Source organism: Camellia sinensis, chromosome 1, assembly GCF_055761805.1.
Source record: "Camellia sinensis isolate YWXY chromosome 1, ASM5576180v1, whole genome shotgun sequence".
NCBI classification, from domain to species: Eukaryota; Viridiplantae; Streptophyta; class Magnoliopsida; order Ericales; family Theaceae; genus Camellia; species Camellia sinensis.
The window spans coordinates 68093695-68165783 of NC_138961.1; the positions used below are offsets into that span (position 1 = coordinate 68093695).

A 72089-nucleotide genomic window follows, 5' to 3' on the forward strand; every position below is an offset into this window, starting at 1 on the left:
AACTAAGTTTAGGCCGTATTCGGCTTGAACTCCCAACCTATGGTCCGAATTACGTTCTGTCAGTTCTCACAAGTCCTATTTGTCATGGTGAAGCTATTTACATGAGCCACACGGTCATTCAGCGACTGTTTTGAATTTTCGCCCCCGAAATGCCCTTTTTCGACTAAGTTTTGGACGTATTCGGCTCTGACTCGCAACCTATGAGTCCGAATTACGTTCCGTCAATTCTCACAAGTCCTATTTGTCATGGCAAAGCTATCCGTGTGAGCCACTTGGTCGTTCGGTGGCTGTTTTGATTTTTCACCCCCGAAACGCCCTTTTTCAACTAAGTTTAGGGGGTATTCGGCTCAAACTCCCAACCTACGGGTCCGAATTACGTTCCGTCAATTCTCACAAGTCCTATTTGTCATGGGGAACTGTCCGTGTGAGCCACATGGTGGTTCAGGGGCTGTTTTGGTTTTTCGCCCCCGAAACGCCCTTTTTCGACTAAGTTTTGGACGTATTCGGCTCTAACTCTCTACCTACGGGTCCAAATTATGTTCCGTCAGTTGTGACAAGTCCTATGTGAAGATTAAGAGTACTCGTATTTTAATTCTTACCAATTGCATGATCTTAGCTTGTCCTTATTCTTAACAATGAAGAGATAGTATTGTTTAGTGAATATGTAAATCTAAGTTTGTATAAGTGTTAGTATATTATGAATAAAAATTTTCTTACCAAATACGACGATGACTGTCTGAACCCTTCAATAGTGTTGAGAGTCGTAAAACCATAGAGTTCAATGATTAAGTTGTTTTTGTTGCGCCTCCCTTGTTTTTTTCCTTCTTCTACTTCTTTCATCAACTCCTCTCTCTCTCTCTCTCTCTCATCATCTCTTCACGATCTCTGTGGCGCTCTTCTTTCTCGTTCATCAAATTTTCTTGAAGAACCTCAATCTCAGATCGCATTGCCTCCATTTGTTTGTCATGAGATCATGCCACAGTATCAGATGGCGAATAGGGTTGTGGGCCAATCCCAAATCCACGCAAGTAATTCTTTCTCTGGCCAAGCACCTGCCGTGACAGTTCCTTCTGTGTCAATGGGATCCCCGCATCTGTGGCTGTCGCTTGTAGATGCACCATCGTATCCTGTCATTACCACAAAAAATTAGACTATTCAACAAAGGCACAAAGAATCACATTCAAATTTGTGCTAAGATAGGAATTAATATTAAATACAATTGGCACAAAAAGTTTACTCCTTACATGTAGCTCACCACATTTGGGGTCAATCTATTCGTTTGTTTTCTTCGATTTGTGTGATTTGGAATAAAATTTCAGAAAATCCAACTCCCCATTTTCATCTACCTGTTAGTTTCAAATAACAAAATTAATTCGTCACAATAGCAGCCATGACTTTCATCTTACATATATAAGTGATGAGAAATATGTTCCAAATGCATCTAGCTCACCATGAGCGACATTGCGATTGGAAAGGAGCGAGATCTATTGGTGTGATTGTATGGTAGCAAACTCCGGTTTGCTTTACCAGCTTTAGAGCGTTTCTGAAAAAAAGGAATTATGAAAGAATTAGTAGATATCAATGCATAATACACAAATAAAGTAATAGACTCATTTATATTTGTTTGTTACCAAATGAGATGCATCCTTCCAAGCCACATCAATCATGTGTTTCCAATCATCTAAGCAAACTCCTATAGGAGGATGACTATATGGGTCATCAACACCCTCTTCTACAAGTTTTTTGAAGTGTTGCTTCAGGGTGTACCTTCAATCCTTGTATAAGAGATACACCTTCGTATCAACGATCTCTTGAGCTTGTTGATCAGTATGAAAATCCTCCCCAATTTCACACTTGTCCTGCAAGCATAAGTGTGTGACGTATTATAGAAATTGAATGCATCAATTGCATCTTTACATAATGAAGACATTTAGTTTAAGGTTAGTAATTACTAGCACAACTTGTACTACTACATCTTTGATGCTCTTATCAATTTTCTTCCATGACTTCACATCCTTTAGAGGGCACAACCGCCTTATCTGCAAGCCCAACTCATTTGTTGCAGGGGTGGCGTTCCCTTACTTGAGTGCATTTAGCATGCGATTGACATAAACATGTAATTTCTCCAATTTTTTGCTTGTAATCCTTTTTTGCACTCCTTTTCTAAGGGTAGGACCACGTACACGAATTGATGTACTTTTCCCTGCTCAAGAAGGGGCAACAAGTGTAAGGCCTTCAAATTGTAAATAGTGCCCCAAACATATAATCGACAATAATTAATATTAAATTTTAAATTTTATCAGCAAATTTTCTAGGGGACTATAATTTTTTTTATACATGCAAGAACTTGTATTTCTAGATGAAGAAAAATCATTTACTTAAGTTCAATGGTCTTACCTACGTCGTGCACCTATGTCTCTTCCACAAATGTTTGTGTGTCATCTGGCGGTTGTGTCTCATCGGATAAAGTCTGTGGTGTGACAATGACATGTGCAGATGTTCCTGAGGGTGATGCTATGGGGTCAGTTGTTGTTTGCTTACGCCGCCCTATTTTCATCCCAAGAACCATGTTAGTACTTGCAAAATAGCTGCAAACATGATATATTAAGTAAAAGCATCACATGCAGCATCGATATTATGACCAATATGGATTGTTTACAGAAGCTAAAGTATTTACAAAATTACAACAAGACAACAATAGGAAAAAAATTGATAATGATTGTCAAATAAAAGTGTTATACATAAACTGATGTTAAGCATAAATGTCAAATGCAAAGATTCATCAATTTAAGAGGTTCAACATTGCGAAAAAGTTCACAATATAGCTCAACATGATGACATGAAGAACAACATAAACAAAAGGACTAAACTCTCATCTAATTGCATAACACATAAAGAACAACAATCTCCTTCATCCCTTTCCGCATTACATCAACAGAAGGACAAAAAGACAAAACAACAACTACCAAGAACACACATCGAAATTTAGAACCCATACATCAAGACTCTATCACACATCCAAATTTAGAACCCGTACATCAACATTCTATGTCCACATCTATATCAAAATCACTATCAAGCTCATCTTCTTCTTCATTGTCACCCTCCATTGTCGGTTCATCTTCATCATCACATATGAAGGCATCATCCATACCAACCTTGGGTTGTACGCGGTTATCAGACTGCAAAACTTCCATTGGAATAATTTCAGTGGCAATATCATCTCGACACAACACCACATTGTCATCCATAGACTCAGTTGGTAGAACATTAGTGCTTTCATCTTGTTGGAACACATCATCAGGTTGTGGCACATCCACCTCGGGCACATCCCAAATTCTTCGTTGTTGAAACTTTTCTACTACTCTCCAATTGGCACCTAACTTCGTATCATGCACGTAGAAAACTTGTTACACTTGACTTGGTAACACAAATGGGTCATCTTTATATCATCGACTTCGTATATCAATAGTAGTGAAATGTGGTTCGACACACAAAGTTCTGTTGCTACTGGTGTTATACCATTCACATTGGAATAAAACAACAAGGTGCCTAAACAAATATGTCATTTCCCAAACTTTGCAAATGTAGCCGTAGAACTTTATGAGTTGGCCTTCATGGTCCCTTTCCACTACCAATCCACTATTTTGAGTTTTACGACGGTTGTCACAGTCGCGAGCACGGAATCGTACGCCATTACAAATGCATCTCGAATATGTGTTCACTAAGCCGTTAGGACCATTTGCCAGTGACCACATCTCATCGGTTGCTTCGGGTGACTTGTTGTGCCACAATTGGTTCATCTACATAAGAAAAAACTGTCATGTTATTTTTGACATAACTTAAGTTGATGTGTAAACTACACTATAAGGAATTTTAGCATACGCAATCTTTGAACCATTTAGGAAATTCTTTGCATTGTATCTTGGCAATGTCGCAGGCACTTCTATGTTGTTGTTTCAATAACATCTTGCGTTCCCTACGTAGGACAATGTAATTCATAAGTAATTTGAAAAATGATTACTAAAAAAAAAAGCATATAGGTCACATATAGTACGTCACAGGTTCGACGCGTACTCTATATATTCTTCCACTTCTAAGTTGTTGTGTAGGACAAACCAATGAGCCCTTTCAATGTCAGCTACAGACACATCAGTTTCCCTTGTTAGTAGACCAAATGGACAAACATTTTGTGTGAAAATCGCCAAGCCCGGGCCGTTGTCACCCTCGTCATAGTTCTGTTCTTCCCGATTAAACATCGTTTCAATACCGTCTAAATACATTGAACAAAATGTCGTACACTCTTTTGAAATGTAAGCCTCCGCAATGGAACCTTCAGGCCGAGCTTTATTGCGAACAAATCCTTTCAGAAGTCCGAGCATCCTACATGGCAATATGATTTGAATGTTAATGTTTACATTATCTACTACATGTAAATAGGGATGTTCAGGAACTCGTGGTCTTACCTCTCAATGGGATACATCCATCGATATTACACAGGCCCTCCAAGCATAGCCTCGTGAGGCAAATGAATTGCCAAGTGGACCATGACATCAAAAAACGCAGGAGGAAAAATCTTCTCAAGCTTGCAAAGTATAAGTACGATTTGTTCCTTCATTTTCTCCAAATCAGTCACCTTCAATGTCTTTGAGCACAACTATTTGAAAAAATTTCCCAACTCAAAAAGTGTGGTCCCAATCTCCTTGGAAAGGTATCCACGCATCCCAATTGGAAGTAGTTGTTGTAGAAGGACATGATAGTCATGAGTTTTGAGCCCAGCTAATTTTCCACCGTGAGCAGTGATACAGTTGGATATATTTGCTGCATAGCCATCAGGGTACTTAATCGATTTCAAGAAATCACAAAAACCTTGTCTCTCTACCAGAGATAGTGTGTACGATGCTGGAGGCTTCTCGAATGAGCCACTGGAATGCCTCTTGAAGTGTAACTCCTTTCATATCCGCATGTCTTCTAGATCCAAGCGTGCTTTATCCGCGTCCTTGTTCTTGCCATCAATGCTCAGTAGTGTCCCAAGAAGATTGTCACATATATTCTTCTCGATGTGCATGACATCAAGGTTGTGTCAAAGCTTTAGCATTTTCCAATAGGGTAGGTCGAACATAATGCTTCTTTTTGTCCAATTGGAAGGTGGATTTTTTGACCGTTGCCTTTTTCGATTGTTTGGATGCTTGCCATACGGCCTGTATGTCCCCGAATCAATTTGCTGCAGTATTTGTTCTCCTGATAACTCCACAGGTTTGGACCGATGCTCAGTTTGACCATTGAAGAGCTTACTTCTTTGCCAAATATGGTTCTCGGGCAAGTGGCGGTGAGCACCCATATATGCTATCTTACTTCGCAAACGCGGAGATGATGCATCCATGCTACAATTAGGGCAAGCCAAGTAACCTTTTGTAGTCCAACCAGACATGGTATCATATGCGGGGAAGTCATTGATGGTCCACATGACTGCTGCATTCATTTTAAAAATTTGACCGTTTGAGGCATCATATTTTTTGCACACCATGCTCCCACAAATTCATTAACTCTGCCACTAATGGTTGCAAGTAAACATCGATGTCTCTTCCAGGGGCGGATGGACCGGGAATAAGCATTGACATCATCAGAAATGGCTCTTTCATACACTTCCATGGGGGGAGATTGTAAGGCATTAAGAGTACGGGTCACATGCTATACGATGTGCTCATATTTCCAAACAGATTGAAACCATTCGTGGCAAGCCCTAACCTTAAATGTCGGGGTTCCACAGCAAACATAGGATGCTGCATATCAAAGTCCTTCCATGCCTGACCATCGGCTGGATGCCTTAACATTCCATTATCTACATGCTTCTCTTTATGTTATCTCATATCTACAGCGATTTTTTTGACATGTACAATCTCTTCAACCTCGGTGTGAAAGGAAAGTACCTCAATATTTTGTGAGGAATCTTTTTACCACTCACATTGGTGAACTTGTATTTAGACTCCTTACATGTAGGGCAATTATCCAGTTTTGCGTTGTCTTTCCAAAACAAAATACAATCATTCTTGCATGCATGAATGGCCTCATATCCCAAACCCAATTCACGTAAGAACTTTTTCGAATCCTAAAGGGTCCATGGAATAGTTTCATGACACTTTGGGAGAATGTCTTTGAAAACTTGCATAACCATATCGAAATATTTGTTGCTCCATTTATTGTACACCTTAATATGAAGCATCTTAATAACGAAGGACAACACAGAAAACTTTTCACACTCCGAGTACACTTTGCGTCGAGCATCATCAAACAACCTAATGAACTTTACTAAGTTTTCTCTCTCCGAGCTATTAGGTTCTTCGTCGATATGATCATCCATGAGGCCACTCATGTAAATCTCTTCCAACATAGTAGGCGACTTACCCAAATGATCGTCAATGTAAAAAATTTCAGCTCCATCTCTTTCACCGGCATCTTTTGACACACTAGGCTGATCATGACGCAATGGAACACGTTCCCCATGGTGCACCCAAGTTCTATAAGAACAAGCGATTCCTCTTTGAATCAAGTGTAGCCGTACAACTTGTCGACTATGTTTTGTTCCATTCAAGAAATCGACACACGGACAACGAATGTCATCATGTGGGCCTAAGTCCTTCATAGCAAAGTCAATAAATGACTTAACACCTTGTTGGTACTCTTTACTTTTGAACCTATCACGTATCATCATCCAACTCTTGTCCATCTTTTAAACCCTACAAGTCAAGTAAAGATTAACTAGGACTTTTGAGGATGGCCATAAAAGATGACAATTTGGGTGAAGTAAGAGTATAAAGAAAATACAAACAAATTTTTTTAAAAAAAATCACACACAATGATGTATGTTATTTATATTATATAATAAAAATTAAAATGTCTATCACTTTAGTGAATATTACAAAAATAAAATTATTTCACCAATTTTGCCTTTAATGTCATGCAGTATTTAGTTTTCAGTACTTAAAGATAAAGATATACAAAAAGATGCAAAATATGGGAACCCAATGATTCCCCATGGAACACAAATACAACCTCTCTAAAAATAAGGGGGACACAAAAAATTACCCCATTAAAATCTTACTTTCACAACTTGGGAGCATAAGTTTTGAATTGATACGTTAAGGGTATGTAATAAACAATGAACTTTAACGTATCATCTCTACTGTTCATTGTTTGCACAATTTTTGTACAATTCTTTAATTTTTTGTTTCTCCCATCTTAATATCATCTCTACTATTCATTTTTTTTTCTTCCTGATATATTATAAGTAGCTTTGACAATCCTTCAAATTTGAATTTTTTTTTTCTCTTATTTTTACCGTAAGGTCCTGGAAGGAAAGCCTCCAACCTGTAATATCTTCAATCAACAGGTTTGTCTATCTGTTCATGTTTCTTGAATTCAAAATTGAGATAAATGGTTAATCATTATTTATTATATCTAATTGTTCAAATTACCTGTTAATACAACTACATGCAGTATGCTTTTAATCTCTTCTCACACAATGCACCTATCCTGTCAAATGGCTACAATGAAGGGGAAATGAAACTAGCAAAAGAGACCAGGAAAATCTAGGTAAGTATATAGACTTCGTTTTTTATATTTAATTCTCAATATTTCTTTAGATTTATGTATATATGTGTGCTGAGGTCTCTAATTGACTTGGACAATTTACGTAGTCTGCATGATATACTTTTATTTTTTCTTTTTCTTTTGATAATAATTTTATTTGCTATTATAGAATGACATGAATGTCAAAGTAACTACCACATGCATAAGAGTTCCTGTTATGCGTGCACATGCTGAGAGTGTGAACCTCCAATTTGAGAACCCCCTTGATGAGGTAATTTTGCATTTTAACTCAAATTTTTATTGGTTTTTGATTCATAATAAATCTTGTTGCCTTAACTATGTTATAGTAGAGTTTCTATCCTTGATTTTCATCTATTGTTGAAGGATAAGTTCTTGAGAGTAGAGCTATGGATATTGTTCATGACAATGTTATTCTATTTTTGGTGATACACACCCTATTTTAACTACATTTATCTATTGGTATTCCATGTTTTCTATATCACTTCTATACATTGTATTAACCTGTCTCATAGACTAAGATGAGTTGATATAAGGGAAAAATTGCAAATTTGTCTGTGGAAACTTTTCATCCGACCTTTCCTTTGAGATTTGCCTATTCCCATATGATACTCTCTATGGTTTTTTGGGGATATAAAAAAGTTTGTACCAAGTGCACAAGCTTATAGCAGCCTAGCAGGATCCATGAGAGGTAGTAGGTATGCTGCCTTGCTCCCACTATTTTTTGGAGAGGCTGATTATCCTTTTTGGGCACATAATGCAAATTAGTTTGGTTACCATGACTTATCTAAAGTTTTGCTCATTGTTTAGTTTACTTCTGTGTTCATTTATCTCATGACGCTATTTCAATCTAGCTATCATTGGATTGCACCAGGCTTTTGATTATTTTATGGAAGGATCCACTTGGATTCATTAAATTTTCTTCTTCTACACGCTCAATATCCCATCCCAATAAATTTTCTAAATTTTAGAGGCAATGTGATATTGATGGCATGAACTTAATTGTAGTCGTGATGGTGCAAAATTAAAGACCATGATTCTGTAATGCATTTTCATGTGAAATCTACAAAGCATCTATATTTCAACTCAACACATGCTCATTGTACTTTGTTTTCTATTCGGTTTTGAATCTATAGGTTTGACTCATAGTTTAACCAGAAAATTGTTCAAAACATTGGGAATAAATTGAATCAAACAAAAACAGAGTGTTGCCCCTATCCAGTTGGTATACATTATGAAGTGAAGAACATTAACTTATAGTTACAAGATAGCTCAACTAATGTTAACGTATTTCTGATCTATGGGATTGGGTCGAATAGGGAAGACAACCATTGCCAAACCTGTTTACAACCTAAACTTTGACAAATTCGTTTGATTCAACCCAACAGTTTGATTCATTTACAAAATAAAAATTGTTTCAGATATATTGAAAGCCTCTGCATCAAAAAAAAAAAAACCCTAAATGTAGAACAAAAATCATAAACCATTTACTCATTTCCCATAAATGAAACTCATAAATCAAACTCAAACGGGGAAATAGAAGAAGGAAGAGAGACGAAGAGAGAGAGAGAGAGAGAGAGAGAGAGAGAGAGAGAGAAACCTGAATCAAATTCAATGGGTGTCAGACGATGTACCTGTGGTGGTTCGGGGGCTGTGAGCAACGGTGACCAATGGTTAGTCGATGAGAGGAGATGATCGATGGGTTGTCGACGAGAGTGAGAGCAAGAGAGTGGGGTGTTCCCTTTGGTGTATTCAACACATACAGAGAAATAAAAAAATAAATAAACAAAAGGAAACATAGCCTGAAAATACACGGTACTATTTAATCTTCCCACCAAATTTTTTTGGTTTTATTGGCAACAAAATCAATTTAGTCACTAAAAGTAACCTTTTCCTACCAAAATTTTTGTAGCAAAAGATAAAAGTAAAATAATGTTTAATTATTTGGCGACTAAACTATTTTAGTAGCCACATATTTTTATACGACAACTAAAATTCTTTTTCGTCGTTCAAAATAAATTTTTACCAACAAAAGATTGGTCGCCAAACATAAATATCGAACACTTTGCGAGATTTTTACCGACTACATATTTTTAGTAGGCAAAAATGAGTTTACGACGACTAAAATGTTAATTCGTTACCTATTACAGCAGTTTTTAGCGACTAATTTAATTTTTAGTCGCCAATAAGTAGTTTACAGTGACTAAAAAAATTTAGTAGCCAAAAAACAAAACTAAAGCCGACTAAAATGTTCATTAGTCGCCTACTATGGCAGTTTTTAGCGACTAATTTGTTTTTTAGTTGCCAATAAGTAATTTACAATGACTAAAAAAATTTAATAGCTAATTTTTGAACCAATGCCGACCAATACCAATTTTAGTCGCCAAAGGTATGAGTTTTGGCGACTAAATTAATTTTAGTCACTAAAATTGGTCGCCAAAAGTGTGAATTCTTATAGTGTCATTTTGGGTTTGATTAGTCATTATCGCTCTCGTTGAGTTTGACTAGTCATTATCACTCATTTTAGGTTTGACTTAGAATTCATTATCGCTTGTAAATGAGTTTGATACTTACTTGTAATTTCCCCCATAAAAAAGGCTCGAAAAGCTCATTTCTTGAGTTAAGTCAATGCTTGCTATCTTTATTGCTTTTAGACTTAGTGGACGTATTCATCACTTTTGGCCAAAAAAGGAAGAAAAGATAAGAAATGGAAAAGTAATGTAAAATAGGCTAATAAAATTGGATTAAAAAAGTTAATAAAATTGAGTTGGGTTCAATCGGACGTTATATTGAACCCATTACGTCGTGGACCATTGCATACTTTTTAGTAATGTTCAATGATTCATGAAGCAATGTCCACCCCTTTCATCAAGGTAACTCCATGATAGGGAGGAGGTGTTATTCATCTTTTGTTTCATTTTATTGAGTTTTTGTCCTATCGATTTATAGATCATCACGCAACAACTTCGCAATAATTGAAGATTTGTGAATCGAATCTACTTCTCCCTTGATCATCTTCATGATATGGAAGGGCGGAGAGGATAAACATCTCCTGGAAATACGTTTTTGCTCTATTTTAGTCTATGGTTGGCCAACCACTACTTTGTACGATCGACCACTTTTCAAGGCTGGCCGACCACCTTATTTTGTACAAACAGTGTCATTTTCACAATAGAATAGACTAGAGCTTGAGGCCAAAACAGAACAATTTTCTGACTACAAACAGAACAGATTCTGGCAGCAAATAGAGAGATTTCTTGGAGGATGTTCTCGGTTATGTGCTTGTGGCTCCTCATTTCCCATTCAAGTCCATTAATTTAGTACTTTAATATTAGTATGTGTAATTAATTAGATAGATTCATTCAAGTTTGTAATAGCTAATTAATTTAGTTAATTCATATGGTATTATAATAATTAGTATAATTAGGACATTCGTTCGAACCCTCTTGTGCGAGGGAAAATTTGCAACACTTGTAATATTGTGTATGTCTTCTAACCCCCATTTCTTTCTCACTTTCATTTATATGCTGATCATGGTAGCATCATATTTTTCGTTTCATATAATTTCCATACTTCGTATCCATTTTTGCATGCATTAGGTTCAGTTCATCATTCCTATTGTTGTCATTTCCTGCTTACTTGAATACGTGCACTACCGCATGCTTTGAGTTGATTAGTATGACATTTTAAACAAACCGGACCTAGTAGTTGCATTTTGAATTTGTTGCATTAGTCACTTGCATATTAGAGCATGCATTTTTCTAGTTATTTTTTTCTCTTTGGGTTGCCTCGATTGAGTACTGCATTTTTTGCTTTGGCATATTGCATGTGTGTTTGTTTGTGTTGCCATATCAAGCATATTACTATGAAGTTAACTGCTTATTTGAAATATCTTTTGAATGTCAGTAAATGAAGGCTATTTCGCTTTAAGTTGGAATGATTATGACTAATGTATATATGAGCTTACTTTTTCAAGTGCATATTCAAAACTTTTTTCAAACAAACATGAAATCAAGGCATTCCAAAGTGGGTGGCGTAATCTATACTTGTGTGCCTCACATAGTAAGTTAGCATAATAATTCGAATATGAGCATATACTGTCCATAAAAATCACATTATGATTAGTAGAGGCCGATCTTTGATCGAGTGAGTGGGGTACTCAATTCATGACCTTTCCCTCTTATACCTAAGTTCCCTAGCCAAGACACTTTGGTTATAACGGACAAGTGGCCTTTGACACGAGTTATGGGTTTCCTAAATTTCTCAAAAATATTTAGGTGGTGACTCCGAAATCTAGCAATGCAGTCCATTTCTGGCATCTCTAATGATTAATGGATTTTCTAAGATTTGCCAGATTTGAACTCTCATTGTTTAATCTATTTCACATCGCGCTTGTGAAACCAAATTCAGAACCACGGGAGTCTAAATTGTAGGGCTATCGTATCCGTAGAGACTAAACACCTCTAAGGAGCTCGAGAAACGGGTTACAATTTCTGGCGACTCCGCTGGGGAAATTAAAGAACTTGATTCAGACTTCCTGATGTAACATTTTATTTACAGATATATGTTACTTGCACTGCATTTGCATGGTGTTCTTAAGTCACTGCGTTTTCCATTTACTATTCCTGGATGGCTTGCCGGAGGCTTGCCTAAAAAGCTTGTCAAAAGGCTAGCCGGTTGTGGGCTCTACAATGTTGGAAACACAACCCTTGGATCCGGATTACTGTCATACCGCTTGATCTTTCTTTCACTTTTCGGTGTCAGGTGTGAGAGAGGTATATTACGTAATCTTGTCGAGGTACCCCTTTTCACGAATCGGCCTAGCTGCATATAGTAAAACTTTAGTGATTGTTCCAATATAGGACATGATGCTCACCCGTATATAGGATTTTGTGAAACTACTTGCTTGAAGTAGTGAAACCCTAGATCATTTCGAATCTATGACAAAGTAACCCTACCCCCTCATAGGGGTGTTTTGGCTCTCTTTACCTGGTATGTGCTTTACAGTGAAACTACACAAGAATGCTCATATCAGTGGCACAGTTGATATCAGTTTATGGGGCAAAATTCCATGAGAAGTACAGTCCTATAGTTATGATCACGTCTATTTTGATAAATTGTGGCTAAGGTGCTGTCCGATTTCTGATTTTGTTTGCTTTTTCTTTATTTCTTTTGCTAGGTAGTCTAAAACCATAGCTTCAGAAAGTTCTGATATCCCCCAAGTACTCTGGACCCGTGTCAGAAGACTTTGTAAGGTCGGAGATCTTGTTCAGGGACATCTAGTCTTTGCCTCACTGTAACCAGTTACAAGGCTAAGAAGGATCAGACAATTCACCAGTTCAGTTAACACACATTTAGTTCACCTCAAATATAGTCATCTACTTCCAAGAATAAATCATCTCACCTATAATCAGCTCACCTACATTTAGTTCACCTAAAATACAGTCATCTACTCCTAAGAATAAATCATCTAGCTTTTAAAACATACTTGCCATTTATTTTTTTGAAAATAAATATGATAAAATCATATAATTACGATTATTAGATAACTTTGAATTATATATATAAATGATCTATACAGAAATTTCAAAAACCGAATAGATCAAATTATCTAAGATCACCACTAAAAGTTTAAAAATGTCATATAAGTTAACACACACACACACACGTATATATATATATATATATTGTTGTGATCTTTTTCATAAATCCTTTTTCTATTACTTGTGTTCCAATCCTTCGGAATTATTTTGTTATATTCCTATAATAGATGACATAGTGACCAAAACACTTTGATTGAATTGGAGTGTGGGGCGCGCCTTGATCAATTCAAAAACTATTCACAATCAGAAAATTACCTCCCGAATTCCTAAATCTTTACTGATATTTGAATTTGACTTTGTTCATATGCTAAAATCATTGAAAATAGTTATCTATCCTTTAAACCCATCTTCGTATTGTTTTGTTTCCAACATTTCATGGCTGGTGACCAAAATACTTTCTCACTTCAAAGATTCACATTGATCTCACCGATTATTCCACATAGTTGGAAATGTGTACCAAATGTAAGTCAATTCAAATTCATTCTTTGTGCTCTATTGAAACCGTAGTTGTCAAATCTACAATAACATACAAATACGAAATGTAAAATATCACATTGCGAATGGTTGTATGATTTTTATTTCGAAATCACCAATTTTGGTTGTGAAAACGTAAAACAACATAGATGAAATTTTAGTAGAGTGTGAATGCGTAGAGATGTAAAACACATAACATGTGTGTCTTTGCAAAATATTTTAATTGTTGATCTTCATATCATATTAAGTATGCTATTTAGCTTTTGATTACATTTTTCTGTGCATGTTCTCATTGTAACGCCCCAAAAATTGGGCATGATATATCGATTTATGCAACAAAACCCACCTGATAGGCAAACACATATATATGGCTAACTAATCCATACACCCATTTCCATTAAATCCCAAATGCCAAATACATATTGTTCACATCTCAATGCCCCAGTTCTAATCCCAAACATGCATTTTACAACAAGTATGAAATAGAAGCAAAACATATAATAAGTGCCCTACATGCTTACAAATTTATCCAAGAACATTCTTGGTTAAACAAAATGGAGTTTCAACTCAACACAAATACAGCCCTTGTCACGCCCTCAAAAAATAACATTTAATCCATCAACAGAGACATGCAATGATATGTAAAGGCTTCATTTTCTTCTATTTATCAGAGTTCCATTACAAAAATATTACATGTTAACAACAAAAGCAAATGCCCTACGGGCTTACAGCTTTCCAAGTTAACACTTGGTTACAACAAAAGAGTGCTAACTCATTTACACATTAAGCCCTTGGCTTGAATATACATGTAATACATCAAAGAAATAAAACAGCAAAAGTCTGCCTGCCTCTAGCCTCCTAAGCTACGTCCTTGGAGGTGGCATGCTACCTGTACCTGAAAATGATATTCCCATATAGGGTGAGCCACAGCCCAGTAGAAATATGCTAAACCAAATATGAACAATGACTAAAAGATTAGTAGTTGATAGATGGCTAACATTGATACTTTTCCTTATCACATTTTACGGTTTCATGACATACAAGTCCATGTTACAATCCATTTTCCAATTCTTTTCAAATTCTCAGTTTATAACCCTGGCTCAAAACCTGGCCAAACAACTCATATGAGACAATAACTCACATTAAGCACTTTCCCATTTCATCATAGATAAGCATACAAGCTATATCACACACCAACAGATAAGCATACAAGCTATATCATCACTTCCACAGATATGCATAAGAGCACTATCACACTTCCAATGACAAGCATATGAGCTCTGTCAACACATTACTAGATAAGCATATGAGCTCTATCTATGGAGTCCATCCCCTATCTCCTCCCAACAACATCCGGTTTAGAGGTCCATCCCCTATCTTTCCCTAACCGTGGAGTACATCCCCTAGCTCCTCCAACACAACACAATGCATATAAACAATAATCATACACATCATCACACAATACATAAATTTAATGTATTCTTTCAACCGTTATGCTCAATGACCCATTCTAGTGATTAGTTTCAGTTCGCCTAATCATCATGCATTGCCTACAACAATCAAGACTATCCTCCACCGATAGCCCAAAGCAGTTATTTCTATACCGAAATTAAATGAAACAATGGATATAATCAACATTTCAACTAGGTGAGTGATAAGTAATCCAACTACACCCTTTAATCCCATATCTTTCCAAATCAATTCCTCATTTCTCATAATTAATTATGCAAATTAATTAACCAATGTAATTAGGGCATTTTCCATAATTAACATTTCAACCCTTAGGTTCCATTTTCATTAATGTCTTAACATTAATTTCACTTTTCCATGCCAAACATGCATCTAGGTTTTATATAGCCAAAACCCCAACTTTTGTAAAAATTACACCAAGGCCCCCAAACTTTCACAAAATCACCAAACCAACCCCAACATCTCAAAATACTAAAATTTAAAGACAAAGCTCATAAAGAGGAGTAGGTTATCCCTACCTCGAAGTTAGAGCTCGGATGGAGAAGAGACCAAAACCAAAGTGCTCCAAAGACCAAGATTCTCGAATCAAAATGACGCCCTCGACGATCAACACAACTTTTACAAAGACCGAAGAGAAGGAGGACACTCTAACTAGATCAAACCCTAGAGAGAAGGGAGTTTCTAGAGAGAGAGGCTCTCAAAAATGGTTTTAGAAAAAGTAGGAGAGAGAAAGAAAAGCAAAAAGTGATTTAAAATCACCCAGCAGATAACTCATATACGTATGACCCGCTCGAGCGGAGAACACAACGCTCGAGCGCCAAGAACAAAAATCTGAACACGCTCGAGCGCAATAAGGCCCGCTCGAGCGCCAAGACACAAGAATAAAGCATTTCCGCTCAAGCGCGAAAACCAGTCTGCTCGAGCGTAGATTTCCATCTCCCAGAACTTATACCCAGAAAGTACTACCCGCTCGAGCGCCACCAAACCCGCTCGAGCACCACCGCTCGAGCGTAAAAATCACATCTGCAGAAGTTTTGCAGGAACACGAAATACTGGAGGTGTGCAATTCCCGCTCGAGCGCAAGAAGACCCGCTGTAACACGCCCGCGGGGGGGACCTCGCTACAGTTCGGACTCTCGATTTTGTTGTCGCGGTTCTTAATCTTGAACCAAAGAGTCCAAATCTGGCAAATCGTTTTGAGAAACAGATTTTTGAAAAAGCAGTGCCAAACATGGACTGCTTTGCCAGATACAGAGTCGCCACCTAAATATTTTTTTAAATGGGAAATTTAGGAAACCCTGACTCGGTGCCGAAGGCCACATGTCCGTCATCACCGGAGTTGTCTCGGCTCGGGAGCTTGGGTACGATCGGGGAAGGTCAGCTATGAGCACCCCCTTTCGCCCGGTCCAAAGACCGGCCTCTACTAACCGTGATATCCGTTTTTGAAAGCGTTATGTGTTCTTATTCCATTTATTAGCCTAGAATTACTATGTTATGCGCGCAGCAAACAAGTATAGACTAGATTGCCTAATTTGGAAATAAACATTGCATATCCGTTCGGTTTGAAAATGCTTTGGAATTTGCTACTCGCAAGTAGGCTAAAATGCGGATTTCAACGAGTCTTTCCAACTCAAACAATCCAGCCTCCACCCACAGGCATTCAAACAGTTTAACACATAAGCATCTAGCCACATGGTAAACATACTGTCATGGTAGCATTCACACACATGCGACGTGCTAAAGCATTAAAATACTTACATAGTACTCCATGCCAAAACAAAGAACTTGTTAGCAAACATGCATGATCCAAGTCCATGTTAAGTGCCTAATGCATCGCATACAAAATGTTGCTAGAATAGGCTCGGCTATCCTAAACATGTCATGTGAAAATGCACAATTATCACATATTCAGTTTGCAATTTGAAATACATATGCAGTTAGCATGATGTACCGAGCTCAATGCATGTAATACAAATGCATGAATGCACGCATGCATAGCATAAGGTATGCTAATTTAAACGTGTCCTAATACTAACCACTAAAGCGGGTAAGTAAAAGGGAAGAAAGAAGTGGTGGTTAGAAGACATTCACACACTCACCCACACTTATTACAGATTTACCCTCACTCGGAGAGACCGAATAATTATTACAAATTAATTAACTACGCAAGCTAATTAATATTACAAAATAATTAATTTAATTAACAAATTAAATAAATTAAGAGAAAGCAGTAAAATGCCTCGGGAAACGCGCCGCCATGCATGGGCTGCCTCTGTTTTCCTTCCTTCACTCCTCTGGAGGCTGTCAAAACCTTAGGGTTACATCCCTGGGCACTGGGGAGTACCACCGGCTAGATGGAATTACCACCGGCAATGGTGTATGATCATCGGCACCAAATGAAGCTGTCGGCAGAGAATTTGTTGCCGGCCGGCACCTTACACTGCCGGTCGGCAGAGTGTTCCTGCAAAACCTGCAACCCACAGCAACAGAGGACAAGGCAAAGCATGGCAGCACATTTCAAGGCATATATCCACCAACCATGTCTCTTATCATTGTAATGACTCAAAGGGACATGTGCCTCGGTTCTCGGACCACCAATCACGCATTTCCATGCATGATGGCCCAAAGAACCAGGTATGCAACTTTGATTTCAAATGCATGCAAACCAAATCAAACAAATAAGGGCCCAATTCCCATCACCAATTCAAGGAACAAGGCATGCATGCAAGATGCAATGCAACCTAGGCATACAAGCTAAGGATGCAACATGGCATGGCAAGGCACTTATGCAAGCATACAAGCATACATAGAGGCATGCAAATGGATGTAAAGATGGACTTATGCATGAATTAGACAACTCTAAAATAGGCCTAAAACAGTAGCCATTAATGCCCAAAATGGATGCTAAACACACATGCACACATACACATGTTATGGTCCAAACATTAGGCACAAATTGAACAACCCTCAAACACATTTGAAAGGGGGAATCATGGACTAATCAGCATGCAACATGAGCATTGAAAGTCATGTTAGGATGGTGCCAAACCAAGCAGCAAGATAAGCTAACATTCACATGCAAAATGATCCAAATGTTCAAAGCAAGCCAATGAGCAGTGAACTACACTTAACAAGACCAAACATGGCATGAAAGGAAGGACCAAAATCAGAGGTTTAGCATGTTAAAACAAAGCTAAAGGGCTACTTAGATGGCATCTAAGTGACTCAAAAACAAAGGCATGCATAAACACCAAAACATGGAGCATTGTTACACAAGCTTCCAAAGCATTAAAGAGGCATGCAAGGCAATCAAACAAGCATGGAAATGGGACTGAAATAACATGTAAGGTGACCCCAAATCACCAAAACAATGCAAAGATGCCATGCTATCCATGCACATGCTCAAGGCCAACAAGCCTAAATACAAAGGAGCTATATCAAGCATGCCAAAATCAACCCAAACACTTATGGACAGACCTAAAACATGGCAAAATAAGCACATAATCTTCACAAGACTAAGCCTAAAACATGCTCCAACAAAGGCTAACAACCTAAAACATGTTAAGGCATAAATAAGGCATTACAAGGCAACTATGCTAAGCATGCATGGAGTACCAAAACCAACTTAAAATCATGTTATATTATGGATATATAAGCATGAAAAACAGACCAAACATGCTCAACACACACTCAAGCATAATGCTCTCTCAAGAGGCCAAAATATGCCCTTTTCAAGGACAACAAGGAGAGGGGGTGGCCCTCTCCTTCTTGGGACTTCAAGGCATCATCTTCACCACTGAAATCCCTCAAGATTTCAGTGGTGAAGAGACCCCAACACCAAAATCCCGGAGCTAGCACAAAATGGCCTAAAATGAGGCCTTTCAAGGCCTAAGGGTGGTCAACAACCCTCAAACAACAAAACACTCTTAATAAACAACAAAGAGGGTCTAAAAACAGAACTTTTTTATGTTATACAATAAGCACAAAAACAGCTCTAAGATGGGTATAAAATCAATGCAAAAACGGGGGAAAATGGGACTAGATTCTCACCCTTGAAGCCTCCTTCACAAATGATGCTCCAATGGCCTCCTTTGGCTCCAAACCAGTCAAGAAACTCAAGAACAAGCCCTTAGAACCCTAGTTTCAAGAGGAAGGTGAAACACTAGGTGTTTGTGTGCAATAGTAAGACACAAAGCACCTAGTGAACAAATGGGAGGGAAAGAGAGATAGAAAATGTATCTCACCCAAACCCTAGAACAAGAGCTCAACAATGGCTGTCTTTTGCTCCCAAAATCTCTCTCTCTCTCTCTAACCTAAGTCCTCTCTTCTTGTTCCAAGAGAGAGCCTCTCTCTATATCTCTTGTAAAGCTTACAAGACAAGCTTTACAAGAGGGAGATCCCTCCATACACGTGTATGGAGGAGAGCAAAAGCAAGACAGCTGTCTAAAAATATCTGCAAAAGCAGATGAACAGCAATCAGCCGGCCAAAAATGCCATCTTGGCCAAAAAGAGTGCCGACCGGCACAAAATAGTGCTGACCGGTAATAAATAGTGCCGGCCGGCAAACTACATTGCCGGTGGCAGCAGACGCCAGCCGGTGGCCTCTAGCCACTGCCGGTGGTGGGTGGGGGATGGTCTACAAGCCCTACCCTGCCTCTCAAAGGCAAGATGCAAGTGTTTGGTGCAAAACCAAACACTTAACGGTCAAGTTCGGGGATCCTGAGGCAAGGCGCGCGGGCCAAGACCTCCGGGAACTCCAAACGAACACAAACATGGATAATCACCGAGTGTTCAAACGGTGACGTCCAAGTCTTGAGGATGGTCAAAAATGGGGTGTCTACAGTTGCCCCTCTTTGACAGAACTCGAAAGTCATAACAATGACGGGAGTGAATGTCAAAGCCCAGAGACGACCCATTTTTGACAAGGCTGAAGACTTAGACAAACATGCAAGACAAACAAGATATGCGCCCGAAGGCAGGGGCCAAATGCAAGACAATGCACAGAGCCGAGCATAACTTATGATCATGCAAATAAAGCTGTAATGAAGCAAACATGTGATAGTTTTAAGCTAGCATACCAAACTACACTACAATGCAGAAAGGATGTAAGAGAATTATGCAATTCTCAATACGTCTCACTCGGGAGATTAAATACCTGTCCGGTTCGTCTGGTTGCACCAGCCTCAAATGAACCGTACATACAATATCGTGCCTGCAAAGAAAACAAACTTAACAGGTACAATATTGTTAGCAACATGCATGACAATGCAAAAATGGATGCAAAACGATATGCAATATATATAAAACAATGTATAAACAATGCGAATGAAGATGCAATGTAATTGAAACAATGCAAACTACATGCAAAGCAATTGAATCACGATCCAATCACGAGCGGTTCGAAACCACACCTATGTCAAATAGATTGATGGAGGTAGCAAGTCTGTCTACCACAGAACGGTCAACTGAACTGTGAGCATTGTAGACAGACACAAGAACAAGTATTGGGTGGAATTGACATAAGTGGGGAGACAACCCGCTGGAGAAAGGACAATGATCCTAATGCCGGATGCAAAAATTACACTACAATGTAATGGAAATGAATATGGCACATAGGCCAAACCAAATCTTGCCTAGGAAGGGCATGTACACATACAAGCCATGTCTAACACAGAAAAGGTGCCGCAACCCTCAACCAACATACCAGCGTGGAATCGGCGCGATACACATGCAGAACTGTGTTTTAACATGAAGAGTAGGGGCACATACTAAACCAAGCTCAACATGGAAAGGTGCAAGCCATAGATGGAAGGCGATGCAATGAATGCATGCAATCTACAATGCAATATCTACAAATATGCAATGGAATGGATATGGATACAATGGATATGGCACGCAAGCCAAACCAAATCTTGCCTAGGAAAGGCATGTACACATACGGGCCATGTGTAACACAGAAAAGGTGCCGCAACCCTCAACCAACATATCAGCGTGGAATCGGCGCGATACACATGCAGAACTGTGTTTTAACATGAAAAGTAAGGGCACATACCGGACCAAGCTCAACCTGGAAAGGCGCAAGCCATGGGCGGTAGGCAATGCAATGAATGCATGCAATCTACAATGCAATATCTATAAATATGCAATGATGCATGACAATGCAACTATTTACGATGATGTGTGACAATGCATGTTTTTTTTTTTGCTTTTTGAAATGCAAATGATGTGTAAAAATGCATGTTACATGAAATGCGCGACAATACGCGGCTTTCGAGACGCACGACAATGCGAACACTAAAGGTCTTACACCTTCCAAGGATTTAAGGTCTCCTAGACCGTGCGTGTTTAAGGTCTCGCCAGACCACAAAATGCAATGTGCGGAACAATGCAAGAATGAGGCACGCATGCTAATGCTAATGAAGCATGATGCAAGATGATACGAATGGGACACGCGGGCCCCATAAAATGCGAAATGATGCAAGTGTGACACGTATGCCACCCGGGAGGCAAAATTTTGAAAAAAGGACTTACACGCTACGCGAAGCCGTTTCGTATTCAAAACAACTCAATGTACTAACAAGTACAAGTAAGGTGCGTAAAATAACGCGAGAGGATACATGCAAGATGCAAGTGAGGTGCACAAAACAGTGCGATGCGCAAAACAACGCGAACAATACAATGCACAAAACAGTGCGATGCGCAAAACAGCGCGAGCAATAAACTGCACAAAACAGTGCGATTGATATGTGATATACATGGGGCAACTTTTGGACCTTTGTAAAAGTCAAAAGGATACTAAAAGGATACACCTTGCATGGGTTGGAGTACTACGCACTGAAGACACAGTCCGAAGTCAAAACGGAAGCCGGTTGAGCAACGGAGATGCACTTTCTTGCACTTTCTTGAGATATGAAGACCAAAAACTCCTCATATGGCCTAAACAAGGCTGTGGGAACATCACCGGCCGGGAGAGGAGGCCACCGGCTGTCCACCGGCTGAAAAATAATTCCATCGGCACAAAAAAGTGTCGGCCGGCACAAAATATTGCCGACCGGCAAACAGTTGCTGAATCGGGGCAGTTTCGACTTTTCACTCTGGGCATTATAAAATAGGGTTTCAAAACCCTACTCCTCACTTTCCTATCGCCGAAAACTCTTGCCCTCTCTCTCTAGAGTGTTTCTCTCTTATTCTTCGCCCGTTTCTTCGCGTTCTACGCTCGTTTCGTCGTCGGATTCGCGATTCTCTTCGCGTTTCGAACATTTTCCACCGATCGCATTTTCGTTTCGGTGTCTCGTTTGGCGTTCTAGCCTTTTCGGGGTTTGTTCCCCTCATTTTCCTCTTCATTTTCGTGCCTTTTCACATTCCGGCCTTCCCGGCCATTTCCGACCCTCTCAGGAGTTGACTTTCCGGTTGACTCTTCGTATTCCGGTCCGGTTTTCCTTTTCCGGGCCATTTTCACATCATTCTCTACATGGCGGACGACATTCCACGTGGCGGGACTCCCCCGGACCACGAGATGGATCCCGGGGTCGAGCTCTTACCACTGAGCGAGCGCCCGTTCGACCCGGCGACCTACCGGCCGGCGATCCATATTCTCTCCCCCGACGGCCTGCGTCAGTTCCGGAGCTTCGAGAGGCATGTGGCGCCTGAGGTACTGCTGCGTGAGCCTACCTCCCACCTTTCATTCGGCACTTCTGAGGTAATTCTCTGTCTTCTGTTTTACTTTTCGCAATGTAGGATACAAAAACTGTCATAGTTAGTTGTACTCTTTAACTGCTTGAATCTGATATACCATAGACCGTAGTTGACTGTAAACATACATACAACTGATATCTGTTTGAGACTGACACATGCACGCACACTGCACTAGCCCTGAATCACTCAAACACACGGCACACACTGTATTTCATTGCATACACACCGGTACCCGGTATTTGTCTGAATCTGTTAAACCTGCACGCATGCTATATCTGTTCTGAAACACCCAAACACGCTGACACATCACACGTATTATTTCACTGTAAACACACCGGCACCCGGTATTTGTCAAAATCTGACAAACTTGCACACATACTTTATCTGCTCGAAACCACCCAAACATGTTGACACATCACATGCTGTAGTTCACTGTAAGCACACCGGCACCCGGTATTTGTCAAAATCTGTCAAACTTGCACGCATGCATCATCTGCTTTTTCAAAACTGTACTTTGAATGTTGCCTTGCAATTGTTATTTTCTGTTTACAGGAGGGTTCCCATACCATTCGCGGGTATGGGAATACTGGTGCACGGGAGTGGTATGATGAGCTCCCCGACGCAGTCCGACGCATCGTGGATCGAGCGGGTTTCGGCGCCTTCTGCCGAGGACTCTCCAGGTTATCCACATGCAGACCTCTCTTGGCCGCTCTGGCGGAGAGGTGGTGGGACACCACCGATTCTTTCCATTTTTCTGCTGCAGGGGACATGGCGATGACCCCTCATGATTTCTCGATGCTCACTGGCATCGGGGTAGGGGGGGATCCGATCCCTTTTGACACAGACATGGATGAGTGGACTGCCGCTCAGGTCCATCTACTGGGGGAGGCGCCACCCCTAGCTCGCCCAGGTTTCGTCCGATACTCCTGGTTCGAGGTCCAGTTTCGAGTCCAGCCCGTGTTGGAGGAGGAGGCGCAGATGACCCCGGAGGACGAGGAGAGGTATGCTCGCGGCTTCCTCATGTTCTTGTTCGGGACTACCATCTTCGCCGACCGGGCGAACACCGTGCCTCTCTGCCTTCTCAGCGCACTGGTGGACGTCCGGGACATCCTGCACTACGACTGGGGCGGTGCTGCTCTGGCCACCCTTTATGGATATATGAGCTCGGCTTCGCGCGGCAGCGGCCAGCTACTCGGAGGTTACTGGCGGGCTTGGGAGGTACATCTCTTCTCCGCTTTTTCATTTCTGTCTCGTACTTTCTGTACTCTGTACACTGCACACACTGTAGTCTGTTTTACACTTGCTGCATACTGTACACACGGCACATACATACATTCTGCTTTACACTGACTGTACACTTCTCACACTGTACACTGCAAACAATACACTGCACAACACACGGCTCTGCTATTTCTGCTTTATTCTGTATATCCTGCTTTATCTGATGGTCATACTGACATCTGTTTTGTAGTTGTGGGTTTACGCCTACTTTCCTAGGCTTGCCCCCGTGCCAGTTGCGGAGACTCCCCTGGCCGTCCTCTTTTCGAGTCGCTTTGACGGGAGATGCACCCGGCGACCGCGAGAGACTTTCGGCTTCTTCCGCCGATATTTCGACACCATCACCCCCGCGGAGGTATGATTTACTTACAGTTCATTTAAGCTTCGCTTTCCAACTGTATATTTCAATAACAGTAGATAACAAACTGTCTGCCATTTTCAGATCACTTGGCGGCCGTGGGCTCTTATGCCGGCGGCGATGCGGGGTCGGTTCCCTGGTGCGGAGGAGACCTCGTGTTTCCGGATTCTGCTTGAGGGCCCGGTCTGTCGGGCTTGGTACCTGGGGGAGCGTTTCCTACGCCAGACCCTAGGGTTACCTGAGCAGATAGTCCCGGTTCCCCCTCCTGCAGACATGAGGGAGACCGAGGGGCTCACCACTGAGCAGCTGGATGATTACTCCATCGGCTGGGAGGAGGCCGGCTTCCGAGGCACCGGGGACTATCAGGAGTACGTGCGGACGTACCTGATGCGACCTTTGAGCGGCCGTCGAGCAGAGGGAGCCAGGCCTGTAGCATCGGCAGCTGGGCCGGAGCGGGAGCAGGGGCTGGATCTTCGAGGAGGGCCCGGGTCCGTGGTAGGGGTGGAGTGCAGGGAGGACGGGGAGTTGGCTGGCCTGCCCTGCCCGCTGTACTGACTCTCCTGGGGCAGGGTGGGTCGACCTATCAGATCCCCTTCGCCCCTCCACCGGCTGGTCACGAGCTCATCGGCGTCCCCGATTTACCTCCGGTATGTATTACTGCATTTTGTACAGTTATTTCATTTCCAGTTTGCTTGATATTCCACAGAATATTGATGCATCTGATACTTTTGCAGGCTTTTTCTGAGTACACCCGTCAGTCGTTGGCGATGAATGCCTCGATGATGGGGATGCTTCAGCGGACATTTGATCTCCTAGCCCTCTACAGCATACCGGTATGTCCTTCTGACACTGGCCTCAAACCATTCATACACTGCTTTGCAAAATCTGATACACGGCACAACACCCGATACACTGATCTCACAGTATCTAACACACTGCATACACTGCATTCTGCACTGTTAAACTGCCCACGGCATTCATACACTGTACTCACACACTGTATTCTGCACTGATAGACTGCTCACGACATTCACACTGTACTCATATACTGCATTCTGCACTGTTAAACTGCTCACGGCATTCATACACTATACTCGGCATTGCATTCTGCACCTTTAAACTGTTCACAGTATACTGATGCATTTCCCTTTTATGTACTTTTTTAGCCTCCTTTCCAGATTCCCATGGCGGGAGGTGCTCCAGCCGGACCTTCTGTCTCTGCTCGGGGTAGAGATGAGGGGGGCAGGATATTTCCCCGTACCAGGGGAGGGCGTACTCATGTCGGGAGTAGCTCGCGAGCTCCAGTCCCGGATGATGACAACGACGAGGAGTCAGAGGCGGAGGCAGAGGCGGAGTCCGAATCATCGGAGGAGGAGACCGGAGGCGGTTCCAGCTCGGGCTCTGATGACGACGCTGATGATGCTCCTGGACCCTCGTCCAGGAAGAGGACTAGGACGGACTGACGGCCCCCCCCGGAGTGCTCGACATGGATGCAGATTTTTGCTATCTTTTCTTCTTTGTATTTTCCCCCCTTTTTTGTCGGTAGATAGATTACCATGTACTGCCGCAGGCAGATTTTTGTTTCCAAAACTTGTACATTTGAAAAAGATTATGAAATGAACAGATTTTTGCTTAAAAAAGTGTTACATTTACATATCTCATGTATTGCATTGCATCTCATCATGTTACACCTCAATGTAAATGGAACTGATTGGTTGTCTGAAAATTAAACACTTGCACTGTAATAATCAGATAACTTAAACAGCCAGCAGCAAAATACACCCAAGCAACCCACTGCCTGATTCTGGACACACAGCCCTTGCTCTACTGGGGATTAATCTGCATACAGCCCATAACCCAGCATTCGATTCATTCTGCACACAGCAAACTTTAAACAAAACAGCCCAATCTGACAAGACGGCCTTCAAAGGTGAAACCAGCTAGGGTTGAGACATGCTCAAATGTAGAGAATGACACAGCATTCCGAGTGTGAAGGATTTTTGAAATCAAATGAGGGTTTTTCAAACCGGGATATCGAGGCTACAACTGAACACAGCGGGGAGGACTCAAATATAGGTGCACGACCTAAACACAACGAGACACGCTCGGGAAAGACTAAAAACAAAAGACGAGACCGTCAAATCAAAGAGACACGACACACAGACGCGTAAACGAAGATGGGGGACCTCGGACCACGAGGAGCCAGTTCAAACTGGGTATTGTTTCCCACCCTGTCTGATTTGTGATTCTCGCATCACTCGACTCTCAAGCTCGGATTTTCTCTCAAAAACATTTTCTTCACTTTTCTCTCAACTTACACCTCTCTATTCTTCATTCTCTCATTTTTCATCCGTCCCCGGGGTGATTGATGAATGAACAGGGACTTGCGGGTTCATGCCTAATACCGTTAGCTCACAGCTATTTCTTTTGGCGGGCAGAGCGCCCTTCTGGCAAGTACGTCGATGACGGGGGAAAGACAGAACGCCTGGCTCGACTGTGCCCCTAGTTCATCATTTTAACCATTCTTTGTTTTTGCTTTCTACTAAAACAGTTTTGATCAAAATGAGAGTCGGATTAACGTACTTGTTCGATTTTTGATTTGAAAAGCGTGCAAGTCAGGCTGTAAGCACTGAAAATTTTCCTTTTGGGTCCAAGACAATGGTCCGATTTTGGAAAATGGAATAGTTTTTGAGAAAATAGTCAACCTCAGTAAAAATTTTCAAAAACTACTTTTCAAACAGCTGATGCTCAACAAGCATGGGACTTACTCTTCGAGATGCGCAACCTCAGATCGGAGGCAATGGAAAATTGCCCCTGGTTTGAAGGGGGGTGGGAGGCAACGGAAAGTTGCCCCTAGTTTGAATGGCGTCTCACGACGGCTGGTGGCAACGGAAAGTTGCCCCTTGTTTGGGATGGTGCCGCAGCAATCCGCAGACAGTCTTCATTGGCGGTGGTCGAGCTCTTGGACACAGCGATGACGAAGACGGTCACAACACATATATGGACACAATCACCTTGAAGGGTGTTGGCCACTGGACTTTGGGATGAAATCGAAACCATTGCATGGACTGAGACGCTATGAAAGCGTTGGGGGCTGGACTTCATGATGAAGTTGCCTACGTATCCCAAACATGGGAATCAAGCCTCACGTAGTTCCGTGTAAGGTACACTCGGGTATTTTAACCTTCACTTTGTTTGGCTCTCACTTTTGCCAAGGCGCCCAATGCGGGTTTTCGACCTTGCGAGCTTCTTTTCATTTTCTATTTTTTTCTTTTTCATTTCTTTTTCTTCTTTCTTCTTTTTTTTGCATTTTTTGTATTTTTGCTTTTTTGCTATTTTTTGCTTTTCTGTATTTTTCTCTTGCTCTAACTTTTGCCTGGGTCGCCCTTCCGGGTTTTCGGCCCAGCGAGCCTCTCAAAGGGTAAAAGTGTAGCAAGTCCATGCCAAATGGTTCCTGAACTGGAAGCCCCTTTGTGTCTAGGAGAACGGCTATTGCACTGATTTGCAGAAGAATCCATCATGGTTGCTCTACGAGCTTCTTCCGGCGAGATCTACTTCTTCTGATTCGGCTTTGATGCTTCTTGATCGAAGGCTACTTCAAAACTGGCCACACGAGCCTTTCATGGCGTTTGTCCGTTGAACTTTCTGAACGTTCTGAACGGGTTCAAAGTCGGAAAACAAATGGGTTGAATCTTGAGGCTGAGAGCGATCCTAGGCTGTGCGACCTCAAGAGGGATTCCACACAAGTCTTCACAGGGTCGCGTAAAACATTTGTTTTTTGAAAGTTTTTAAGAAAGCGACAAATCGCCCGCGCCGAAGGTAGTGTGGAACCAATCTGGATCAGGCCAGGATCCTTCTCAGTACTCATGCCGACAAGCATGATTTCATTCATTAAAAGGCTTAGCACGCCTCTCTTTCTCTCAAAATGATCAAAATTTTGCAAAACCCGAGGAATTCCTTCCTCTTCGTTTTCATCACCGCAATGTTCAAAAAGTTTGTTTTTGGAAAACTTAGGTTAATGCAATGAGTTTGGCGCGCAGGAGAGCAGGCGAGATGTACTGTCAGCCCAATTAAATTCTCTGGCACTTATGCTGAAAGCAAGCATGAAGTTTGAGATAGCAACAGCTTGTTTCATTCGGCTTTGTTGGTGCAACTGGCCCCTCGGCAGAAACAGACTCAAAACAAAAAACAAAAAAAAAAAAGATAATTACAAAACAAAACGGTGTTCGGGACAACAACCCCAGAATCACCTGGTATTATATACAACGGGGACTGACTCGATACAATCAGACAGACCCTTAAGCAAAAAAAAAAAAAAAAAAAAGAAAAAAAAAAAAGAAGAAGACTGACTTAAGACAAAGAGACAGACTCAAAACAAAAGACCGACTCGACATCCAAGCCAGGATTTACAAAACTCGGTTTCACCGATGCTCAAAAATGCGTGCCAGACGCTTCAAAAATACACCAAATGTTGCCCGCAGGCGGTCCACTTTACATACTCGCAGTATCTGAGCCCTCAAAATCCAACAACTGAGTGGTGACGGGCTTGCCTGAGGTGGGTGGTAGGATAACCTTGTTATCGATCAAATCCTGCACTTCATGACGAAGGCGGGAACATCCATCGGTACTGTGACCGGACTGTTGATGGTATGCGCAGTACAAGGTAGCATCATGAGTGGCGGGGAGATTCTTCGGGAGTGGCCGGGGCTCCAAAGGCTTAAGATGCCCATTCTTCGCCAATATTAGCAATGCCCTAGACAAAGGCATGTGGAGGTCGTGAAAGACCCTGCGCCCTCGGGGCAGGTATTTTGCAGTTTGAGGATTCTTGCCAGATGCGCTGGCGAAAGGATCGGCTGGCGCTGCCTTGGCTTTTTGAACCTTTCCCGGTGCAGGGTTGGGAGTGACAGGAATTGTCGGGGCATGACGGGGCCCATCCCGGTTTTCTGCCTGGCTTGAACTGCCTTTGATTGGTGCGGGGAAAGCATCTTCCACGGCTTTGATCACGATTGCGGATGTTTGTTGCTTGTTCATCCCTCTGACTTTCAAAGCCTCGACTGCCCACAGCAGTTGTTCAATAGGGTCGGCATCTACCTTTGCCTTGTCCTTTCCCCTGGCCTCATCCTGATCAAGGGTCGGGGTTGATACTGGCATGTCACGGCTGTAGCTGGAAGCCACCTCTGGCTGGCTAAGCTCTATTACGATCCGCCCCAGTAGCGGGGGCTCTTGTGGTACGAAATTCCCGACATATGGCGCCGCTGGCGGTGAAGCCGACATTCCATGGGCGAGGTCTGCCACAGACCTTTGGAGGTCACCTATCATTCCCATTATTTCGAAGGTGGTGGGCTCACGAGCTTGGTATAACTGAGGAGCCCAAACCGGGTGCACAACGGGCGACCTGGGCGGGTATGACATACTGATGCTGGCCTCACTCTGCGGAGCGGTCCCCTGCTCCAATGCAGCCGTCATGACCACAATTTCTTCTGAATTTTGTGCCGCCATAAATCCTGCCTCAGCAAAGGGGAGACACTGGCTATTCTGTATCAACTCTGCAACTTTCTGAATTGAAAGGGAAAACAGACAGCATTTCAGCCCAAACTGATCAAACACGGGTGTAGCCAGACAACTGTACCCTACTGCTGATCACTGTTCCCAGAAATTACTGTTCTCGAAAACTGAACCGATACCCGCGGATAACTGATTCTCACAACTGATACCGATACTGGTGTCCCCAGGTTTGATACTCAAACTTGCAAACTGACATGTGCGTTCCTGTAGAGCAACACTCTAAAAGCACATAGCAAATAAAGAGAGCTCAATCACCCCTATTTTGGGGTAGGGTTTCCCTGTCCTATTTTGTCAGGAGCTAGGGTTTCACTATGCACACAGCGGTTTCAAACAACCAATAATCGGGTAAGCAACCTGTCCTAGCTGGGAAGGGTCACTATGGATTCCGAATATGCACTAGGTCGAATGGTCAAAAGGGTACCCCGGTAAACCGGGGTTTGTGTTCCCATGCTATCAGAGCCCATAGCCGGTCAGCCTTATGGACATGCCTTCACAAGACAAGCCTCCGGCAAACCGTTCAGGAATGGCAGATAGCAAACACCGTGTTCCTAGGCGCACCAATGCACATGCAATGCAAAGAAACACATAAATGAAATCAAAACGGGATATCATGAGTTCGAGTCAAGCTCTCTAAAAATCCCCAGCGGAGTCGCCAGAAACTGTAACACGCCCGCGGGGGGGACCTCGCTACAGTTCGAACTCTCGATTTTGTTGTCGCGGTTCTTAATCTTGAACCAAAGAGTCCAAATCTGGCAAATCGTTTTGAGAAACAGATTTTTGAAAAAGTAGTGCCAAACATAGACTGCTTTGCCAAATACAGAGTCGCCACCTAAATATTTTTTTAAATGGGAAATTTAGGAAACCCTGACTCGGTGCCGAAGGCCACATGTCCGTCATCACCGGAGTTGTCTCGGCTCGGGAGCTTGGGTACGATCGGGGAAGGTCAGCTATGAGCACCTCCTTTCGCCCGGTCCGAAGACCGGCCTCTACTAACCGTGATATCCGTTTTTGAAAGCGTTATGTGTTCTTATTCCATTTATTAGCCTAGAATTACTATGTTATGCGCGTAGCAAACAAGTATAGACCAGATTGCCTAATTTGGAAATAAACATTGCATATCCGTTCGGTTTGAAAATGCTTTGGAATTTGCTACTCGCAAGTAGGCTAAAATGCGGATTTCAACGAGTCTTTCCAACTCAAACAATCCAGCCTCCACCCACAGGCATTCAAACAGTTTAACACATAAGCATCTAGCCACATGGTAAACATACTGTCATGGTAGCATTCACACACATGCGACGTGCTAAAGCATTAAAATACTTACATAGTACTCCATGCCAAAACAAAGAACTTGTTAGCAAACATGCATGATCCAAGTCCATGTTAAGTGCCTAATGCATCGCATACAAAATGTTGCTAGAATAGGCTCGGCTATCCTAAACATGTCATGTGAAAATGCACAATTATCACATATTCAGTTTGCAATTTGAAATACATATGCAGTTAGCATGATGTACCGAGCTCAATGCATGTAATACAAATGCATGAATGCACGCATGCATAGCATAAGATATGCTAATTTAAACGTGTCCTAATACTAACCATTAAAGCGGGTAAGTAAAAGGGAAGAAAGAAGTGGTGGTTGGAAGACATTCACACACTCACCCACACTTATTACAGATTTTCCCTCACTCGGAGAGACCGAATAATTATTACAAATTAATTAACTACGCAAGCTAATTAATATTACAAATTAATTAATTTAATTAACAAATTAAATAAATTAAGAGAAAGCAGTAAAACGCCTCGGGAAACGTGCCGCCATGCATGGGCTGCCTCTGTTTTCCTTCCTTCACTCCTCTGGAGGCTGTCAAAACCTTAGGGTTACATCCCTGGGCACTGGGGAGTACCACCGGCTAGATGGAATTACCACCGGTAATGGTGTATGATCATCGGCACCAAATGATGCTGTCGGCAGAGAATTTGTTGCCGGCCGGCACCTTACACTGCCGGTCGGCAGAGTGTTCCTGCAAAACCTGCAACCCACAGCAACAGAGGACAAGGCAAAGCATGGCAGCACATTTCAAGGCATATATGCACCAACCATGTCTCTTATCATTGTAATGACTCAAAGGGACATGTGCCTCGGTTCTCGGACCACCAATCACGCATTTCCATGCATGATGGCCCAAAGAACCAGGTATGCAACTTTGATTTCAAATGCATGCAAACCAAATCAAACAAATAAGGGCCCAATTCCCATCACCAATTCAAGGAACAAGGCATGTATGCAAGATGCAATGCAACCTAGGCATACAAGCTAAGGATGCAACATGGCATGGCAAGGCACTTATGCAAGCATACAAGCATACATAGAGGCATGCAAATGGATGTAAAGATGGACTTATGCATGAATTAGACAACTCTAAAATAGGCCTAAAACAGTAGCCATTAATGCCCAAAATGGATGCTAAACACACATGCACACATACACATGTTATGGTCCAAACATTAGGCACAAATTGAACAACCCTCAAACACATTTGAAAGGGGGAATCATGGACTAATCAGCATGCAACATGAGCATTGAAAGTCATGTTAGGATGGTGCCAAACCAAGCAGCAAGATAAGCTAACATTCACATGCAAAATGATCCAAATGTTCAAAGCAAGCCAATGAGCAGTGAACTACACTTAACAAGACCAAACATGGCATGAAAGGAAGGACCAAAATCAGAGGTTTAGCATGTTAAAACAAAGCTAAAGGGCTACTTAGATGGCATCTAAGTGACTCAAAGACAAAGGCATGCATAAACACCAAAACATGGAGCATTGCTACACAAGCTTCCAAAGCATTAAAGAGGCATGCAAGGCAATCAAACAAGCATGGAAATGGGACTGAAATAACATGTAAGGTGACCCCAAATCACCAAAACAATGCAAAGATGCCATGCTATACATGCACATGCTCAAGGCCAACAAGCCTAAATACAAAGGAGCTATATCAAGCATGCCAAAATCAACCCAAACACTTATGGACAGACCTAAAACATGGCAAAATAAGCACATAATCTTCACAAGACTAAGCCTAAAACATGCTCCAACAAAGGCTAACAACCTAAAACATGTTAAGGCATAAATAAGGCATTACAAGGCAACTATGCTAAGCATGCATGGAGTACCAAAACCAACTTAAAATCATGTTATATTATGGATATATAAGCATGAAAAACAGACCAAACATGCTCAACACACACTCAAGCATAATGCTCTCTCAAGAGGCCAAAATATGCCCTTTTCAAGGACAACAAGGAGAGGGGGTGGCCCTCTCCTTCTTGGGACTTCAAGGCATCATCTTCACCACTGAAATCCCTCAAGATTTCAGTGGTGAAGAGACCCCAACACCAAAATCCCGGAGCTAGCACAAAATGGCCTAAAATGAGGCCTTTCAAGGCCTAAGGGTGGTCAACAACCCTCAAACAACAAAACACTCTTAATAAACAACAAAGAGGGTCTAAAAACAGAACTTTTTTATGTTATACAATAAGCACAAAAACAGCTCTAAGATGGGTATAAAATCAATGCAAAAAAGGGGGAAAATGGGACTAGATTCTCAACCTTGAAGCCTCCTTCACAAATGATGCTCCAATGGCCTCCTTTGGCTCCAAACCAGTCAAGAAACTCAAGAACAAGCCCTTAGAACCCTAGTTTCAAGAGGAAGGTGAAACACTAGGTGTTTGTGTGCAATAGTAAGACACAAAGCACCTAGTGAACAAATGGGAGGGAAAGAGAGATAGAAAATGTATCTCACCCAAACCCTAGAACAAGAGCTCAACAATGGCTGTCTTTTGCTCCCAAAATCTCTCTCTCTCTAACCTAAGTCCTCTCTTCTTGTTCCAAGAGAGAGCCTCTCTCTATATCTCTTGTAAAGCTTACAAGACAAGCTTTACAAGAGGGAGATCCCTCCATACACGTGTATGGAGGAGAGCAAAAGCAAGACAGCTGTCTAAAAATATCTGCAAAAGCAGATAAACAGCAATCAGCCGGCCAAAAATGCCATCTTGGCCAAAAAGAGTGCCGACCGGCACAAAATAGTGCTGACCGGCAATAAATAGTGCCGGCGGCAAACTACATTGCCGGTGGCAGCAGACGCCAGCCGGTGGCCTCTAGCCACTGCCGGTGGTGGGTGGGGGATGGTCTACAAGCCCTACCCTGCCTCTCAAAGGCAAGATGCAAGTGTTTGGTGCAAAACCAAACACTTAACGGTCAAGTTCGGGGATCCTGAGGCAAGGCGCGCGGGCCAAGACCTCCGGGAACTCCAAACGAACACAAACATGGATAATCACCGAGTGTTCAAACGGTGACGTCCAAGTCTTGAGGACGGTCAAAAATGGGGTGTCTACACCCGCTCGAGCGGATCACCTAAAAACTGAACAACAAGGAATTGAAACCAAGGCCTAACCATCCTGTAACAAACCTGCCCCAAACATCCTAAAACTCAGTCAAGTGGAATTAAAGGACGGCAACTAGATAGATACCACTACCAACTTCACGGAACCGAGTCCGGAATACAACAGAACAGTAAAGGGACAATCGGGATCGCTATAGCCCTGGGCTAACATTGAACAAATAACAATAAAACAAAAAGGAAGCCTCAGCTCCGAGTCCTCCCAAGTCAATGCCTTGGTGGAGGCATAGCACATGTACTTGAAATGATTTTCCTTATAGGGTGGGCCACAGCGCAGTAGAGATACACTACACAACATATGAACAATGACAAGACTAAAGAGCAGTATGCTCATGCCCATGCTCATGATAAAATAGTTTATCTCTCTTTTTATAAAGCATGCAATGCTGAGATGCAACAACAAATATAAAACCATTTCCATTTTAAACCATATCTGTTACATGAATACGGGCCCTGTGAATCTCTAGGCGAGTTTCTACAAGTAGGCCCTAATGCACTACCACTGTCATTTTTACCAGTAAACTGGAAGGCTCGATACCTAACTGCGTGGTTCCACACCCCCTACCCAGATTCACTAAGTATTCATCTTTGCGCAAATAGATACATTTCCAAACATTTCTCAAAAATAGATGCATTTCCAATGAAATGAATGTAATGCAATGTCCAATGCAACAAATGAGAAATGTGGTTCAATTTACCTAAGTCTCATGCATTTCTACAACAATCATGGCTATCCTATACCGATAGCCCAAAATAGATATTTCTAAACAAATATTTAAACAATTAAATTCCAAAACTTTCGATAAATACAATCTATTCCACATCTCATCAAATATGAACAGCTACACTAGTTTTCATATCACAATCACGTCTGGTAACCTCTCAAGGTCCATTTCTAACCGTGTCGGTTTTATTCCAACAGATACATTAAGCAAAATAATACCATTAATGCCCAAGAAAACATCATTTTCTTCCCAAACTCATTCTCCAAGCATTATTCAACTATGACATCCTATTTTGATCAAAAGCCCCAAAAGTTAAACGTAATTCCTTTGTTTTCTTTAAAAATGCTCTTTTTGGTCGCAAAACGGTAAAAATTTCAAAACCAATCGAATCGAAGTTCGTTTTTGTTCAAATTTAAAACATAGCTCTTTCATAACCTTACAAACATATTCCAAGTTTACACTTTCGCAATTTAGGCATCAACTCTTTATTTTTCTCAAAATTACCCTTTTAAGCAAATAAATCATAAATTTTCCAAAAATTCTAATTAATTTATATGCAACTCTAAACTCCATATAATCAAGTAAAGGTACATAAAGAAGTATAGGAAAAATCCCTACCTCAACCATTTTAAAAACTTAATTACTATGTTCCTGAAACTGTGTTGCAATTTCAACAGCTGCAACACGATCTTCAAAACTCATTGGAAGATCTGCACTCAAATTGATTGCAATCCGGTCCAACAAATGTTCCCGTACAGCACCCTCTTCTGGGTTATAAGTAGCAATCAAAAGTGGCTTGCATGGATGTCGAAAGCTGATCCCTTCTCCTTCCACAATAGTAACTCCCTCAGTCAACACATTGAGAAGCAAATTACTAATGCCCTCATCTAACAAATTAATCCCATCAACGTATAGAACTCCTCCATGAGCTTCAGCAAGAAGGCCAGGCTGGAAAATAATTGTTCCAGGTTTCACATACTCCTCAACATCAACAGAACCAATAAGTCTATCTTCAGTGACATCGAGTGGAATTTGGACAAAAGGAGATCTGACTATCATAGTCTTGATATTACCAGTAGGGTCATATTCCACTTTATTAGTCAATCCATCTTCCCACCTTACTCTTCTGGGCAGGCTGGTTCAACATTAGCAATTGAACCAACAACTACTTCAATAGGTGGCAGAACAGCATGCAACCTAGGTGCCATCACTGTTTTGGCTGTTCCTCACTTTCCCAAGATTGCAATACCTCCAATCTCACGGTCAATAGCCCCAAGCAGAAGAGCTGCTTTGATAGCATCCTGTCCAACAACGGCAGCTGAAGGGAAGTATTGTCTTTCCGTAGGAGGTGGTTTCGTCCTTGTCGGGGGCGACAACAACAACACCATTGCTGGGTTCGAGAGTTGCAGTGGCACGAACACGGAGGCGATTGGGGGAGAGTGCCATTGGAGGAGACTGGAATTGTCTCTGAGAGGAGACTGGAGAGAGAGAGAGAGAGAGAGAGAGAGAGAGAGAGGGAGAGAGAGAGAGAGAGAGAGATAAGACTATTGTGGATGCTTCAAACAAGAAGAATAAAAAAAAGAAAAAGGAATGAGGGAAAGGAGTGAAGGGGCACCCCCCCCCCACATGGTTGCCTCTCTTTACACACAAAAAAATATTTTTTTTTTCTTCCCATGCTTGAACCCCACTCCAGCACTCACTTCCCTTTTATAAAAAAATCAAATCCTCCACCACAAAAACCATCATCAGAATATATTCCCTACCTTTATATTTATATTTTTTTTGAGTCATTACAACCTTCCCTCCTTAAAGAAATTTCGTCCTCGAAATTAACTCAAGTAATGTAATACATTCTACAGTCACCCACAAACTCACTTAGGTACTTACCAATGTATCAACAAAAATTCTTTGACTACTACATGAGTCTCAACGAGTCACACCGGTAATGAACTAAACCATTACCTTTGCACAACAATTGATTATAACCACCCCCACTAGTATAAACCATTAAGTGACTCTTCTATCCACATTGACAACCCAAAGCAACAAAATAGGATCTAATTCCTCAAACATAACAAAAATTTTGGCAAAACGACTCCACAGAATACTAAGACACCATGCCTTATTGTTGATAACCCAACTTCAACGAACTATCTCCATCGCCTAATGCACGATGCATCCCAAGGCCAAAATAACTATCACTGCTCCGAGACCTTGACAAAAGGAAATAATAACTCTTCAAAAGCACTAACCACCAACTCAAATAGTAACCGTCAACCGTCACAAAACAGACAATACCTTACCAACACTATTCTGCATCACACTAACCTTACGATAACCCACGAGATCAAACCCAAATTAAACAACTCTTACTATGCTAACTCACTTATTGACAAGTATTAATACTTCTATCTAGGCCAGTTAACATAATAGTCTACATCTCACTCTAGAAGTATACAAAACCAATCATAATAAGACACATATAAAGATTAATACTGAAACAGTTCTAAAATTCCCGAATAGTTAATAAATAGATTAACCTCAAATTATAATAAAATCTCCCCAAAGAAAATTCAATTTACATCCTAATATCAAAATAACATTTCTATCGCAACTCTCAAACATCGATAAAAAGGTTCAAATACTTCTCACGGACTTCAACCTCATGTTCCCAAGTCGCCACCTCAACCCGTGGTGTCTCCACAACATTTTCACCAAAGGACTAATATGAACGAAAGATACACAGACACAAACGGACAAATACGGAGAAGATTCATAGATACGTACATATACACAGATACATTTGGGGAATATGCCGTTATTGACAAGGAATATTCTGTCTATGTACGTCAGCGAGCATATGCCATTACTGCGACAGAATATTCCGTTAGCTGACGTCATCGTGCATAAGCAAAAAACGCAAAAAGGAAAGAAAACACGAATGTAGGGATACGGGGTTTCGAACCCCCGATCTCAAGCTTAGGCCACAGCCCAAACCACTGAGCCAAGCTACTCTTGTGACCAGATATACAAACAAATATATATATATATATATAGCATAGGTATGAGACATATATACATAAAATCAAAACAAAACAGAAGAATTACTCGTTGCAGGGTTCGACCCCCTAACCTCGGGCTCAACCTCTCCATCGTTAGACGCCAAAGCAGACTGCTTAACCAAGTCACTCTTGTGACAAAATAGTCGAATAAATGTATATAATACATAAATATACAATATATATACATATATATATACAAATTTCCCGCTTCTCTCTCTTCCTTCGAAAACTACGTCTGACACGCGACCTTGCTTTTGCTTCATTGGCTGACAAAAGCAGCTCTCCTTGATTACCGCTCGCCTCGGCTATCTCTCCCTCATTGTCTTTTTCTCTTCTGCATTCTTCTGAATCAGTATCTTCCCTCTTCTACTTATTCACTCATTTCTCCTTCTTCTTCATCATTCTCTTCCATCTCCTTCTTCTTCATCATTCTCTTCCATCTTCTTCTTCTTCATCACTCTCTTCTATTTCCTCTTCCTCATCGAGAGAAAAAGAGAGACTGAATGGAGGAGAAAAGTTGTCCCAAAACTCAATCTATTCTCTGCTATTTCTCTGACTCTCCTTTCTTTCTCTTTACATCCCCCACCACACATGGCCTCATATCGTCCCCTTACTCTATTTGTAGACCTCAATGATCCAAGCTCTCCTGGATCGAGTGTCCCTGCTCCTACTTTTCCTAACCTTCCTAGACCGAGTGCCTCTACTCCTACCCTTCCTAACCTTCCTGGACCGAGTGCCTCTGCTCCTACCCTTCTTAACTTTCCCATGATGTCAGTTGAGCAAATCATGGGTGCTTAATCAGACATTAAGGCCAACCACTTCACACTGAGATCTTGCATGAAGATAGTGACTGTAGTTACCAAATTATCTCACCGGCTGCAGAATAGGACCAGTGAAGTACAACAGTTAAATGCCCAACTTTCTCTCCTCCAGCACATGTACAAAGATGCGCGAGCAGAGATTTGTGCACTGAAGGTGAAGAATAAAGAGTTGAAATGGAAGACCGCCGTCATGACCTGATTCAGAGCACCTTCGTACTTCGCCTTTGACAACCAGCAGGGAGTCAACTCCCTCGTATAGCGATCCCGGGTTTACCCTTGTTGTACAGTGATCCGGACATGTGTCCGTGGATGTTGGTAGTTGTTTATTATCTTGTTTGCATCCTCTTTACTTTGTATATTGAGTTATAGGATGTGTTGGGCAGGTTTGTTACAGGTTGGTTGTGTTTGGGAGCCTAGAGCTGCTGCCCAGATTTTTGGACCTTTGCTCGAGCGAGGAGTTGGTCGCTTGAGCGAGAGTTGAGTTCGTGTCTGGTGGATCGAGCCAGAGTGGCTTCGCTCGAACGAGCAATTGCGTCTGGTTCTGGACCTGAGAGTTGCATTTCTTGGCTCGAGCGAGTTTTCTTCGCTCGAGCGGTCTGGTTGTTCTTCGCTCGAGCGAGAAGTCTGTCGCTCGAGCGTACTTCTGGTTGCAGACCTGAGGGTTTGAGTTGTTAGCTCGAGCGAGCATTCTTTCGCTCGAGCGCACTTCTGAGTTTTTGGCTCGAAAGAGAGTTTTCTGTGTCTGGTCGCTCGAGCGACAAAGTCTTCGCTCGAGCGAGCGTGTTTTATATCAGCAGACAGTAGCGTTTTTTAACATCAGTTTTTCACTTTCTTTTTCTTTCAAACCCTAGATCCGAGACTCTCTCTCTCTCTAAACTTACACTCTCTCTAAGATTTGATCTCCCTAGAGTGTGAATCTAGCCTAGGGCCTTTGTTAAAATGATAGAGGGCGTTGAGAGCTTTGACTTAATCTGAAAAAGTTTGGATTTGGAGCACGTTGATCTTCAAGTCTTCATCTCCTTTTTGGCTAAAACTTCGAGGTAGGGATATCCTACTCCTCTCTATGGATTTTGTCTTTAAATTTTAGTATTTTGAGATGTTGGGGTTGGTTTGGTAATTTGGTGAAAGTTTGGGGCTTTTGTGTTATTTTACAAAAGTTGGGGTTTTATTCATAATAAACCTAGAAGCATGTTTGGCATAGAGAAATGGAATAAATGTTGAATCATTGATGAAAATGGGACCTAAGGGTTGAAATGTTAATTATGGATAATGACCTAATTACATTGTTTGATTAATTGAGATAATTAATTGTGAGAAATGAGGAAATGAAATGTTGATTGAATATCCATTGTGTATTTATTTTCTGTTTAGAAATAACTGCTTTGGGCTATCGGTGGAGAATAGTCGTGATTGTTGTAGACAATGCATGATGATTAGGCAAACGGAAACTAATCAATGGGATGTGTCATGGAATTTGACGGTTGATAGAATACCTTAACTGTATGTATTGAGTGATTGTATATAGAACCAATGTGTTTGTATACGTTATGTGTAGAGGAGGAGATGGGGGATGTACTTCGCGGTTTAGGGGAAGATGGGGGATGTACCTCTAAACCGGATAGTGTTGGGAGAAGATAGGGGATGAACTCCGTAGATACAGCTCATATGCTTGTCTAGAGAAGTGAAGATATAGCTTATATGCTTATCTGTGAATGTGGATATTGTTGTTATACATATCTGTTGAGAATGTGGATATAGCTTATATGCTTATCTGTGAATGTGGGATATAGTTTTTATACATATCTGTTGAGAATGTGGATAGAGCTTATATGCCTATTTATTGAAAAAGGGAAAATGAAAAGTAACTTGGACTCATAAGTCATATGACATAAATATGTGATTTATGTGAATGTATCAGTGTTGGCCATCTATCAATTGCTAATCTTTTAGTCATTGTTCATGGTTGGTTTAGTGTATTTCTACTGGGCTGTGGCTCACCCTATATGGGAATATCATTTTCAGGTACAGGTAGCATGCCACCTCCAAGGACATAGCTTGGGAGGCTAGAGGCGGACATACTTTTGTCGTTTTGTTTATGATGTATTACATGTAAATTCAAGCCAAGGGCTTTATGTGTAAATGAGTTAGTACTCTTTTTGCTGTAACCAAGTGTTAACTTGGAAAGCTGTAAGCCCGTAGGGCATTTTGCTTTTGTTGTTAACATGTAATACTTATGTAATGAAACTCTGATGAATAAAAGAATGTGGTTATTTCATATGTCAGCGAATGTCTTATTTGATGGGTTTAATGTTATTATTTTGAGGGCGTTACAACTTGGTATCAGAGCGTACCGGGTTCGAATACTTTGGGTACGTGGGAAGTGATTAGTATCACAATGGGTTTGTGTCGCTTGATAGAGACTTAGATGTAGTGTTATATGCTACGTGCTTAATTGATAACATGCTTATGTGACTATGTGGGTATGGGATTTAGTTTCTAGGATGTTGATTGGATCCTTGGGTTTCTGGGAGTCTTGTTGGAAAAGCACTTGATCAATGCTATTTCTAACCGGAACTCTAGTAACGCCTCGGGACTATCATTATCCGGAAATGAAATTCGTAGGTGCTTATGTGTTTATGTGCTTACGTGGAGTGAATTACAGTTGTCCATGCATTAGGACGTGGGTGTTTAGTTTGGGCACATTTGTGAATGTGCTAACATTCTGTATTACCTTTATTAGGATGTCAGGACGAGGAAGAGGTGCTAGGCGTGGTAGACCTGCGAGACAGGAAGTACCGTTACCGGGTGAGATTCCGGCAGTGCAAGAGGGAGTTGGTCAGGCCAATGTGGCCGACCCAGTGGGTCAGCAGGCCATGGGTGCCTTGGCGAGAGAGATAGCAGGAGCTTTGGCTATTCTTAGGGCTGGGAATCAGGCAGCTGAGGCAGGGCCTTCTTTCTTGAAGAGGGAGTTTTTCCGGTCTAATCCGGATGAGTTTATCGGGGATCCGAAGGAGCCACTGAAGGCTGATGAGTGGCTAGAGCAAATGAGTAAGACGTTCGAGATGCTTGGCATCGAGGACGGAGCACTGAAAGTGACCTTGGCATCCTTCCAGCTGAAGGGAGATGCGGGTCAATGGTGGAAGTACGAGAAGGCTCGTGTTGGTGGTACTTGTGAGGCGTTTGTGAATGCTTTTCAGGAGAGGTTTTTGTCTGCAGCAGCTAGGGAGAAGCTGAGGGACTAGTTCAGCCGGCTTAAACAGCAGGGCTTGTCAGTGGCCGAGTTTGAGGCTACTTTTACCAGTCTGTCCAGGTTTGCACCTGAACTAGTGGCGTCTGAGGAACGCCGTTGCTATGAGTTTGAGCGGAAGTTGAGGCGGGGCCTCAAGTTGAGAGTTGGTGGGTCTTATATTCGAGAGTATAGACACCTGGTAGATGCTGCTGCTCATATGGAAATTATGATGCAGGAAGAGGAGGAAGAACAGAGGGGCTCCAAGAGGAGCCAGGATGGTCAGTAGGGGTCAGAGAGCTGCTTCTTCTTCAGCTAGACCGTAGAGTCAGAGTTTGGGCAGGGGGCAGCCCTTGTCTTGTTATCAGTGTGGACAGCCTGGGCACCTGAAGAGGTTTTGCCGGCAGTTGAGTGCCACTTCGGGAGCGTCTGGTTCTAGGCAGACGCAGGGTTTTCAGCCAGCTCAGTCTGTGCAGGCCTCGAGGGCCAATCCGGGAGCTTCGTCATCCTAGTCTGTGCAGCAGTCTTTTGCTCCGAGGGGTGAGCAGGTAGACTAGGGGCCTACGGGGCGCGTGTATGCTGTTACCGCGCAGGATTTAGTACCGGTTCCATCAGTAGTGAGAGGTACTTTTCTGTTTTGCAACTCGGTTGCTAATGTGTTGATAGACACGGGTGCATCTCATTCTTTTGTATCTGCTGCATTTGCATCTATTTTGGAATTGGAGTTAGCATAGTTAGCATCTCCTATTTGTGTGGTATCGCCTTTGGGTGGTGAGTTGATCCTGAAACAGGGTGTTAGAGGTTGTGATATAGAGGTCGCCGACGATAGGCTTCCTTTTCCGTTCGTTGTCATGCCCATGAAGGGCTTTGATGTTATTTTGGGTATGGACTGGCTATCGTCATACCGGGCTGTTATCGATTGCTACCGCCAGAGGGTCGCGTTATGTACCTTGAGCGGGGAGTGGTTCCATTTCTTGGGAGACCGGGTTGGTTGTGTGTTGCCACCGGGGTATGATTCGCGAGGGTGAAGTGAGCTTAGTAGTCTACTTGCCAGCTTTGAGAGTGGTGAGAGTGGTGAGACCCAGCTTGTGTTGCCGAGGGTGGTTTGTGAGTATTCGGATGTCTTTCCCGAAGATCTTGTTAGTTTGCCACCTCACCGTGAGATAGAGTTCTCTATTGATTTAGTGCCCGGCACGGCGCCGATTTCTATGGCACCTTACCGTTTTGCTCCAGCAGAGTTGGTTGAGTTGAAAGTTCAGCTCCAGGAATTGCTCGATAAGGGCTTTGTTCGCCCTAGTGTTTCGCCGTGGGGAGCACCGGCCCTCTTTGTTAAAAGGAAAGATGGTGCCTTGAGATTGTGTATTGACTACCGGAAGTTGAATCGGGCTACGGTTAAGAATAAGTATCCTATGCCCCGTATAGATGACCTATTTGACCAGTTGAAGGGTTCCCGTTGTTTCTCTAAGATAGATTTGAGATCGGGTTACCACCAGTTGAGAGTCAGGGAGGAGGATGTTCCTAAGACGGCATTCCGTACGCGGTATGGCCATTACGAGTTTCTGGTGATGCCATTCGGGCTTACCAATGCACCGGCAGTCTTTATGGACTTGATGAACCGGATCTTCCGGGAATTCTTGGATCGGTTTGTAGTCGTTTTTGTGGACGACATCCTTATCTATTCGCCTTCTGAGGAGGAGCACGAGGCACACTTGAGAGTGGTGCTTGAGTTACTTAGAGCCCATAGGCTGTATGCCAAGTTTGGGAAGTGTGAGTTCTGGCTGAGGGAAGTCAAATTCTTAGGCCACGTGGTATCCGGGGAAGGAGTGTCTGTTGATACATCCAAGGTAGAGACAGTGTAGGATTGGGCACAGCCTAAGAGTGTGTTTGAGATCCGCAGTTTTCTGGGATTAGCTGGGTATTACCGTCGGTTTGTGAAAGATTTCTCCAGGTTAGCGTCACCGTTGACTAGACTGACACGGAAGGGAGTCAAGTTTGTGTGGAGTGAGACTTGTGAAAAGTCGTTCCAAGAGCTGAAAGTTAGATTGGCCACCGCTCCGGTGTTGATTATTCCGGAGAGAGGGTTGGATTATGCGGTTTATTGTGATGCCTCACGAGAGGGTTTGGGTTGTGTGTTGATGCAAGAGGGGAAAGTGGTAGCTTATGGCTCACGTCAGTTGAAAATACACGAGAAAAATTACCCCACACACGACCTAGAGTTAGCAGCAGTGATCTTTGCCTTGAAAATTTGGAGGCACTACCTTTATGGTGAGAGGTTCGAGGTATTCTCGGACCACAAGAGTTTGAAGTATCTGTTTACACAGAGAGACTTGAATTTGAGGCAGAGGAGGTGGATGGAGTTCATCGAGGATTATGATTTTGAGTTGCATTATCATCCGGGAAAGGCCAATGTTGTGGCCGATGCCCTTAGTAGGAAATCCATTAGTGATATAGCTAGTATAGCCATCCGAGAATGGGAGATGTTGGGAGCACTTGGGGAGTTTGATTTACTTCTGGGCGAATCTGTTGAGGCTGCAGCCTTGTTTTCTGTTGTTGCGCAGCCTACACTTGTGACTAGAGTGTTAGAGGCACAAAGTGGTGACCTTGAGGTAGAATCCCTCCAAGAGAAGATCTCCAGTGAGAAAGTTGAGAAGGGTTTGACGGTGTATCCCGACCTGAGTGTGAGATACCGAGACCGTTTGTTTGTGCCGGAGTCTTGCCGTGAGGAAGTACTCCGAGAGTTTCATCATTCGCGCCTTGCGGTGCATTCGGGAGGTACTAAGATGTATCAGGATTTGGGTCGCCAGTTTTGGTGGCGGGGTATGAAGAGAGATGTGGATGTTTTCGTATCGAAGTGCCTTACTTGCCAGCAAGTGAAGGCCGAGCATCAGAGGCCAGCGGGTTTGTTGCAACCCTTGCCTATTGCCGAGTGGAAGTGGGAGCATGTCACTATGGACTTCGTTGTAGGTCTTCCGAGGACTCAGCGGGGTAGTGATGCTATTTGGGTGGTTGTAGACCGGTTGACGAAGTCGGCGCACTTTATTCCTATGCGCGTGAGAGATTCGGTAGATCATCTTGCCGACTTGTATATTCGGGACATAGTGAGATTGCACGGGGTCCCAGTGACGATCGTCTCATATAGAGATCCTCGTTTTACTGCTAGGTTGTGGCAGAGCTTGCAGAGTGCCTTGGGCACTAAGTTGACCTTTAGTACGGCCTATCATCCTCAGACTGACGGGCAGTCCGAGCGTACTATTCAGATCCTTGAGGATATGCTTCGGGGTTGTGTCCTTGACTTTAGCGGGACGTGGGAGAGGCACTTGCCATTGGTAGAGTTTGCCTATAACAACAGTTTTCAATCTAGCATCGGTATGGCACCATTTGAGGCCTTGTATGGCCGACCGTGTAGGTCTCCAGTTTGTTGGGCCGAGGTGGGTGATGCACCTTTGTTGGGTACGGAGTTGGTTAGGGAGATGACAGAGAAAGTTGAGCTTATCCATAGGAGGCTTGTTACAGCCCAGAGTCGTCAGAAATCTTATGTTGACCGTAGGAGGAGGCCTTTGGCGTTTGAGGTAGGTGATCATGTCTTTCTGAAGATATCACCTAGGCGAGGTTTGATGAGGTTTGGGAAGAGCGGGAAGTTATCCCCTCGGTTTATTGGTCCTTTTGAGATCCTTGAGAGGATTGGCGAGGTTGCTTATCGGTTAGCCTTACCGCCGCAGTTGTCCGGAGTTCATGATGTGTTTCATGTGAGTATGCTTCGGAAGTATGAGCCAGATCCATCACATGTGTTGGATTGGACCGATTTAGAGGTAGGTGAGGATGCCTCGTAAGAGGAGAGACCGGTTCGGGTCTTGGATAGGCGGGATCAGGTCCTGCGTGGCAAGACCATTCCTTTGGTGAAAGTCTTGTCGAAACATCACGGAGTGGAGGAAGCCACTTGGGAACGTGAGTTAGAAGTCCGTGAGAAATATCCGGACTTGTTTGTTGATATGTAATCATGTATTTAAATTTTGAACTATTGTTGAACTTAAGAGCTTTTATATATGTCTTAAGTTGTGAAACATTGAAAATGTTTTGGTTTATTGGAAGTATGTTTTGGAACTTGCCTCATATGGAAGTTGAATGTAACACTATATGTGTTGAATATATTGTTGAAATTGGAAAGATAATGCGTAATGTTGATGCATGTTGAAAGTACATATGTTGTTTACATATTGTGAAATGCCTCTTGTTAAAGGGATGGGATGACCAGTAATGGGTCGAATTGTTGAATGTTAAAATGTAACATTGTTTAAAATGGAGAAAAACTTGTTTTTGAAAACTTGTGCTTAATTTCAGGGATGAAATTCTTTAAGGGGGCGAGGTTATAGCGATCCCGGGTTTACCCTTGATGTACAGTGATCCGGACATGTGTCCGTGGATGTTGGTAGTTGTTTATTATCTTGTTTGCATCCTCTTTACTTTGTATATTGAGTTATAGGATGTGTTGGGCAGGTTTGTTACAGGTTGGTTGTGTTTGGGAGCCTAGTGCTGCTGCCTAGATTTTTGGACCTTCGCTCGAGCGAGGAGTTGGTCGCTCGAGCGAGAGTTGAGTTCGTGTCTGGTGGATCGAGCCAGAGTGGCTTCGCTCGAGCGAGCGATTGCGTCTGGTTCTGGACCTGAGAGTTGCATTTCTTGGCTCGAGCGAGTTTTCTTCGCTCGAGCGGTCTGGTTGTTCTTCGCTCGAGCGAGAAGTCTGTCGCTCAAGCGTACTTCTGGTTGCAGACCTGAGGGTTTGAGTTGTTAGCTCGAGCGAGCATTCTTTCGTTCGAGCGCACTTCTGAGTTTTTGGCTCGAGCGAGAGTTTTCTATGTCTGGTCGCTCGAGCGACAAAGTCTTCGCTCGAGCGAGCGTGTTTTATATCAGCGGACAGTAGCGTTTTTGAACATCAGTTTTTCACTTTCTTTTTCTTTCAAACCCTAGATTCGAGACTCTCTCTCTCTCTAAACTTACACTCTCTCCAAGATTTGATCTCCCTAGAGTGTGAATCTAGCCTAGGGCCTTTGTTAAAAAGATAGAGGGCGTTGAGAGCTTTGACTTAATCTGAAAAAGTTTGGATTTGGAGCACGTTGATCTTCGAGTCTTCATCTCCTTTTTGGCTAAAACTTCGAGGTAGGGATATCCTACTCCTCTCTATGGATTTTGTCTTTAAATTTTAGTATTTTGAGATGTTGGGGTTGGTTCGGTAATTTGGTGAAAGTTTGGGGCTTTTGTGTTATTTTACAAAAGTTGGGGTTTTATTCGTAAGAAACCTAGAAGCATGTTTGGCATAGAGAAATGGAATAAATGTTGAATCATTGATGAAAATGGGACCTAAGGGTTGAAATGTTAATTATGGATAATGACCTAATTACATTGTTTGATTAATTGGGACAATTAATTGTGAGAAATGAGGAAATGAAATGTTGATTGAATATCCATTGTGTATTTATTTTCTGTTTAGAAATAACTGCTTTGGCCTATCGGTGGAGGATAGTCGTGATTGTTGTAGACAATGCATGATGATTAGGCAAACGGAAACTAATCAATGGGATGTGTCATGGAATTTGACGGTTGATAGAATACCTTAACTGTATGTATTGAGTGATTGTATATAGAACCAATGTGTTTGTATACGTTATGTGTAGAGGAGGAGATGGGGGATGTACTCCGCGGTTTAGGGGAAGATGAGGGATGTACCTCTAAACCGGATAGTGTTGGGAGAAGATAGGGGATGAACTCCGTAGATACAGCTCATATGCTTGTCTAAAGAAGTGAAGATATAGCTTATATGCTTATCTGTGAATGTGGATATCGTTGTTATACATATCTGTTGAGAATGTGGATATAGCTTATATGCTTATCTGTGAATGTGGGATATAATTTTTATACATATCTGTTGAGAATGTGGATAGAGCTTATATGCCTATCTATTGAAAAAGGGAAAATGAAAAGTAACTTGGACTCATAAGTCGTATGACATAAATATGTGATTTATGTGAATATATCAGTGTTGGCCATCTATCAATTGCTAATCTTTTAGTCATTGTTCATGGTTGGTTTAGTGTATTTCTACTGGGCTGTGGCTCACCCTATATGGGAATTTCATTTTCAGGTACAGGTAGCATGCCACCTCCAAGGACATAGCTTGGGAGGCTAGAGGCGGACATACTTTTGTCGTTTTGTTTATGATGTATTACATGTAAATTCAAGCCAAGGGCTTTATGTGTAAATGAGTTAGTACTCTTTTTGTTGTAACCAAGTGTTAACTTGGAAAGCTGTAAGCCCGTAGGGCATTTTGCTTTTGTTGTTAACATGTAATACTTATGTAATGAAACTCTGATGAATAAAAGAATGTGGTTATTTCATATGTCAGCGAATGTCTTATTTGATGGGTTTAATGTTATTATTTTGAGGGCGTTACACCTCGGCAGTCCTGTACGCCCTGAGGCAGGGCCTTCAAGGGTCACCCAAGACGACAAAAAAAGGAAGAGCTCGGCTAGGGAGTCGAGTAAGGGAAGTCGACATGTGGTTGTTATAAAAAACAAGATCCCTCTTTTTTTTTCTTTTTTCTTTTTTTATTGCCTCTATAATCGGGGATGTCATCTCTTGACTTCAATAAAATCAGTTTTCTTTTTTTTATAATCTAGTGCAATAATTTACTTGATATCCATCCAAAGTGATTATCTCAAGACTCTTAACCAATAAGAACACCCTCCCTTTAAAGACACAATTCAATGATATATTTTGTAATTGCAACCGTCACACGACAACTAACTCATCTCAATATTAAAATGAATTCATACTCAGTTACCCAATTAAATAAAACTAACACAAACAATGACTCCAAATATTTCATCCCATGAGAACCTCCGTTCGTCCCCTAGTACAATCATATTCTTCCCTGAATTATTCCAAAAAACAAAATTCACAGATCACCTTAGCCTCAACTACTTCACTTGAACAAGAAGAGACACCAACCCTTACGAAACATAACGCAATCATGCCAAACACACTACTCAAAAATTCTCAGCCACAACTTTAGTTGCCTAACCAAACAATTTCTGTATTATTTTTACCTATCCACTCTACTTTTTTCACTCGACGAACCAACTAACAGTTTACGCAAACTTGTCTACATCCACCCACACAATTTCACTCCAACATAGAATTTACCCAAACGCTCACACAATGCACTTCGAGTCCACATAGAATTTATCAAGACTAGATATACATTCTAACAATACTAAGGTACTCCCAACAAATACTCATAGTTGTAGTGATTTTGAAATCTCCTTTGAAGTCTCTAGTCGGCTCACTTCTACCCAAATTCTAAAAGATATAACCACAAGCTATGATGCCACTCATTCAGCCTTTAGTGGCTCCTTAGGATCTTCCACAAAAATATCCAGATTACCCCGGAAGAACTCCCTTTTCAGCAGGAGTGGTCCTGTCTCTACAACTGGGGCAGTTGGGGCCTATGCTAGGTTCTTAGCCCTCAGTATGTTCAATACCCCTGCTATCTCTCGTGCCCCAGCACCCATGGCTTGTTGCCCAACTGGCTCAGCCATATTTGCCGGCCCTGTCCCCACCTCCTGCGCCAGAATCTCATCCGGTATTGGCATCTCGTGCCTCCTAGGCCTACCATGCCTACCACTTCCCCTTCCACATCCTGACATCCTAATAAAGGTAACACTCGAGATTGGCACTATCACAATTGTGCCAAAGCTAACTCACACACGTCCTAAGGCAATGGACAACAGTTAATTCATTCCACACAAGCACATACATATTTTCTTTCTAGATAATGACTGTCCCATGACATTGCTAGAGTTCCAATCAGAAATAGCAGTGATCAAGTGCTCTTCTGACTGGACTTCTAGGAACTCACAGACCCAATCAACATCTCAGAAATCAAACCCCATACCCATATAATCACATAAGCATGTTATCACATAGCACCTCATCATACAGATATCTGTATCAAGTGAGATAAACCCACTGTGGTACTAACCACTCCCTACGTACCCAAAGTATTCAAACTCGGTACACTCTGATACCAAGTTGTAACGCCCCAAAAATTGGGCGTGATATATCTATTTATGCAACAAAACCCATCTGATAGACAAACACATATATATAACTAACTAATCCATACACCCATTTCTATTAAATCCCAAATGCTAAATACATATTGTTCACATCTCAATGCCCCAGTTCTAATCCCAAACATGCATTTTATAACATGTATGAAATGGAAGCCAAACAGATAATAAGTGCCCTACAGGCTTACAAATTTATCCAAGAACATTCTTGGTTACACAAAATGGAGTTTCAATTCAATACAAATACAACCCTGGGCTTATATTCAACAAATAACAATAAAACAAAATAAAGTCTCAGCTCCGAGTCCTCTCAAGTCAATGCCTTGGCGGAGGCATAGCACCTATACCTGAAATGATTTCCCTTATAGGGTGAACCATAGCCTAGTAGAGATATACTACACAACATATGAACAATGACAAGACTAAAGAGGAGTATGCCCATGCCATGCTCATCATAAAATAGTTTATTTCTCTTTTTATAAAGCATGCAATGCTGAGATGCAACAACAAATATAAAACCATTTCCATTTTAAACCATATCTATTACATGAATACGAGCCCTGTGAATCTCTAGGCGAGTTTCTGCAAGTAGGTCCTAATGCACTACCACTGTCATTTTTACCAATAAACTGGAAGGCTCGATACCTAACCGCGTGGTTCCACACCCCCTACCCAGATTCACTAAGTATTCATCTTTGCGCAAATAGATACATTTCCAAACATTTCTCAAAAACAGATGCATTTCCAATGAAATGAATGTAATGCAATGTCTAATGCAACAAATGAGGAATGTGGTTCAATTTACCTAAGTCTCATGCATTTCTACAACAATCATGGCTATCCTTCACCGATAGCCCAAAACAGATATTTCTAAACAAATATTTAAACAATTAAATTCCAAAACTTTCGATAAATACAATCTATTCCACATCTCATCAAATATGAACAGCTACACTAGTTTTCATATCACAATCATGTCTGGTAACCTCTCAACGTCGAGGGCGACAGCAACAGCACCATTGTTGGATTCACGAGTTGCAGTGGCACGAACACGGAGGCGATTGGGGGAGAGTGCAATTGGAGGAGACTGGATTTGTCTCTGAGAGGAGACTGGAGAGAGAGAGAGAGGGAGAGAGAGAGAGATAAGACTATTGTGGATGCTTCAAACAAGAAGAATAAAAAACAAAGAAAAAGGAATGAGGGAAGGAGTGGACGGGCAGCCCCCCACGTGGTTGCCTCTCTTTACACAAAAAAAAAAAAAATATTTTTTTTCTTTCCATGCTTGAACCCCACTCCAGCACTCACTTCCTTTTTTAAAAAAAAAAAAAACAAATCCTCCACTACAAAAACCATTATCAAAATATATTTCCTACCTTTATTTTTATTTTTATTTTTTGAGTCATTACACTCATTATGTGTTAATCATAATTTTTTGAATATTCACACTGTGCATTATATTTCTGCATAAGTTCACATCATGAAATTCACCAACATTTTTCTTATCATGAACATGTGAAATTTATTTATGACTTTGTGAATGTTCAAATCCTAAAATCCATAAACAATTCCTTTTCAAGATATTTTGAACATTCATATTGAATATTCATATATTATGAATATGAATGGTAATTTGAATGTATGTCATGTTAATGTTGACAAGTGAGAAAATGTGCACTTTTAGTATCAAAATTGAATATGAACAAATATAGAATTGAATGTTCGAATCATCTTACATTGATAACTATAATTTCAGTATGAATATTTATATTGTCAAATTTATTTACTTATTTATTTATTTTACATAATTATATATTCAAGTGAAATCTTATTTGGTAGATCTCGTTAAATAGGTTTCAAAAATATAAATTTCATTATAAAAAAAAATATGTATAACAAAAGTTATACTTATTTAAAGTTTAATTTACAAAAAGCCAATGGTAAATTACACTGGTCCCTTTGTGTCATTTTGATTTCTATAATTTCACGTAATTTTAATTAGCTCGATTTTGACATTTAATTTTACATTTTGTGTCAATGTAGTCCAATTGATAATGCAAATTAGGATTTTAGAAAGAAAATAATCCTTAAGTTGGTTGAGATTAACTTACTGAATTAAATAAGTTTATAATTATGCCTATACAAATATAACACATACCGCTTATGTGCATATTTGTCATCAAAAAATACTAATAATAATAACCAATTATTTGACCAAATTGAAACAAAATCATAAATTCAATGTCAAAATCAAGCCAATTGAAATTACAATAATCAAAATGACGCGAGAGAAAAAATATAGGAATTATTAGTATAATTTATTTAAAAATAAAGAAATAGTTCAAATTAGCGCACACCATAAGCACATATCAAGTTCGTAAGGATTTGAGAAAAAAAAAAAAAAACAAACAAACAAACTATAAAGGTAAAATTGTCTATAAAAAAATCTTAAAAATGGGAATTAAGATTTAGTTGATCAAATCTCCAATATAATATGACTTATTAAAATACAATAATATTTTATAAACTAATTGAGATAGAAGTACATGAAAGGAGATTTTTTACTAAATTTTCCTAAATTGTTTTGTCATATTTACCTTATTTTTTATTTTTAAAATGAGTAATGTTATTCAAGCCAAAAAATTAGATTCACTTTTCAAACTCAATTATCTGACAATCTATTAAATTATTTAAGAATATTTAAGGCAACTATTTTTGTCATATATTTTCTGTAATTATTAATTAATCATATCTATTACACCTTATTAGATTTAAAATGTAAACTTATATATCATTTTTTAAAAAAAAAAATTAAGTGATGCATATTTCCTATTTGATGTAAATAAAATTGAAGTAAAAACAAAATTTAGTCGCCAAAGGTACACGCATTAGGAAAAAAATCAACAAAAAATGGAGAGAGAAGGGTAGAACCCGGTGCTTAGAAGAAGAAGATTAGGAAGAATTGGCAATCAAAGCAGTCAAAATGGGGATGCAGATGGGTTGTTTGCCATCTTTGTAGATGAGATTCCGAACTCCATGGATCCAAAAAGCTTGTATACTTTATTCAGGAAGTTCGGAATAGTTAAGGATGTTTTTATTCCAATAAAAAGAAGACAAATTACGGGCTCCCGGTTCAGATTTGTAAGGTACGACTGTAAGGTTGCAGCAGACATGGCGGTGCAAAAGGCTGATGGTCTATGGTGCGATAATAAAGCTTTGAAGGTGAAGAAGGCAGATTATTAAAAAGGGGAACAAAAACAACCTTCAGCGAAGAACAATGGTGGTCCGATGGTGAGGCAAGACCAGTAGAGGTTTTTTGCACTGGGAAACGTAGAGTATGAAAAAGAAGTGCAGAAACAACCCATGATGAGGAACAGAGGACATGAAATGATGAGGCAATATCAAACGAGGAACTATACACAGCAACAAATGGAGGATATAGGAAGAACATCTTATGCTGAAGCTATTCAAAATGGAGTCATCCAGGAGAAACCGAAAGTGGTGCTAAAGGCTTATGAGTCAGGAAATGGTTGGCTATATGAAAGTCTGATTGTGAAGCTGAAGAATTTTTTGTCATTCATTGATTTTCAGAAGGAGTTTGAAAGAAGAGACCTGAAGGAGGTAAGAGTGCGAGATGGAGGTGGAAGGTTAGCAGTATTAACTTTCAAATCAGACCTACATATGAAGGAAGCACCATTGAAGAATGGATTTTTGAATGGTGTGAAACTATGTGCCTGTTTGGTGCAGCTTAAAAGCTGCTTATTTCAGCTTTCTGCTTAATTTAAGCTATTTTGATGTGTTTGGTTTAGCTTATAGCTTATAGCTTATAGCTTTTTGGAAGTCAGAAATCAGCTTATTCTTTGAGTGGGGCAGGAGATGCTTAATTTATAAGTCAGAAATCAACTTATGTTCATAGTTATAAGCTATAAGCTGTTTAGGCATAAGCTATAAGCACTTTCCCACAGCTCTACCAAACAGGGCCTATAAGTGCTTGGGAAAAAAGTCTGTATATCAAACAAGAAAGGTGTGTGTGGATTACTTGTATGGGTGTTCCTTTTAACCTGTGGACTGTTAATACTTTCACAGATATTGGTAAACTATGGGAGGAAGTTGTCCAGTTAGATGACAACATTCTTAAGCAGAGTTTCTTTCAGTTTGGTAAGGTTCGAATAATTACGACCATATTTGAATGCATAAATACAGTGATCAATATTGAATGTCATGGAAATGTTTTCCTAGTTCGAGTGTGTGAAGAGTCATCTGCAGCAGTCACTACATGTTTTCGTCTACAAAAAAGCCAGGAGAGTGAGGAAGTTGCTTCTAAAATTTTGGAAGAGGTCGATCAACTGTCAAAAAATGATAAGGGAAATGAGGATGTGGCCATTGTAATATCAGGGAAGGAGGTACTGCTAGGAAAAGCTGTTGTGGCAAGCAAAGAGAAGAAAATGATGGGCACAGATGCAGAGGAGAAGGAAGGAAGCAATAAATGAGAGTCTATATCAGCTGTAAAAGAGACAGGGTGTGATTTGGGAAACACAAATGATGGAGGTGACTATAGGGTGCAAGGTCTGGGTCAGTTGAATAATCCAAGAAAAGATGTGGCAAATCAAATTCAAATTGTTGAAGGCCAAATATGTTCTTCTGGGGATATTAGGAGGGTTAATAGGCCTGAAAATTCAGGGCAGATAATAAACTTGGAGGTAGTTTTAAATGGGGGTCAGGTTGGGAAATTGGCTAATGGGCCTGCCATTGAGGCTTCTAACATAAGTGAAAGTGCAACTCAACCTCAGGAAAGTCCACAAATTCTTCATATGGCCCAGCGGGGAATGAAAAACAGGGGCAGTACATCAAAAAGGGTAACACTGGTGCAAAAGTCATCAGTCGAAGTATGAGGAAATGAGATGAATTGAAGAAAAGGGGAAAGCTAAACCGAAAGCAACTAAAGAACAAGGGTCGACTGTTTAGCAATTGTTTTAAAAACGGTGCTATATTTCGAGTGGCCGCTGGTGCAATTTCATTATCAGCTTCGTAGAGTGTAGATTCTAGGAATAAGAGGAAGTTGATGAATGAAGCTCAAGCTACAATTCAAGTTGGGAAAATTTTGGGGCTGAACTATGAAGGAAAGGAGGAGGAGGAGGTGGTAAACAAAATAATTGAATTAGAAGAGAAGGACTTAGAAAGAATGGAAGGTGTAGGTGTTGCTTCCTAAGCCAATTCGGTTGCTGTTAGGAGGTTTGGTGTTCATTAATAGTTTCCTTATGAAGATTTTATCTTGGAATGTTAGAGGTCTCAGAAGGCCTAAAAAGAGGCGAAAAATAAAGAATCTGGTTAGGGATAGAAAGATAGATGTTCTTCTGTTGCAAGAAACAAAGAGATGCAGTGTTGATGAAAACTTTGCAAAGTCACTATGGCCATAGGAGGAGATGGGTTACATGGAGGCTGGTGCAGAGGGCAGTGCCGGAGGTATACTTTGTCTATGGAATCCAGAAATCTTTCTTCTAAAGGAGTGCTGCAGTAATAGAAACTTCATTTTGTTGGAAGGTACTTCAATTCATTATTTTGATTGTGTTATTGTAAACATTTACGCACCAAATGATGTATTGAGAAGAAGGCAGCTATGGGAGTCTTTAGTGAAGCTTAAATCCACTTTTTTAAAACCTTGGTATGTAGGGAGGGGGGTGGGATTTTAGTGAAATTAGATTTATGAGTGAATGGAAAGGGTACTTGAGGAGTGACAGAGGAATAAGGGATTTCAATGATCTGATTGATAATTTGGAGCTGTTAGACATTCCAATGCTACGCAGAACATACACATGGTGTAATGCTTTGGATGGGGAAAGATGGAGCTGGATTGATAGATTTCTAATTGATCATAGGTGGTTGGAGAAGTTCTCATTTAAGCAGTGGGGGCTACCTAGGACTCTATCTGATCACTGCCCACCATTGCTTATGGAAGATGAGAGGAATTGGGGACCTAGGCCATTTAGATTCATAAATGCTTGGTGTTTGCATCCTAATTTTAAATCTGAAGTGAAGACATCTTGGGAGAATAATCAAATTAGTGGTTGGGCTAGTTTCATGATAATGAAAAAATTGGGAAATCTCAGAGTACATCTTAGAAAGTGGAATTGTCAAGTGTTTGGAAACATTGATGAACAATTGAAAAAAGCTGAGGATGAAATCCATGAATGGGACATTGAAGCTGAAGGTAGGAATCTGCAGGAAATTGAGATTGTAAGAAGAGGAGAGGTTCGAAGGTTAGTTTGGGAGTTGAGTAGAAAGAATGAGTGGTTATTGCATCAAAAGTCCAGACTGACATGGGCTAAAAATGGAGATAAAAATACAAGGTTCTTCCATTTAATGGCTAGTAGAAGACAGAGGAAAAACCTGCTGGATTTTGTAAATGAGAATGGTGTTATATATGATCAGCCTGATGTAATTAAACAAGCAGTGGTAAGATATTTTAGCCAACCATTCTCTGACGACTGGAGGAATAGGCCAAAATTGTCAGGTGTTTTTGTCTCAATTAGTCCAATAGAATCTGGTTTGTTAGAGGTAGAGTTTTCAGAGGGGGAAATTTGCGAAGCAGTTGAAGATTGTGATGGCAATAAAGCTCCAAAACCTGATGGGTTTAACTTATCTTGCATTCAGAAATGCTGGGATATAATGAAGGGGGTGCTAGTGCAGCTTATGAATGAATTCCATGCTAATGGTAAGTTGGCTCGAGGAGTGAACAGTTCTTTTATCACTTTAATTCCTAAAAAAGACAATCTTATGGGTCTGGGTGATTATCAGCCTATTAGTTTGGTAAGTTCAGTGTACAAAATAGTTGCCAAGGTTTTATCAAGAAGGTTGAGAAAGGTGCTTCCAAAGTTTATTAGTGAAGTGCAAACGGGCTTTTTGAGTGGAAGATGTATCCTGGATGGGGTGTTAATAGCCAGTGAAGTGGGGGATTGGTGGAAAAGATCAAAGAATCAAGGTATCATTATAAAGCTGGATTTTGAAAAGGCATATGATTCAGTAAATTGGGAGTTCTTGTATTCAATGATGATCAACTTTGGTTTTGGAGAAAAATGGGTGCGATGGATGAAGACTTGTATTTCTACAGCTAGAGTCTCAGTGTTAGTGAATGGTTCTCCCACATCAGAATTGTCTCCAATGAAAGGTCTTAGGCAAGGTGATCCACTTTCACCTTTCCTTTTTAATATTGTTGCAGAGAGCCTTAATTTACTATTAAAAAGAGCAAAAACAGTGGGCTTGATTAAAGGAGCTTCAATTGGTCAAAATGAGCTGAAGTTATCTCACCTTCAATTTGCTAATGATACCTTCATATTTTGTGAAGCTGATTGGGAGGAAATAATTGCTATCAAGAAAATATTAAGATGTTTTGAGGTTATGTCAGGACTGAAAATTAATTTTCACAAAAGTTAGGTGTGTGGGATAGGTGTTCAGGATGATTTGGTGAAAGAATTTGCTGCAAGGCTCAATTGTCATAGCCAGAAGCTGCCTATCAAGTATTTGGGGTTGCCTTTAGGAGCAAAGCCTAGGAGAAAGTCTACATGGCAGCCAGTGGTGGATAAATTCAAGAAGAAGCTAGCTTTTATGGAAGAGAAAGTGCTTGTCTTTTGCAGGAAGGTTAACCTTGATAAGAGCAGTGTTGTCAAGTTTGCCAATTTTATTTCTTATCTCTGTTTAAAATGCCAGTGGGTATTGCAAGTTCAATTGATAAAATTCAATCTAACTTTCTCTAGGGAGGATCTGAGGTGCGGAGAAAAATTCATTTGGTTAGTTGGAAGGAGGTATGCTTGAGTAAGTTTAAAGGAGGGCCAGGGGTTAGGAATTTGAGGGAGGTAAATGATTGCTTATTATTAAAGTGGTGGTGGAGGTATGGTAGAGAGGAGAATGCATTGTGGAAAAAGTGTTGTGTAGTAAATATGGAGGGATTGGTGGCAGATGGAGTCCTTTCACAGTGAATTCAGATTTGATGTCTATTTTGTGGCAAGATGTATTATTAATGAATTTGACTAATCTTGCTTTGAGTGAATTCTATTTTAACAATGTAAAAACAGCTGTGGGTAATGGTAAAAGGATTCAGTTTTGGGTTGATAAATGGTTTAATAATCAGAGCCTTAGTGAAGTCTTTCCCAGATTGTTTTCACTGTCAACTGAGAAAGGTTGTTCACTGCTATATTTTTTCCATAAGAAATGAGAGGGTCAGAAATGGAAGTTAGCTCTTAGAAGGCCCCTCTTAGCTTGGGAGGATGAGGAGGTGTTCAAGTTGAATGATTTGTTGTCTAATGCACCTACTCTAAATGCAGAGGTTAAAGATTCTTGGTATTGGTTAGTACACTCTTCTGGGTCTTTTACTGTGGCATCAGTGTGGAAAAGAATGGAATCATTCAAAAGACTTGGAAAATCAATTACAAGAAGTATTTGGAGGACTATTGCTCCCCCCAAAGTGCAATTTCTGTGTTGGCTAGCGTGGAGAGGTAGGATTAAATCCTCAGATCCATTGCCTAGGATAGGAGTGTTGAATCACAATACTAGTACATTGTGTGTGTTTTGCAAATCTGAAGTGGAGACCATGAATCATATGTTACTCCATTGTCATTTGATCTGGAGAGTTTGATCTGATATTGTGAAATGGTGGAATCTGTGTTGGGCCATTCCTGGTTCAGTGGAGGAACTCCTACAGTGGTGGTCAGGTATAAGTTATAAGGTTCAGATGGTGAAAATTTGGAAGGTAGTTCCTTTAGTAATGATATGGCCTATGTGGAAATTAAGGAATGAGTGTGTGTTTAATGAGGTAAAGCCAGATTTTGCAGATTTGATTGAGTTGGTGAAGATTAGAGGGCTTTATGGGCAAAATCTCACTTGAAAGAGTTGAAGTACTCAGTTCATAACTTAGTATACAATCTGAAGCAGGTTTCCTTTTGTGTATAGTTCGGTGTCAATCTAGTTGCTGCTGCAGAATAAGAGGTGTATTGATTGGCAACTGCAGCTCAGATCTGATATGTTCTGCTTGTGTTCTGTTCTGTCTTCTGTGTTCTGTTCCGTCTTAGATTCTTAGCTATTTGATTGAAGTTTCTCTATTAGCTGGTTTGGATCAAATTTAGGAATGCAGTGGAGGGATATAAGCTGGTTTGGGTCTGCTAACTGGTCTGTGTTTTCTGCTGTGATGCTGCTACAAGAGTTTGCTGAACTGATTGATCTACTGTGATGAGTTTGCTGTGTTTTCTGCTGTGATGCTACTGGATTGATCTGTTATGCTTGGCTGAACTGCTATTTTTGGCTGATGGTCTAATTCTAGCCAGGGTTTTACTAATCTACTCTGTACTTTGCTGTTATGTCCCTTAGTAGAATGATCTGTTATCTACGGACTGCAGTGGGATTTGCTGAACAGATTTTGGGTACTCCAGCAGAGGATTTTATTGCTGCATTCTGATGTGGGTGGAGTTTAATAGTTGCAAGGGGTGATCTTTATCATTGGTGTATCTTTATTATTGGTGTTTTCTGGTGTTTGCAGTTGTGGTTTCTAGTGTTTGCAAATTTTGTTTCTGCTCTGTATGTTTGTTACTCATCAACTTGCAGCTTGGAGTTTGTGTTAGCAGATGATTTGGTGTGCATCTAGGTGCCAACCTAGTTGGGATCTTGGTGTTTCAATGTGATGTTTTTTGCGCTCTCCTCTTTATTGATGTATGTTACCTTACTTTGTATGTTTTTCCATCAATAAAGCTTTCTTTTTGAAAAAAAAATAAAAAAATAAAGTATTGAATTAGGAAAATTGCAGCTTATTAATACTTTTTTTTTTTTTTATCTTTTTCTTTTTCTTTTCTTTTTAGTAAATTCGTATCTACCAAAAAATTTCCTGACAGTTGATATATTAGAAGTCACTATGGATTGCATGACTCTAACTAAAAACCAAATCAAACTAGGATTATACAACAGAGTTACTAATCTCTTCAATAAAAGCCCATACTCTACCAATTTTCTGTGATATCAGATAACAATGAAGAGACTATTAGAAACTTCTGTAGCTGCAGTTCTCGGCAACGACGACCTTCTAGCAAAGATCCTATTATGTTTACCACTAAAATCACTAGTTCCATCGAAATTCGTATCCAAACAATGGCTCTCTCTCATTACCTCCCCTTACTTCTCTGGCCGCCTAAACCCTAACCCTAATTTTCTTTCTGGCATGTTCTTGGAACGATCATCTAATGATCATCTGAACTCCGATCCAAAAGTCTGTTATGTCCCTATCAACAACAACACCGACGATGCAAAAAACCAGGACATTAGCAGCACAACTATTGCCATTTTTAATGAAAACCCTGATTTTTACGTCTTGCGTTCTTGCAAAGGTTTGTTGCTTTGTTGTGCCTCCACATTTTGGAACTTGTATGTCGTAAATCCTACAACCAAACAATTCAGAAAACTAGTACCACACGAGGTTTGGGGTTGTCATCCTTTCTAATATTCCCGAGCTTTTTTAGCTTTCGATCCATCAAAATCCCCTCACTACAAAGTTATTTTCATTGCATACTCCAAATTTTCGGCAAACGTTAGGGAAAGTTTGTATGAAATCCAGATTTACTCCTCGGAGACCTCCACTTAGAGGCTCTTCGGGGATCTTTTTGTTGTCTCGTGCAGGAACACAGTATATTCCTCTCAAGGGGTGTTCTGGAACGGTTCAGTCAACTGGATCAGTGGTAGTGGAAGGGATTTATTGTAGTTTAATATCAATCAAGAAGTTTTCAAGAAAATTTCCATGCCTCCGGTTCTACATGGCAATGGCAATGGTAATGACAATCAGGGTGGAATTTGGGATATTAAGTATTTCGGAGCGTCAGAAGACCATTTGAATCTAGTAATCTCCGGTATTACGGGGTTCAAAATATATGAGATGGAGAAAGACTGTTCTGGGTGGTTTGTGAAGTACTGTGTTGATCTTCATAAAGTTATTCATGCGTTACCGCAGATGATTTTGAGTTTTGGACCAAACAAGTTTTGTTCGTATTCCATACTTGGAATTGTTGGAAGAGAAAACGATGATGAGTCTTTCTTGGTGCTACATACACCTGGTAACATTATCAGCAAGATTTTAAAAAGCAGTCACAATCGTTACGTAATGTTGTTATGTAACGGTTGTGGTGGTTACCCCCACTCGTTACTCCCGCTTTTGCAGTGTGATTGAGATTCACAAGTGTGTCTGTCGTAGCGGCTGCCGTAGTAGTCGTAACGGCCTGTTACGCACCGTTACGTAAAAAACACACACACACACAAAAAAAAAAAAAAAAAAAAAAAAAACTGAAAATTGGGGAAGAGGGATAGAGAGAAGATGGAAAATAAACAGAGAAAATGAAGGAGCAAGAGATAGAGGGAGAGAAGAGGGAAGATGAAGAACATGTTATTGATTTGTTGAAACTGTAAGACCTATTCTATTCAGCTGCTATCATTCAAATATTTTGTTTGTTTGTGTGTGTCTATCTATATAATAATAATAATAATAATAATAATAATAAGTGTGGTCATTATGTATTTAGCTTGATTAAAATATATATATATATATATATTTAGGCTATTATTTATTCTCTTACTTTTGTTATTGTTTATCTTATATGTAATAGTTAGTGATTGATTTTTTGTATAATATAAAGTCATTAATTATTTAAATAAAATGTAAAAAACTCAGTTTATAGTAATTGAAAAATATGAAATATATTGGATCAATATTTATTTTAAACCTAATAAATATGATTATGGAAAAAAAATATGCGTATCGGTAAGTTTTTTTTCAAATTATGCAAAAAATAAAAAAATTTATGATTCGGATTACTGCAACCGTTACGCTACAGCTTTTACACTCCGCAACCGCAACCATGCCACCACCACCATTACAGCGACCGCGACCGCTATTCAGAACCTTGATTATCAGTTACAATTTGGAGGCTAAAACATTCAAGAAAATTTTTTATTGGAGTCATAGCTTGTTGGGTATGGATACTAAGAGCCTGTTCCAACCGTACCATGCTTATCCGCACATCCAAAGTCTCTCTTCTGTTTGAGAGTATAAATATTATACACGTAACGTAACAAATATTACGATTGGAATTCTAATATTTTTGTTGGGTTAGTTCAATGAACATTCTTGGTTATTTAGTTTTATTTGTAATTTTTTACTGACCACAAGTATGATTATATAAGATGATGTTGCAGTTAGTTAATATTTTTTATTCATAAATTTTTCTTTTTCACTTATTATATATATATATATTGTTCTATTAAGTTGTATGAGTGACATAATTATTAAAATACTTTTAATAACAACAATAAGATGAAGCACGTATTAATATTCTATGATGTGAACATTCACATTGTTATATTTATTTAATTTGAATTTTCACATTTTGAAATATTCAAAATAGGGTTCAAAAAATATTTCTAAAGATAAAATTGTTCGTAAGTTAGGTTAAAGGTTTGACTTCTTTCAAGTTGAGATCTCAACTTGAGAGAGTGTTTGGGCTTCGTAAGCCCATTTTGAAGTTAATTTCGATGATCTGAACTATTTACTTTTAGAATATTCATGCAAAAAAAAAATGATTGGATATCGGTAATTATATATTTGAATCATATTTGTTTTTGAAAAAAATAGACAACAAATATAATTTCAAGAATAACCATCTATTTTTTATAGTATAAATTTGATTCAAATATATAGCTACCAATGTCCGATCGTCTTAATTATTTGCGTGAATATTCTACGCAACGAGTCCTAAAAAGTGTGAGCGGTTCATGAATATTCTACTCAACGAGTCCTCGAAAGTGAGCGGTTCGGACATCGAAACAGGACCTATGATGAGCTCTACGGATCCCTCAAATTCTCTCATGTTAAGATCCTAACATGAAACCCAATCATTACCTTAAATATGAAAATTAGGATTTGATTAATCAAATGTCCAAAATAATAGGACTTTATTATAACACAAAAATATGTTAGGAATTAATTAAGTGAGATTTATTAGAAAATTATTTTTCAAGTGTTTGTATCCTAATTAGTCCATAAGATATTCTTATATTCTAATAAGTTCTATTATTTAGACATTTGATTCATCAAAACTTAATTACCATATTTAAAGTATTTTATGGACATTTCTACCCTTACAAATATTTTTTGAACAGTTAGTAATTTGGTGATGTGAACATTCATATTTTACAATGTAAACATTCACATTGACGATATGAACATTTACATTACGGAACATTCACACTGTAAATGTGAATATTATTATTAGGGGTGTTTTGGTAACTATGTCATCTATAGGACTTATTGGAACATAAGAAAATAATGTGAACTAAATGAACATAAGTAGGTGACGATGGATTTATGAAAAAGTGCCCCATTAATAAAAATACAAGTAATTGAAAGATGATTTTTTTAAAAAAATTTCCTTTTTTTTTTTTGTCCTTGAAAATGTGATATTTATCTCAATCTTTTTCATTTTTTTTTTATAGTAATGCTAGGGACGCCAAATGTTTTACCAAATATCTCACATATGTGCGAGACCTGCATAAGATCCACATAATGTGGGTCCCACACTCATATAAAACATTTAGTAAAATATTTGGTAAAATATTTGAAATTCCTAACATTTTTCTTTCTTTTTTCCCAGATAAATTTGTACTTGTTAGTTCATTTCTAGGTGGGTTGGAGGAAACGTTTTCCCTCTGGGTATTGGATTTGCTTGATTATTTATTTATTTATTTTGGATTTGGCTTTTTTCAAATTGTCATTTTTACTTGAGAGAGAGAAAGCATTTGGATTTATTAGACTCATTTTGAGACCAATTCAGTGATCCAAACTGTTCACTTTTTAAGATTCATTGAGTGAAATATTCATGCAAATCAAGATGATTGGATATCAGTAACTATATGTTTGAATTAAATATATATTACAAAAAAATGATTAGTTATTCTTGAAATTATATTTGTTGACGAAATTTTTAAAACAAATATAATTTAAATATATAGCTATCGATATTCAGTCATCTTCATTTTTTCCAATAATATTCTATGCAATTGGTCTTAAAAAATAAATAATAATAAACTTAAGAGAAGTTATACTTTTTGGGTACTTCTATTTCTACATACTAATTCCTCTCAGTACACACATTTAATCATCACCTTCTCAATACACACATTATAAAAATATAAATTCTTTGTACACATCTCTATATTCCAATATTACCCTCTTTTTCAATTTTAAAACCCTAAGGCTATGTTTGGTTTCAATGTTTTAATCATTTTTTTTATAATTTTTGTGAGAAAAAAATAAATTAATTTGACAAAAATAAATATCAAAAAAATTTATTTATTTATTTTTGAAAACATATTCTAAAACTAGATTAAAATTAACCTTTGTTTGTTTGTTTTTTTTTTTTTTCATTCACCTTTTTTTTTTTTTTTGATCGACAAAAGAAATCTTTATTGATGAAAACATACAAAGTATGAAAAGATACATCAATAAAGAGGAGCTTGGATCCAAGCTCTAACTGGTGAGAAACCAACAGACAACAAAGCAATAGAATGAAAAACAACACAGCAAAACAAAAGCCACAAATGGACACAAACAGGCCTACAAAACAGAGGAGCTTGGAGCTTGACAGAGCCATTTTCTCTTGAATTGACCTACAAACAGATCAAAACTAACTTACAGCTTGGAGCTTGGACCTTCAAACAAACAAAACCATCTTCTCCTGAATTGACAAAGTAACCTAAGACTGAAAGCAGACAATTAACTAGGTTCAACCTTCAGATCAAATCAACTAAACCCAGCTTGACAGTTCAACCACACTCCTATTGACAGGGACAGTAACTCTATGGAAGCCCCTTATAGAACAGAAACTCTATGGCAGCCCCTTATTTGCCTCCAATTCAGAACAATATCATTAACAGAGAAGGGGAAGTCTTTGAGAGTGGTTTTGAGCCAAAATGCTAATCTGACCTTGATGAGTTCCCACAGGTTAGCCGAGTTAGGAGAGACATTAGAGAAAACACACTCATTCGTATGTTTCCAAAGAGACCAAAGGACAACTAGGGGAATGGCTCTCCAAAATCTCCTAAGTCAAGACTTAAAATTCGCCCACATTCACCAGTTGAATAGACCTGCCACAGATAAAGGAATGCACCATTGAAGACCCCAATCCTAAAGCACAGAGGACCAAATAGCCCAAAAGAAAGCGCAATGAAGCAAACTATGCTGAGCAAATTCTGGAGCAGAATTGCAGAAGATGCAAGAGGTGGAAAGGTTATTGCCTAGAATGCCAAGTATGTGCAAGAATTCAAAAGTTTTTATTCTGTTTTTCCATGCCAACCAACCAAAAAAGTGGACTTTGGGGGTAAGATGTGATTCCAAATAAACTTGCTCAAGCTAAGTGGAGGCCCAAGAAGAGATATACTAAAGGAGTATGAGGAAGACACAGTGAAGATACCAGAACCAGCAACTACAGCAGCCCAAGCCAGACTATCAACACACTCAAGACTTAGTGAAGGAGCAAAGGATAACAGATCAAGCAGTCTAACTTCATCTGCCAATTCCCAAGCATATAAAGCTCTTCTATATAGGAAGTTTCAACCATTAGAGCTAGTTTTCATTGCATAAAAAAAGTGAAGGGAAGATTAGGGATTATGATAAGTTGTTCAAAAAAGCTTTTCTATATGCACATGTCTTCCAACCCCACGTCTTTCTCCCTTTTATTTATCAGCTTTTGATGGTTAGATTAGGGATCATATTTCAATTAGCATACCTTATGCTTGCATGTTTGTATCATTCATTTGTCTTCCATGCACCCGGCTCGGCGCATCATTCAAACTGCATTGTATTTCAATACTTATCTAAACACGTGTTTCAAAACATGTTATCAAATTAAATCATATGCCATGTTAGGTAGCCGATCCTATCTCAATAGCATATTGCATGTGTTGCATTAGGCATCTTGTATAGTTAGGATCATGCATTGTTTCTAACTAGTTTTTGTTTTGGCTTGGAGTGCTCGCTAAGCTTTTACGCTTTAGCATACTTGCATGAGTGTGAGTGCTTCCATGTTTCGCATGCTTGCCATGAGGCTATTTGCTTAAATGCTAAATTGCATGAATGCCTGTGGATGAAGGCTTTATTATTTGAATTGGAACAATTCAACGAATGTGAGTTTTAAGCCCGCTTTGCAAAGTGGCAAATCATGTTTTAAGCCCACTTGAGGTGGAAAATACACGTTTTAGTCTACTTGAGGGTGGCAAATTTAAACCATTTTTGAAAGCAAATATGAGTCATTTTGTTCCAATTCTTGCGATTTATTCTATGCTTGCTTGTGTGTGCATCACATAGTAAAGTTAGCTAATAACCAGATAAAACACATAAGGCTTATAAAAGAACATATCATGATTAGTAGAGGCCGATTCTTTGATCGGGCGAGCGGGGATGCTCATTTCATGACCTTACCCTCTCATACCCAAGTTCCCGGGCCGAGGCAACTTTGGTGATGACGGACACGTGGCCTTTGACACGAGTCAAGGTTTCCTAAATTTCTCCAAAATAAAATATTTAGGTGGCGACTCTGCAATCTGACAAAGCAGTCCATTTTTGGTGCTTTTTTATTCAAAATCAATTTTCCAAAGGGATTTGCTGGATTTGGACTCTTTGGTGTTTATCAGTCTCATATTGCACTTTGTAAGATTAGATTCAGAACCATGACAAAAGTTCGAACTGTAGGACCAATTCGAGCTCTCCAAAGGGGGGGCATGAAGAAAGTCAAGTTACAATTCTGGTGACTCTGCTGGGGATTTAGAGAACTTGACTCAAACTCATGATATGTTGTTTTATCTATACTTATGTGTTTCTTTACATTGCATTTGCATTGGTACGCCTAAGTCATAGTGTTTGCCATCTGCTATTCCTGAACGGTTTGTCGGAGGCTTACTTGAAAAAGCGTGCCATAAGGCTAACCAGTTACGGGCTCTGCCATGATGGGAACACAAGCCTTGGATCTGGACTACCGTTGTACCGTTTGATCCTCCTTTCACTTCTCGGTGTTAGGAGTGAGAGGTATATTAGGTGGTCTTGCTGAGGCACCCTTTTTGACCAATCGGCCTAGTTGCATATCAGAAGCCTTAGAGACTGTTCCAAACTAGGACAGGATGCTCACCCGAATGCAGGGTTGTATGAAACCGCTTGCTTGCATAGTGAACCCCTAGCTCCTGACGAAACTAGGACAGGGTAACCGTATATCCTCATAGGGGTGTTTTGGCTCTCATTTAACTGGTATGTGCTTTACAGTGAAACTGTACAGGGATGTGCATATTACTTGCCAAGTTGATATTTGTTTTGGGGCAGAATTCAGTAGAGAGCACAGTCATTCAGTTGTGATCATATCCATTCTAGTGAAACTGGGCTGAGATGCTGTTTGTTTTCTCTTTTGCAAGGTAGTCCTGCAACCATAGCTTCAGAAAGCTCCAATATCCCCTAGGTACTCTGGACTTGTATCGATAGACTTTGTTAGGTCAGAATTGGTTCAGAAGCAACCTGCGTTTACCTCACACTACCGGTTACAAGACGAAAGAGGTTGAGGCAGAATTCACCAGTGCAGCTTCTACAGCAGTCACACCTCAGTTCACTCGGGTCTAGTCTGGTCCGGGAACAGTTTTCTGCATTCAGCTCAGCACGAGATCAATCACCCATTCTCATGGCTAAGTATCCCCCAGCTAGTGTGGAAGAACAGATACAACACCTGCAACAAACAATCGAGGCATTGCAGTAGGACACAGTCCATCAGGCTGAAGTCATGACTCGTCAGGCTGAAGCGATAACCAGGCTACAACAACAATAGCCATAGCCATAGTCGGCCGCGGCTTCTGCATCTCATACACTTCCCATGAGTTACCCAACACCCGGAGCCACTGTCCATACTGCTAATATCCAAGAGACTCAGGGCAATCCGGCTGAGCCAATCCCAAAACAGGCCTCTAAAGCTCCTGTCTATCAAAACGAAGCTCCATTTGAATTTGAGGTTGACCCAACTGCACTTAAGGTCAATAAACTGGAAAAGTTATTCAAACGCGCGCAAGGAGTGAACTCCATCCCAGATTTAGAGGACGGGTATACTGAATCTGCAGTTACCTTACCAGAGTAGTTTAAAATGCCACATATCGACCACTTCGATGGCTCTGGAGACCCAATGGTGCATCTCCGCCTGTTTTCTGATATTCTAAGGCCAATGGGTTTGACCCCAGCACAGAGGTTGTCTCTCTTCGTCTGAACCATGTCAGGGATAGCCGTAATCTGGTATGCTAAATTGGAGGACTCTGTGAAATAGAATTGAGAAGAGATGGCTGAGCCCTTTATTGCTTAATACTCCTACAACACATAGATCGAGGTCACAACTCATGATCTCGAAGTCAACCGCCAAGAGCCAAAGGAGGGTTTCTCAGAGTTTGTGACGAGATGGAGAGCAAAGGCCCCGATGGTGACTACAAGGACTTTTGATAAAGATCAGATCAGGATGATTGTTTGGAATCTGCATGGCAAGTTGTTGCAAAAGATGATCGTTCTACCTCTGTTTACCTTTCCAGACCTTCATGAAATGGGGGTTCAAATCGAGGATGCCCTCAAACAAGGTATCTTTGTGGAAGATAATGAGCCTTTGAAGAAGAATGTTGTTCGCAGTTCCAATGCTACTACTGATGGTAGCACAGCTACGAAATGCTCAGAAGTAGACACTATCACCACTTCCCTCAATGGCCAAAAACCAACCACTTCAACTTGGCCCCAAGCCTGAAATTTCCATCTTTTTTACATGAGTCTCTCTCAAGCTTTGAAAATGATACAAGAAGAAGGGTACCCAGAGCTCCTAGAACCTCAACCCCTTACAAATCCTCTTCCACCAAGATATGACCTAACTAAACACTGTGTCTATCGTCAACAGCACGGTCATGATACAAACTGTTGCATCCGCCTCCGTCATAAGATTCAGGATCTTATTGACAAAGAGACCATAGCTCCACCAAAAGGAACTCGAGCTAATACTGACCCGTCACCTCCCCAACTCAATCTAATCCACACACTCCCGTCTACCTACAATCCAATCATATACATCACCTCGACCCACCTATCCAAGCTTGAGGTGTTCATTCCGGAAAGCATGGACTTGTGCATGATGGATGCACTTGAGCCCCAATCATCTCAAACCCATGAACCCACTACTTCTGAGCTAATGAGAATGATTGAAAATCTTCGGAGAACAGTGGCAGATTTAGCCTTTAGGGTTTTGGGTCCGTCATCGCCCATATCACATGCCAGAAATTTCATGCCAAAAGTCTCTCCAATCTTGGGGCAAGCTGTAATTGAAAATGGCCAACCTAAAGCCATCCCAGGTCTGGGCAATGACATGTCGACAACAATTGGGCTTTGCTCTGATATAGCGACCCAATCCCTTGGCAAAGTGGAGGCGAGTGGTAAGAGCAAGGTAAGGGAATGCATTGTTCCCTATGAACATCTTCAGTGGGCTGTTGAGGCTTTTAAGGCTGAAGGACTGAACAAATAGCAAGTGCTCGCAGTTGTTGCAAAGACCGTGGATGACACTTTTGCCACTCAGGATGAGAGCATTCTGAATCAAGGGGCAAGCCAGAAGAAAGGCTGTCGTAATAGAAACACACCTTTCAGCTCCAATCCTACACTTGGAAGAGATCATCGAAAGTCAGCACCTGGCAACTCCTTTGCTAGTACATCCAACACTCTACAAACCTCGAAGTACCAACCCAGAGCCAGAGGGTCTTCACCCCGCTTTATATGACCTTGTCCAAAGCTCTCCAAATCCTTATAGGACAAGGCCAGCTCAAACCCCTTGAGCCTCGGCCTCTCCTAAATCCCCTTCTAGCCAAGCATGATCCGGCCAAGTATTGTGCCTTCCATCAACAAACCGGTCATGGCACTGACAGTTGCTTTCGTCTGTGCCATGAAATACAAGATTTGATTGATAAAGAGGTCATCGCCGCACCAGGTCCTACAAAGTCTATCGGCACTAGATCGATGAACTTAAGGGATAATGTGACTATGTGATCAGGGGATGAACCACCTGCTGATGGCGTTCATTTTATCCCTGATATAGTGGATGGCGCATTGTTTTGAGCAATTTACAAATGTTGTTTATTGTATTTTCTGACTTGGGTATTGAGTCAGTTTTGTTGTGCTGTATTGAGTCAGTCTTGTTGTATCGAGTCAGTCTTGTTGTGTTAGAGTTGGGTGATTTCAGGTGTGTTACCTTGGACATCACTATCTTGTTTTGTGTTTGTCTTTTACACTCCTTCTTTTGTGTCTGTTTCTGTCTTTGAGCCAGTTGCGCCAGAAGATCTAAATGAAACGGCAGTGCTTTTCACCTACTTTTCTGTGGCTTGAAATCATTGCATTGACCTAAGTTTTTCAAAAACTTTGCTAACACTGTGTTGAAAACAAAGAGGGAGGAATTCCTCTAGACTTGCAAAATTTGATCAACTGAGAGGAAGAGAGGCATGCTAAGCCCTTAATGAATGAGATCATGCTTGTTAATGTGAGTACTGAGAAGGATCCTGGCTTGATCTAGATTGGTTCTACATTGTCTTTAGTGCGAGCGACTAGTCATTTTCTTAAAAAAAATTCAAAAAATGTTTTGCGTAGTCTTGTGAGGACTTGTATGTAATTGATCTTGAGATTGTGCAGCATAGGATCACTCTCAGCCTCGAGACTCAACCCTTTTTGCTTTCAAACCTTGAACTTTGATTCAAAATGTTCAATGATCAACGAAAACATAAGGCTTGTATGGCCGGATCGAAAGCAACCCTTGAACTAGGGACAAGAAGGTCAGATCAAGAAAGTCAGATGCCATTAAACGAAGCTTGCAAAGCTAGATCAGAAGTAGCCCTTGAACTAGGGGCAAAAAATGTTAGATATGCTCAAAGATTCAAAAGATGGGTCATTCCGCAAACCAATGAAGATCGGCAAGAAAGCCAAATCCGAGAAATGGGAAGAAGAAAATGTATTGTTGAAGGATAATCGAGTTCCTATCCGCAACACTAAGGGCAAATTTAGACCCTAATTGGATGGGCACTCACATCATCAAGACTATTTAGTCAGAAACAACAACCATTCTCTTGGATTCAGATGGCTTCGAGATCTCAAAATCGATCAACATGGACAAGTTAAACTTTTTATCCTTGAGAGGCTTGCTAGTCCGAAAACCTGGAAGGGCGACCCAGGCAAAAGTTAGAGCAAGAAAAATAGAAGAAAAAGAACAATAATGAAAAAATAAAAAAAGAAAAGAAAAGAAAAGAAGAAAAGAAAAGAAATGAAAAGAAAAGAAAAACATAGCTCGCAAGGTTGAAAACCCGGAAGGGCGGCTTTGGCAAAAGTTAGAGCGTAAAAGGAGAGTGTCAACACCCGAGTGACCCTTAATTTGAAACTACGTACGACCTGATTCCCATCTTTGGGATACGTAGGCAACTTCATCCAGAAGTCTAGCCCTAATCCTTTTCAGCCTGCTTGGCTCACTGGTTTATCCTTGTTCAAACTTGGCTATCTTATCCATGTATAAA

The 72089-nt window shown here is 40.5% G+C and overlaps 1 pseudogene; it reads right to left on the reverse strand.

The window, feature by feature from the left end:
- Positions 1-8064: 8064 nt before the first annotated feature.
- Positions 8065-36693, reverse strand: LOC114294527 (magnesium-chelatase subunit ChlD, chloroplastic pseudogene; annotated as a pseudogene).
- Positions 36694-72089: the final 35396 nt, after the last annotated feature.